This window comes from Dermochelys coriacea, chromosome 5 (assembly GCF_009764565.3).
Source record: "Dermochelys coriacea isolate rDerCor1 chromosome 5, rDerCor1.pri.v4, whole genome shotgun sequence".
NCBI classification, from domain to species: Eukaryota; Metazoa; Chordata; order Testudines; family Dermochelyidae; genus Dermochelys; species Dermochelys coriacea.
Window position 1 is genome coordinate 64,125,644 of NC_050072.1, and position 72,089 is coordinate 64,197,732.

General features: G+C 43.9%; 1 protein-coding gene across 3 annotated transcripts; it reads left to right on the forward strand.

Annotated features, from left to right (window-relative positions):
• The first annotated feature begins 30,359 nt into the window (after positions 1-30,359).
• RGMB (repulsive guidance molecule BMP co-receptor b) lies at positions 30,360-55,079 on the forward strand. Of its 3 annotated transcripts, none has more exons than XM_038403560.2 (5): positions 30,360-30,764; positions 31,698-31,788; positions 36,024-36,235; positions 41,327-41,835; positions 54,052-55,079. In XM_038403560.2, the coding sequence occupies exons 2-5, from the start codon at positions 31,784-31,786 to the stop codon at positions 54,718-54,720; spliced, it is 1,395 nt and encodes a 464-aa protein (XP_038259488.1). In that variant the 5' UTR covers positions 30,360-30,764; positions 31,698-31,783; the 3' UTR covers positions 54,721-55,079. The 3 variants fall into 3 exon arrangements, with proteins under 3 accessions (XP_038259488.1, XP_038259489.1, XP_043370676.1); XM_038403561.2 differs by having other exon boundaries at positions 31,729-31,788; XM_043514741.1 differs by lacking the exons at positions 30,360-30,764; positions 31,698-31,788 and adding an exon at positions 33,811-34,035 and having other exon boundaries at positions 34,282-36,235.
• Positions 55,080-72,089: the final 17,010 nt, after the last annotated feature.

Here is a 72,089-nt window from a genome sequence, read left to right on the forward strand (position 1 = left end):
TGGCTATGAATTCCTTCTGGAAGCATCTCAATGACAGGTGGATTCTTGGGAAAATTTGCCTTTGGAAACTCAACAAATTCCCTGAAAGAAGTGATCTTACCTTGCAGACAGTCTTCTTAATTCTGTTCTTCCAGGGATGAGTGAAGCATACCCTCGGTTCCAGAATGTTCTGAAATTTTCCAGATCACACAATATCCATGTGCTTTCAAATCCCCATTAAACCAAATTATTCAAAATGGAAAATCCTCAAAGAGCCAGTTGTGAGTGTTTGCCAAAGGGAATTTCAGGGGAAAATATAAAAAGATATTTTTCAGCATGCACACTCAACAAAGGCATGATAGGGCTTCAAATGTAAAAATGACCTATTAGAAGAGGAGCATTTCAATTTCCTCAATAACCTTCACTACATTATTTTACTGAGCGGCAATGTTAATTGATCAGTTTAGACCATTTCAAAGTGTTATTTATTGACTGTTTTATGAAGAAAAAAATGGATCTTGTTTCTTTCAAGTCAGGCTATGTGTCACATAGATGTACAGTACTTTACAATTCCAGTGATCTCAGTTTTAAAATGAAAATTGTTTTTGTTTATTTGCATATTGTGCATTCATGTTGTACACATACAAGTAGCTTCATTATGTGGCAATAGCTGCTGTTAAACATTTAAAATCCCAAATATTATTCTGGAACTCTTTCTTAATGAAAGCAGAACTTGTTCTGTTGCACATGTACATTTCTGGCAGATTAACTATTGAATAGCTGATAAGTGCTACCATTAGTGAAACTTGATAAATCACAGTAAAAGAGAAAGAATGAATATAAAATACCATTAAATGCTATAAATATACTAGCCAGAGACCAAATCTGGCTTGAAGTTACATGAGTGTAAATTCAAAGAGTGAAATTCTGGCTCCAGTAAAGTCAATGGCAAAATTCCCATTGACTTCAGTGAGATCAGGATTTCAGCCAAGAGTTACTCCATTGACTTTATAGGAGTTACTGTGAGCTTACACAGATGTAACTGAAGAGAAAAATTGACCTTAAAGTGGGTTATTAGTCGTATTGAGTGAGTAAGGTGAGGGCTTTCAGCAATTAAACCATATACATTGGTTTACCTCTTTAGCCCAGGGATTTCCTGACATCATCAACATTATTAGAGCAAGGGGAAAAACAGAATTTTCTTTATTTTTGTTTTTCATTGAAATTCAATATTTTTATTTTGACTTTTTTTTAGCCAGTTCTGCTATTTATTTGTGTTACAGCAGTGCCTGGAAGTTGCCCATCAAGATTGGGATTCCAGTGTACTAAGTGTTATACAAGCCTACAAAAAGGCAGTCTGCCCAATTTTTTCTTCAGAAGCTCTGACCTAAGGATGTGATGGAGGAAATATGGATGACAGCCATTTTTTGTAGGTCAACACCCATTGTTTGGCACTTGTGAACCGTGAGGAGTAAAATGCTTTAATGAGGTAGATTCCTAGGTGTGTAGGAGCTAATATTAAGTAGTGATCAATAAAAATGAGGTGTGATCAACTAATCCATAGTAACACAAGTGGTAGCTACTGTCTGCAACAGTATAGCATTTGACTGCATGGCTATAGGTTAAGATACGTATTACCTGACCTGCTAAATTTTCCACTATATTGTCTTTGCCAGACAATTAGCTGTAGAAAATTTAGACTCTGGTTCAGCAAGGTACTTAAGCCTATGCCTAACCAAGTATGTGAGTAGTCCCATTGGCTCCCAGGAACCTACTCCCATGATTAAAGGAGGGCACATGCTTAAATACCTTCCTGAATTGGGTGCCTTATATTTTAAAGCCCCTATCCTGCAGAGACTTATGCATGTGCTTTGATTTTGATACACATTGATTTCAATGGGACTACTCACAAGTGCATAAAGTTAAGCTTGTGCCTATGGGCCCATGACTACATTCCTTATTCCAGAAAATTTCCCGCTGACTTCAGTGGGAATTTTGTCATGGTAGGGACTGCAGACTTGGGCCCATCAGGGAGGATACAGTGATATAAGGTAAATCAACACATTTTTTTATTGACAGTCGGATGACCATTAAAATGACAAAAATGGGATTTGGAGAGGCTCTGAAGGCCTCACAAACCCTTGTGCAGCATGGATCACTGTTCTAGGAGAGCTCCCTGTCTGCTATCATGTATGGGATATTGGCTGAAGGTCAAGAGTTGGCAGAGAGTTAGAGGCACGATTACATGACTCCACTGGCTGTGGCCTCCAAGGAGCAGAGGTGTAGTAACCTTAGAAATTACTGCAACCTCAGGACTGCAGTGCAACTATGGAGGGCTCCAGAAACGCTCCACTACTCGGGGAAGGAGATTGTTTTATCCTCCGCTGTCCCAAAGGAGAACCTTGCCAGTTCAGACTGTGCACTGCTTTCCAAAATGCTTGTCTGAGGTTTCCTTATCGGGAAAGAGGAAGAGGGAGGGGACTGAAAAGCTTCTTCTCATTATTAGATGGATAAATATCACATAGACTTCAGGTGTATGTGCATTCAAGCTACGCAGATAGGAGGAAGGATTGTTGAATGGTTAGGGAACTAGCCTTGGACTTGGGAGACCTGGGTTTAATTTCTTGTTCTGCCACAAACTTCCTGAACATGACCTCTGTTCTTAAGTTCCCCAAATGGGGACGATAGGAGTGTTGTGAGGCAAAATATATTAAACCTATTGTGAGATGCTCAGATAAAACCGTGAAGAGGACTCTAAGATAGGCAGACATACGTGAAGATTGAATTTTGGCCTCCTGATATCAAAAGGCAGGCTAGGCTGAGTGGGTAAAAGTAAGCCTGAGGTGGGGTCAGTGGCATGACACAAAAACTGAATTTGCCCTCAGATTCCATCACAACCTTGTGTGCTTGTTAGCTCTTTTTGATCCCCGGTGGTCTTTAAATGCTCAGCCAGACTTGGTCTTTTGAACACTTTTTTTTTTTTTAAACAAGAACATTTTTTAAATATGTTTTCGGTGCTGCATTTCTCAGTGTCTCCCAAATTGCTGAGCTAGATCACTGTTTGATTTAGTTGCAAACTGACATTTAGATCTGAAAAAAATAGGACACTCCAGTGACTGGAAATATCTCTCTGCTATGCTTAGTGATTACTGGAGTTCTTCAGATGCTTCAGAGTGTTTGACTCTGAAAAGCATAGGAGTTCTGGGGATGAACCATAGATTGAGTTAAATGTACTGAGCTACTGCTTCAACTTTTTATCAGTTCTTTGGTTAGATCCTCTGAGCTTGCCCATGGCAGAATGATCTAAAATTATCTGAGAGACAGGATGATTTAAAATGCAAGGAGCTTCTCGTTCCCAAAATGTTACAGTTACAGTGCACAGTATTTAAAAAGTCTGGGAGCAATTAGAGCTCAGATGGAATTTTATTTTCTTTACATTATTCCTACGTCTATAATAACGATAAACAGTGTTTGTTGTCTACTGTTTGCACTGTAGATACTGGAAGAATAAACATTACAATAGTAAAACGCACCAATGCAGTTTATTAATAAACCAATAAGGAGACTAAAAGTTAAGGGCACAGGAAAAAATGTAAAGGAATGAGCAAATATAGATTCTGATTTTTTTTTAAAAGAAGTACTTTGTAACTATCTGTTCATGTTTGGAACTAATACTGAATTATGCATGAATACCATATGCTATCTTGACTATCCAACTTTATTTAGTTCTAGGACCTACAGTAAGTGTCATATTTGTTTTTTTCTTTGTTTATATTATCTCAATTTTAAATTAAAATACTGAAAGATAAGCTCATTGAGCCACCTACGCAAATGACACAGCTCTACTGAAGTCAAGGCAGCTATGCTGATTTACACTGCTAAGGCCCTGCCTGGCCCACTTTTGCCTATTTTAATGTAAATGAATCCCTGTGGGGCTATTTTTAATAAATTGTAGTGTTGTGACATCAGTGATGCACATGTGAGGAACACCAAACCAAGCAGAGTTCTTCAAGTAGTCATACCTATAAAAGGAAGGCAATTTTAGACTAGACCTTCAGTTCATAACGTAATGTAAATGATTATACAACTGGGGATGTGGCTCTCTAAGAAATAACTCCCAGCAGTGAGTATTAACTTATTGCAAACCATCCAGTTCTTTTATGAGTTAATTTATATTACACCAGAAGGCAAACAGCTTGCCTTTTCACTAGTCAGCCAGTCACAATTTCCCATCGTTTCGAGATCTGCGCAAGATTACTGTTTTCTCTTCCAGGCATAGGAGGAAAACACTTACCTCAGATTCTCCATAGAACTTGGAGAGCTGCATTTCCAACACAGCATTCCCATTCCTGAGTGGGTTTGGCAGTGACAGAATGTACGCAGGGTGGAGTCAGGCCACTAGTGTAGGCCAAAAATTTGTAGGGGAGTGGATGAGACCAAATGTGACCCTAGCACTGTGAATCTGCAGGCCAAGGGGCAAAGATAGTCACTGGTTCTGGACTGCCCTTTCACCTTGCTCCTTCTTCCACTCCACAATGACAATACACCTAGCACACTGTAACTCCTCAAAGGTTGACTCCAATGGGAACAGAGTTAGGCTCATTCTGAACGAATGGCCTTGAAAATCCCACCTGAAGAGATTAGCTAATTCTGCTGCAAGCACCATTAACAAATCCCTTTTAGGACTGCAGGTGTGAGGCCATAGAGGAAGGAGATAATTCCAAGGAAAGTGGCTCTTATTCACCGCCTCCCCCAACCTAGCTCTACTCCATTTCCTGTGGTGGGTGAGCCATGTGGATATTTGCTGAGAGGCTTCCATAAAAGCAAATGTGGGAGGCTGCCACTGGGGATATGTAGTATTTACAGATTCAGTATTTAAGGTTTAAATGCAAGGAACTGCAAGGATGATTAAGGACTCATTTAAAAATTCCCTGTGTGCTAACCCGTCTCCCATCCTTTGTCTGTCTTGTCTATTTAGATTGAAGATCTTTGGGGCAGCATCTGTCTCTTAGCATGGGTTTGTAAAATGCTTAGCACAATGGGGCTCCAATCTTGATTGGGGCCTCTAGTCACGTCTGTAACAGAAACTAATAATGATTGTCATATCCTTGCAGTACTCATGTATGACCCTTTGCCAACATGAGCTGCAAGTGACTATGCACATGGCCAAAGGAAGGGAGCATATAGTTCACTCTTAGAAAAATAAGAATGCTTCAGAACATTAGAGATCCTGAACCTTGACTGGCTTCTGGGGAGTAATGACTTACAACACACTATAAAGCAAACTAGGAAAAAAATCTAGTGCCCAGCATGCAAAGGCAATATAAAACTGCTCTGGGCCAGTGGTAAAATGCATGAGGAAGGGGCAACTGGTATGCCGTGTGCATGACAGCTGCACATACCTCATCAGATGCACCTGGCATCCCAGTTTCCAGTCACAGCAGCATCACAGCTGAAGGAATTTGAAACTGAGAAGATTCCAAGCACCGCTGCTGCTCTGAGATCACAGTGTAGAGGCTTGTCAATTTCCAGCCAGTTCAGCTATTGTGCTGTGATCGGGTACATCTGGTTTATGTGTGGGATGACACAACTGGGAAAGGGAGGCCACAGAGACAGAGGAGTAGTTCAGAGGAAAACAGAGAGAGAACTGCTGAAAGGAAGAGAGTAGGAAATAGAGTAATCAAAGGACAGTTGAGAAAGAAAGACAAAAGGAGTATTTAAGAAATGGAGAAAAGAAAAGAGAGGATACAGAAAATGGGGTGAAATGGACACAATGAGAGAGAGAGACAGGGACAGAAATGGAAGAAACAGTAAAGAAATGCAAAGCAAAAATTGAATGGAGACCATAACAAAAGAGAGGGGAAACATCTGGGGAAACAAGGATTTGAAGAGGAAATTTGAAGGATAAATGTATAGGGTGAGTAGACAAAATAGGGCCACTTCAATACTTCTTGAAATTTCAAAAAGAAAAAGAAAAAGAAAAAGAAAAAGAAAGAAAGAAAATTCCCACAGAATTTTGTTACTGTTTTTTTTCCCCTTCAACCACCTTTACTGCTTACAGTTTACAATAGTGTTTACAATAACAATGTGTCCAGTCTTAGGAGTCTGTTTTCTTAGCTACATATAAAACCACACCTGGTTACTTACCTGGAACTTTTCCTATTAACCATTTAAAAAAAAACCCCAAACCCCCTAATTCTGACATGAAAACAATGAGGCACGGGCACCATAACATGGTTAAATGCAGAGGCTACAACTTGATTTAGAAGTCTAGCTGATATAGCCATCCAAAACTATCCAGCAGGGTTGTTCCAGTGCTGTTCTCAACGTTCACTAATAGCCTCAGTGGACTATAAACCTGAGGAGGGATGTGAAAGTCACACCCCCTTTACAGACCTGGCCAAGGAACCCTGACCAGAGTCCTACTCAACTCCCCCCTTCCATGCCAGAGGTAGAGGACCTAAGGGATGCTACAAGTTGCATGAGATGCAGAGATGTTCCCCACCCTCACCATGCAGGGTCATGCCCAGGGCCAGTTTCCAGGCAGCCCACTGGGTTCAGGGACCTCAGTCAGACACTTTCTAATGCCCTAATCACAATGGAACCCACCACATTTGTGACCATTGTAATTTAATCCTCTAAAATCAGACTTCCTGAATGCCAGTTGGGAGCTGAAAAAATCCAGGTGGGGGAAGGGTCGAGAGAAGACTAGCCCCTGTACACAGAAAGGAAAGGGGCCATATTGAATACTGCATCAACTGTTCCCCATCAAGATTGCTTTCCACCAGCCCTGTCCCAAAGCCCCACCCCATTTAGCACAATAAAGCATTATTTTTAGGGGGGGAATCGTATTTATTTACAGTTAACTTATGCCTTTTTGCATTCTTCCCTTCATTGTGTGCTTATGAACAGTAAATTAAGCCTTGCAGCAAAGAAATGAGGCCACTGTAGTTTGCTAACCTTTTTTTGGTTTTCATGTTATAAATTAAAGAAACACCAGCAGATGAAGAGTCCAGTTTTATTTCGCTTTCTGAAGACAGCTAGATTTCATGAGCCATATGAGAACAGAAATAATTAATGTACCTTTTATTCCTGACTTTAAAAAAAAAATCAAGTTAAAATCCAAGCTGCACACCAAATTAGCGTAGCAGCTGGTATTTTGCTCTGTAAGACATGACAGGTGTATGTGTGAAAGTTTGGGGCTAGAGGTGTGTGACGCTGGCAGATACCAGCCGAGCACTGACAAATTTGTTGCTGAAAACCATTTGTTTCCCCTGTATGTTAGTATGGTTATAACAGTGAAATGCTTGTAGGTTGCTGCATGCATTAAGCTCCCTTATAGTATCTTTATCACATGCTATAAGGTAATAGCTAAGTTTTTGCTTTATGACTGTAAAAAATGTTTTCTCTGAAATTGTGAACCAGACAGGAGGGATGGTCTTCTAACCATCAAGAAGGCCCATCAAAACTAAATGAGCCATTGTAGGTCATCACAATACTTGTTAATTGCCCCCCTTCACATCCATGAAGAGGCTATATGCAAAAAGGATTGTACCATCAGCTTGAATTCTAGAAGAAGGAAATAAAAACAGCTGACAAGAAAATTTTTCTTCTCTCTCTTTTGCTGTTTGGACTCCCATGAGGCTGGAGCTACGAAACAGAAGCAGAAATCCCCAGGGTCTGTGTGGGTTAGCCCTAAAAGCCATTCACAGCTGAGATTATTACAACTCTATCACCCTTTAATACCATAGACTGCAAGTAATTTGTGTGTATATGTTTTCTTGCTTTAACCTTGTAATAACTCTCATTTATTTTTCCTAATTAATAAATTTTTGGTTAGTTTATTAAAGTATTGGCTACAAGCATTGTCTCTGGTGAGAGATCTAAGGTACAAATTGACCTAGGATAAGTCCCGTGGGCCTGGAAGTAACCTGTATCTTTTTTGTGATCTGTGGTGTATAGATACAACCTATCACTAAGTCCAGCTTGCCTGGGTGGCAAGATAGACTGGAATGCCCAAGAGGACTGTCTGTGACTCCATGGTTAGACTGTTATAGTGCTTTAGGAGTTCACACTTATTACTGGGTTGGTGAAATCTAATTATAGAACACACAGTCAGTTTGGGGTCTCTGCCCTTCTTCTTGACAGTCTGCCCTGAGGTTGGCACTCATGGTCGTGAACCACTTCAGACAGCTTGACAGGGTGCATCTAGCACATCTGTGTGTGCACTGAACAGAATCAGAGAACATACATTATTTACTCATAAATTACTAATGGAGGTTTTTCTTGAAATGTTTTTCAAAAGTAGGGTTCAGATATTAAAGACCGTCTCTGCAAAATCTCATAACTTTGGCAACATATGTTTATAATGTGACATATTCATGGTCAATATGTCTAAGGATAACTTTTAGGAAAAGCATCTTAACTTGTGTCATAAATATAAAGGGAAGGCTAAGTACCTTTAAATCCCTCCTGGCCAGAGGAAAAAACCCTTTCACCTGTAAAGGATTAAGAAGCTAGGATAACCTCGCTGGCACCTGACCAAAATGACCAATGAGGAGACAAGATACTTTCAAAGCTGGAGGAGGGAGAAACAAAGGTTCTCTCTGTTGGTGTGTTGCTTTTTCCGGGACCAGAGCAGGAATGCAGGTCAGAACTCCTGTAAAGGGCTAATAAGCAATCTAGTTAGATATACGTTAGATTCTGTTTTGTTTAAATGGCTGATAAAATAAGTTGTGCTGAATGGAATGTATATTCCTGGTTTTGTGTCTTTTTGTAACTTAAGGTTTTGCCTAGAGGGATTCTCTATGTTTTGAATCTGATTATCCTGTAAGGTATTTACCATCCTGATTTTACAGAGATGATTCTTTTACTTCAATTAAAATTCTTCTTTTAAGAACCTGATTGCTTTTTCCTTGTTCTTAAGATCCAAGGGTTTGGGTCTGTGTTCACCTATGCAAATTGGTGAGGATTTTTATCAAGCCTTCCCCAGGAAAGGGAGTGTAGGGTTTGGGGAGGATTTTTGGGGGGAAAGACGTTTCCAAGCAGGCTCTTTCCCTGTTATATATTTGTTAGACGCTTGGTGGTGGCAGCAATAAAGTCCAGGGGCAAAAGGTAAAATAGTTTGTACCTTGGGGAAGTTTTAACCTAAGCTGGTAAAAATAAGCTTAGGGGGTTTTTCATGCAGGTTCTCACATCTGTACCCTAGAGTTCAGAGTGGGGAAGGAACCTTGACATGGTGGCAGAGTGGTGGGATTAACTTTAAATCATTTTGAGATCAATTTGAGATTTTTGAACCAGAAGCACAGATTTTTTTAAAAGAAATATTCTTTTCCCTTTGGGCTGCTGGAAAGCAGGTTTTAAGCTGAAAGCAGTTAGAGGTGTTTTTTTTCATCTCTGCTTGGGGGCCAGAGCAGAGACAAAAGGTAATTATCTTTTGTGAGCTGGAGTTTTCTCTACCTAAAGACAGGGTAGTTAACCTCCTGCAGGGAAATTCACAAGTCTTCACTTTAGAGACTAACAAATTTATTTGACCATAAGCTTTCGTGAGCTACAGCTCACTTCATCAGATGCAAGTGAGCTGTAGCTCACGAAAGCTTATGCTCTAATAAATTTGTTAGTCTCTAAGGTGCCACAAGTACTCCTTTTCTTTTTTGCGAATACAGACTAACACGGCTGCTACTCTGAAGTCTTCACTTGTGAAGTTGATTTTTTTTTTTTACCTAAGAGCAACTAGAGGTTTTTTCTGTATATTTCCCTGGAGACAAAGGTGTTAATTTTTTTTAAAGGATTTTTCTGTAGGCTGACAATCACTATCAGAGAACATAGGTATCCGGTTACCGCACAACCTATTTTTCTTTTTTGAAAGGCCAAGTTTTTTGTTTGTTTGTTTTAGTTCTAACTCTCTGGTGTAAAATTAGTTAAAAACAGAGAGGCAAACATGACAGAGCCCAAGGCAGAAACAGCCAAAGAGGCTGCCCATAGGAGAGCTATGGAGGCAAAGGAAAAAGAATGGAAGCATGCTGAGGAGAAAAGGGAGGCTGCCCACAGGAGAGCTATGGAGGCAAGGGAAAAAGAAATGGAGGAAAAGGATAAAGAGAGGAAGCATGCTGAGGCGGAGAAGGAAAAAGAGAGGAGACATGCACTGGAGATGGAGAAGGCAAAGGCTGAGCGGAATCTACTGGATAACCCTAACCATCCTTCCCCAACAATCCACAAATGGGAGCAACTATGTCCACAGTATGATGAATCCAGTGACATTGCTGAATATTTTCTCACCTTTGAGACACTGTGCACTTTCCATAAAATTCCTGAAGCTCACAAGATGACCACATGGGTCGCAAAATTAACTGGAAAAGCTCTGGACATATTCAATAAGATGCCTATTGATGAGGCTTCTGACTATAATAAGTTCAAGGATTTGGTTTTAAAGCAATTTCAAATTACTTCTGAAATGTACAGAGTAAAATTTTGAACCCTTAAGAGAGGGCCTGGACTAAGTAATGTGGCTTATATAAACCTGATGAAGGACCTGTTAGATAAATGGGTCCAAGGAACGGATGTCACTAGCTTTGACGGAATGTGTGATTTGATAGCTCAGGAGCAACTCCTGAATATGCACAAAGAGGAAATAAAACAGTGTATATGGGATAAGGAAATGGACTCAGCAGAAAATCTTGCTTCTTATGCTGATCGATACGAGCAGTCCCAGACCGCCAGAGAGGTGGGGCAAGCCGGAACAAAACCGGTGGAGGGAGGAGAGAGGAACAACCCTGGTCACAGTTGGAGCGGATACCAGAAGGGACACCCTCAGACCACACCCTACCACCAGGGGCAGCCCAAGGCCCCAACTACACACCAAGGAATACTCCAGACACCTTATCCTGCCACACCATTCTCCAGCAACGCACCTCACCCCAGTGATCCATCAGCTGGACGATGTTTTAAATGTAAATTTAAATGTTACATTTAAATGTAAATGGCATGTGAAGGCCAACTGCCCCAAGAACCCCAAAAGATTACAGTTCATTGCACCAGAATCACACCAGAGGTCACAAGGCCCAGATACCTTCCAGATACCCTTGGAGCGGAGGGAAACTGAGTGTGGGTGAGAAGAAGGTCACCACGTGGAGGGACACCGGAGCGCAAGTGTCGGCTATCCATGCTTCCTTAGTGGACCCCAATTTAATGACGCGGAGATCCAAGTGACAATTGAACCCTTCAAGTCCAACTCTTTCAATTTGCCTACAGCCAAGTTGCCTGTCCAGTACAAGGGCTGGTCAGGAACATGGACTTTTGCAGTCTATGATGATTATCCTATCCCCATGCTGTTGGGGGAAGACTTGGCCAATCATATGAAGCTAGCCAAGAGGGTGGGAATGGTCACCGCAGCCAGGCTAAGCAAGCTGTCACGCCTAACTCTGTTCCGGAAACTTCTACCAGGACCTGGTCACAGGTGATGGAACCGGACTCCAGGCCAATGTCTGCAACAGCAGTAGTGGATCCAGTCCCAGAGACCCAGACGCAGCCAGTCCCAGAACCGGAACCGGCAGAACAACCAGCACCAGAACCATTGCCAGCACTGAATCCAGTACTTGCAACCCCAACACCAGAGGGCCCCACCAAACCTGAGCTGGCAGCAGCCAATAACCCGACACAAGAGACTCAGCTGGAGCCTGAACCCCAACATAGTGCATCAGTGGAGAGCAGTTCACAATCAACAGAAACAGCCTCATTTCCTACATCATTTCCAGAGGGACCAAGCCTAGGTCCACAATCCAATGATGAACTGATGTCTCCAGCATCAAGGGAACAGTTCCAGACCGAACAGGAAGCAGATGAAAGCCTCCAGAGAACTTGGACAGTGGCCTGGAGCAACCCACCGCCTCTCAGCTCTTCTAATCAATCCAGGCTAGTTGTAGAAAGAGGACTTTTATACAAGGAAACTCTTTCTGGTGGACACCAGGAAGACTGGCATCCTCAGAGACTGTTGGTAGTTCCAACTAAGTACCGGGTAAAGCTCTTGAGTTTGGCCCACAATCTTCCTAGTGGCCATGCTGGGGTGAACAGGACCAAAGCCTGATGGAGAGGTCATTCCACTGGGAGGAAATGGGCAAGGATGTTTCTACCTATGTCCGATCCTGTAAGGTATGCCAAAGAGTGGAAAAACTCCAAGACCAGGTCAAAGCCCCTCTCCAGCCACTCCCCATCATTGAAGTTCCATTTCAGCGAGTAGCTGTGGATATTCTGGGTCCTTTTCTGAAAAAAGCTAAAACACCCAGAGCAAGGCAGTACATACTGACTTTCATGGATTTTGCCACCCAATGGCCGGAAGCAGTAGCTCTAAGCAACACTGGGTCTAAAAGTGTGTGCCAGGCACTAGCAGACATTTTTGCCAGGGTAGATTGGCCCTTTGACATCCTCACAGATGCAGGAACTAATTTTCTGGCAGGAACTACGGAAAGTCTTTGGGAAGCTCATGGGGTGAATCACTTGGTTGACACGCCTTACCATCATCAAACAAATGGCCTGGTGGAGAAATTTAATGGGACTGTGGGGGCCATGATACGTAAATTCATAAATGAGCACTCCAATGATTGGCACCTAGTATTGTAGCAGTTGCTCTTTGCCTACAGAGCTGTACCACATCCCAGTTTAGGGTTTTCACCATTTGAACTTGTATATGGTCGCGAGGTTAAGGGGCCATTACAGTTGGTGAAGCAGCAATGGGAGGCGTTTACACCTTCTCCAGGAACTTACATTCTAGACTTTGTAACCAACCTACAAAACACCCTCCAAACCTCTTTAGCCCTTGCTAAAGAAAACCTAAAGGATACTCAAAAAGAGCAAAAAACCTGGTATGATAAACATGCCAGAGAGCGTTCCTTCAAAGTAGGGGACCAGGTCATGGTCTTAAAGGCGCTCCAGGCCCATAAAATGGAAGCATTGTGGGAAGGGCCATTCACAGGCCAGGAGCGCCTGGGAGCTGTTAATTATCTCATAGCATTCCTCACCTCCAACCAAAAGCCTAAGGTGTACCATAGTAATTCTCTAAAACCCTTTTATTCCAGAGAATTAAAGGTTTGTCAGTTTACAGCCCAGGGAGGAGATGATGCTGAGTGGCCTGAAGGTGACTACTACGAAGAGAAACGTGCAGGTGGCGTGGAAGAGGTGAACCTCTCCATGACTCTTGGGCGTATGCAGCGACAGCAGATCCAGGAGCTGTGCACTAGCTAGGCGCCAATGTTCTCAGCCACCCCAGGACTGACTGAATGGGCATACCACTCCATTGACATAGGTAATGCTCACCCAATTAAAGTCCAACCTTACCGGGTGTCTCCTTAAGCTAAAACTGCTATACAACAGGAGATCCAGGATATGCTACAGATGGGTGTAATCCGCCCCTCTGGCAGTGCATGGGCATCTCCAGTGGTTCTAGTTCCCAAACCAAATGGGGAGATACATTTTTGCATGGACTACCATAAGCTAAATGCTGTAACTCGCCCAGACAACAATCCAATGCTACACACAGATGAACGATTAGAGAAACTGGGACGGGCCCAATTCATCTCTACCTTGGACTTAACCAAGGGGTACTGGCAGGTACCGCTAGATGAATCCGCCAAGGAAAGGTCAGCCTTCACCACACATGTTGGGCTGTATGAATTTAATGTGCTTCCTTTCGGGCTGCGGAATGCACCTGCCACCTTCCAAAGACTGGTAGATAGTCTCCTAGCAGGATTAGGAGAATATGCAGTTGCCTACCTTGACGATGTGGCCATATTTTCAGATTCCTGGGCAGAACACCTGAAACATGTGCAAAAAGTCTTTGAATGCATAAGGAGGCAGGACTAACTGTTAAGGCTAAGAAGTGTCAAATAGGCCTAAACAGAGTGACTTACCTTGGACACCAGGTGGGTCAAGGAACTATCAACCCCCTACAGGCCAAAGTGGATGCTATCCAAAAGTGGTCTGTCCCAAAGTAAAAAAAAAAAAAAAACAGGTCCAATCCTTCTTAGGTTTGGCCGGATATTACAGGCAATTTGTACCACAATACAGCCAAATCGCCGCCCCACTGACAGACCTAACCAAAAAGAAACAGCCAAATGCCATTCAGTGGACTGAAGAGTGTCAGAAGGCCTTTAACCAGCTTAAAGTGACACTAACGTCTGACCCTGTAGTAAGGGCCCCAGACTTTGACAAACCATTCCTAGTAACCACAAATTCGTCCGAGCGTGGTGTGGGAGCAGTTTTAATGCAGGAAGGACTGGATCAGGAATTCCACCCTGTAGTGTTTCTCAGCAAGAAGCTATCTGAGGGGGAAAGCAACTGGTCAGTCAGTGAAAAAGAATGTTACGCTATTGTCTATGCTCTGGAAAAGCTACGCTCATACATTTGAGGACGGCGTTTCCACCTGCAAACTGACCATGCTGTGCTACAGTGGCTTCATACTGCCTCGAGAAATAACAAAAAACTTATTCAGTGGAGTTTAGTTCTCCAAGATTTTGATTTGGACATACAACACATCTCAGGAGCTTCTAACAAAGTGGCTGATGCACTCTCCCAGGAAAGTTTCCCAGAATCAACTGGTTAAAATCGTCCTTGAGATGTGGAAAATATTGTTAGTCTTTATATACTTGGTAGTATATTAAGAGGTGCATGTGCCTTATTAACTCCATTTTCTCCTAGAGCTCCAGGAAGAAATCACAGCCAGCACTTCATCCTATCTGTGATTTGGGGGGCGTGTCATAAATATAAAGGGAAGGCTAAGCACCTTTAAATCCCTCCTGGCCAGAGGAAAAAACCCTTTCACCGGTAAAGGGTTAAGAAGCTAGGATAACCTCGCTGGCACCTGATCAAAATGACCAATGAGGAGACAAGATACTTTCAAAGCTGGAGGGGGGAGAAACAAAGGTTCTCTCTGTCGGTGTGTTGCTTTTTCCGGGACCAGAGCAGAAATGCAGGTCAGAACTCCTGTAAAGGGCTAATAAGCAATCTAGTTAGATATACGTTAGATTCTGTTTTGTTTAAATGGCTGATAAAATAAGTTGTGCTGAATGGAATGTATATTCCTGTTTTTGTGTCTTTTTGTAACTTAAGATTTTGCCTAGAGGGATTCTCTACGTTTTGAATCCGATTACCCTGTAAAGTATTTACCATCCTGATTTTACAAAGGTGATTCTTTTACTTCAATTAAAATTCTTCTTTTAAGAACCTGATTGCTTTTTCCTTGTTCTTAAGATCCAAGGGTTTGGGTCTGTGTTCACCTATGCAAATTGGTGAGGATTTTTATCAAGCCTTCCCCAGGAAAGGGGGTGTAGGGTTTGGGGAGGATTTTTGGGGGGAAAGACGTTTCCAAGCGGGCTCTTTCCCTGTTATATATTTGTTAGACGCTTGGTGGTGGCAGCAATAAAGTCCAGAGGCAAAAGGCAAAATAGTTTGTACCTTGGGGAAGTTTTAACCTAAGCTGGTAAAAATAAGCTTAGGGAGTTTTTCATGCAGGTTCCCACATCTGTACCTTAGAGTTCAGAGTGAGGAAGGAACCTTGACAACTTGCTTGAAAAGGGGGCCAGTTTGAAGCTTAACGGTGGCCTGTAAAAGGAAAAAATGGGTTTGTGCCACCTTTTGTGCTTCTTTATCTGATATAAAGTGTGATGGGGTTTTTGTGTGTGTGTTTATTTTTTTACATTAGAAACTCAGGGTTTGGCTAGCTTGGGAGACGGTCTCATGCTGAAATGCTGACATCACAAGAATCAAGAGATTGAAAATTGACTGTTTAAAACTCATTGGTTTTTGTGTGGTTTTGTTAACACTTAGTTAACTTCAGTGACTTATGAACATTTTGGAGAAAAGATATTTTCACTAAAGACACAGCACCCTCACACCTACAATTAAGATGCAGTTAATCAAAACACGTACCTGAGATATCCAGCAAAATCAAAGATCAGACTTCACATTCCTGATATTACCAGAGAAGGCATTAAACAAGAAGGAAAAAAGCAAACAAACAACACAACTTCTCAGGCCTTCTCTATACTTTACAAAGAGGGTGTGGGGATAACAAAGATTTTAATCCTTTTCTGGTCACTATTTAGGCCTCAGTCCTAAATAGATTCTTAAGAAACTTTAAACATTAATAGTCCCACTGACCACAATGGTACTGCTCACATGCTTAACTGTACACATGTGCTTAAGTGCTTTATTGGATCAGAGCCAGAGTGTTCAGCGCCTTGCATGGCTGAAGGTTTAGACCAGTCAGTCTCCACTGATTCTATCTCAGAATGGTGCTGATCATCCCCAGGCTCTTATTTGGTTATACTGTTTGAATCACTGTGCGTGTTGAACTTATTGATGACAAGCAATCTAGCTATAATACTTTATTTTAAATTACCATAGAAGTCAAAATTCTCTGTAGATCCCAGGTGATTTATGCAGCTCTCATATGACCCATTGACTGCAGGAGCTGAAACTCCTACTTTTCCCCCCGAAGAAGCAAACCCTCACTCAAAGGGAAAACACAAAAGAAACAAATCAAGACTGGGTGCCTTCCTGAAAGAAGATACGCTTTAGTCAAACACAAGTTACTGCGGATCAGACTCACTACAGAGTAACTGGGTGAAATTTAATGGTCTGTATTATGCAGAAGGTCAGACTGGTCTAATGGTCCCTTTAAAATATGTGCAAAACACCACAAAGGGAACTTCATGGCATAGTCACATAAGGGATGATGTGATTCAGAGTGACTGTGAAGAAAGCATCAGAGTTTGGAGAAGGCACCCAGTTCTCAACAGCCTAGCTTTCAGAGTGGGAGGTTAATCTCTCTAGGGGAGATTTTCAGTTGCATCAGTGGCCATTATTATTTGTATTATCATAGCACCTAGGAGCCCTTGTTGTGGACCAGAATCCCAACAAAAAAGACAATTCTGCCCCAAAGAATTTATAGTCTAAGTATAAGATGAGAATGGATGTTGACAGATTGGGGAGTACGAGGGAAAAACTGAGACAACGTTGTATAAATAGACAAAACAGAACGGGGAAAGGCTATATAACACACCAGTAGACTGAATGGTGGGAAACACCATGGTAGTGCCATTTTTTTAAAATTTATTTATTTAGGGCAGATTTACTTAGGAGATCAGCTACATAGGAAGGGAGGTGGAGCAGGAGAGGAGAGGGTAAGGTGGTCAGATGAGGCAAGAAGCTAGTGTAAAGAGCTTGAAGGAGAAGGGGGGTTGCAGCAAACAGCCAGTCCTCACAGGGCAGAGAAAGTCAGAGAACATTCTAGTTTTGACTGGAGTTTCTAAAGATGCCTAATTCTCATTGAAAGTTGATGGAAGTTAGACACATCTGCTCTGTGTGCCTTAGAAAATTTCTCTCTCTCTCTCTCTTTCTCTCAAAGACAAAGACTTGACTTTAGCTATAAAAACATTTTTTTTTAAATAGAATCATCCTCCAGAAATAATGAAAATATGGCTTTATATGACAGGTAGACAAAGATAAAAAACAATAACCTAAGGTTCAAAACACCCCCAAAACAGCTAGAAAATCTTGAGGTTCACCCATCTCCTGCAGCCTGGAACTCTTAGATGGAAAGGTTCACTCATTCCTGCTCCTGAAGAGTGTTTCTTCATTACAGCAATGCTGATTAGCATGTCAGCCCTTCATATGCCATTCACCTATTCTGCTGTAATATTACATAACTTTCTTCCATCATAGCCTGAAATGGAAGTAATAAAGTCGATTTATTAATAACTGTTTGTTTTAAAATAATAGGCTAGGAATTATATTTTCCTTTTTTTTTAATTTTTAATTGAATGTTTCTTGGCAGCACAGCAGTGCAAAGGAATCAAAGATAAAGTGTCTGCTAAAGCTCAGGTATGCACACTACACTGAGCACAGTGTGTTGCTATATGAAACAATAATTCATAATGTTATGGTATAATCAAAAGCCTTTTTATGTATCTCATAACAATTATGGCATAATTCAGCTAAAAAATAGATCGGAAATTCTGTGACACTAAATTACAATATAGAGATAAAAATGGAACACTCATCAAGCTAATAACTGGAAGATGATTGGAAGCTCCAAGCATTTTATCAGCTGCCTGCTGTTCTTGGAACAAAGGCCAATAATAAAAGGAACATGACTGCAACATAGAAGCAGCTTTCCCCTTGCATTCGAAGTGTAAGATTGCTTTAGGCTTTTAATTTGCCTGATGAAAAACATTTTCTGGGGGAAATGAAATAAAAAAATTGTTTTTACGTTTGCATTTTTAAAAAACATAAGGTTTTCAAAAAAGTTATATAGAAGGCAATCTTAAACACCATTCTCTTAATTTCCTGGCATACAAGTTTAGCTAGTCTTGGAATAGAGCATTCAGATAATAGTGATGGTTCTGGTATAAAAACTTAGATATACAAATTATTTGTCTAAACTAAGATTTTTATAAATAGCTGGACTTAAAAATATAAAGGAGAATTGCAGTTTTGTTATTTTTAAGTAGCATTGTCATCCTTTTCCTCATGCAAATAGCCCAGAAAACATCACTGATAGCTCAGTTTATAAACTAAGGATTTTTCTTAAAAATCACAGATTTGATGTTCCATACAGCCATGTATGACTAGCCTTTGATGCTTGTGAACATCCTGCCCACACAGGTTTCTTGATTTCTGAAAGCACCATAGATCAGTCTGTGGGTGGGGCAGGCAGGGGAATAGCTGTGCTGCTCAGACTGCTGGTGATGGCCCTGGGGCTGATGCATATTCCTTCATAATCAGTTGCCTGCAGCTCAGCTACTCTACTGGGCAGTCAGCACAACCTCTGCTCACAGGAGCAACAGTTCAGTAGCATGAGAAGGAAATACTAGGAGCACAAATAGGTGACTGAGAGCAAAGGGTTCCTGCATTCTAAATCCAGTGCTGACACTGACTGCCTCTGTGCCCTTGATCAAAATCAGTGAACTTTTCTGCTTCAGATTCTCCAGCCACAAAAGTTGTGACAATTAAGAAGTTAAGCCCAGATCCTCAAAAGGTATTAGGTACTTAACTCCCATTTAAGTGAATGAGAGTTAAGCATCTGAATACCTTTGAGTAGCTGGGACTTAATGTTGATAAAGTAATGTATGTATTAAAATGTACTAGAATGACACACAAAATCCTCTAGTGAAGGGAGTGTGGAGTGAAATGTGGAGAACAGAATGGGGACTAAAGCCATCCAAGTCCCACTTTATTTAGATAATTAACCCTAGCAAAAGATTTTTTTAAATTTGACTGGCAACTATGCACAGGCCCCAAAAGGCTGTGTGAATACAAGGAGAAACGTAAAAATGTAAGACATTCAGGTATATTTGGAATATGTCACGAAGAATCAGCTGGGAATCCTCATCATCCACAGCCTGGTCCTCTGACTAATGGCGTGATGATCATTGTGAGCAGAAGTCACTCACATATGGGGACTAGTGAAGCTGGCTCTAGCAACAGACCTATATAAGTATCATGACACAACACATCCACTAATGAGATAACACAATGTATCTCCTGGTCCAAGTTTTAGCTTTCATTTACCCAGTATGAAATTTGTTTATAAGGTAAATTGCTCACAAACAACATTAATTTAATATTGTATTTAAAACTCTTACCTGTGAAATAATTAACATTGCTGTAATTACTATTCACTGCAGCACAAAACAAAGGAGAGGGAAAAACCCCCTCACAATCCTTATGCTGCCCTTTTGTATAATAGAAAAGTAAGATTGACAATATTAACATGTATAAACAATGTCACATTCATTTTCACATTTGTCAGACAGTCATTTACTGTTCAAATTATCAAATAGGACATGTAGTGTTGCTATTTGTCAACACAGTACAATAATAAAATGTTTTAAAATGTATGCAAAGTTACAGATCAGTTTTTTGTAAGTGGAGAGACAGAGTAGAAGTATAACATTTTACCATACATCTGAGCAGTGGTACAGACTAAAAATTACAACTGCTTGGCTAATTTGCTTTCAAGTAATAATTCAGTGAGTTTAGTCCTCTGTGCAGAGGCTGATTTTTATTTTATTTTATTTTTACACACACATTTTATTCATTTGTTTGTTGTTTGATGGACAGTTCACACAGTAGTAGCTTTGGAGAGGCTGGTACATTGCACTGTAAATTCAATGAGGAGTTCATCCCTTCCATGCCCCTAATAGTCAGGTTTTGGCACGAAAGTTGCCCCTCAGCCCTGCAAACTGATCCACACAGGCAGACCCTTATGCTCACACAGAGCCTCTTTAAAGTGCAAAAGGCTCCACATAGGCACATGGATCAACTCCTGTTGAGGTATCTTGCAGCATCAGGGCTTTAGTGAATGAAAATCAGTGTAGCAGATTTTGTGTGTCTTAATGATAGCAAGACACTTAATATTGTTCCACTGCACAGTCTCACAGGAAAACTACAACAACAAAAAGAATCTACTATGAAAGGAGAATACAATTAGCTACTGAAAACCAAATGCTAAGAATTATTAATGGCAATGTGGTTTGGGGGAGAGGGCATTAGATGGAAGTTAGGAGCCCTGCCTTCTGATCCTGGCTCTACCACTGCCCTGCTTTGTGAGCTCGAGTAGGTCACTTCACTTGTCTGTGCCCCTGTCTCCCTTCTAACCCTTTGTCTTGTCTATTTAGATTGTAAGCTCTGGGGCAGGGATGGTTTCTTGCTATGTGTTTGTACAGTGTCTATCACAATGGAGTCCTGACCTTGGGGGCTCTGAGCACTACTGCAATACAAATGGTTCATTGACAGATTGGAGAGGTAATTATTCTGTACCCAGATACTTAAACAACTTGAAGGGGAGAATGCACTAATCAAATTTAGGGCTGTTATGAAGCCAGGAGGGGTTACAATTCAATTAATACAATATAGGCTTGAGAAACGGGAGACAAGATTTAAATTGATAAAGTCAAGGTAAGCAGGAGATTTCCTTGACCTTATTATCGAGGAGATTATTCTGCCCAGAAGCAAGAACCTTGATGATATCCCCCCCCAGGAACTTCTACAAAATTTCAGACCTTAGCCTATAAATCTCACCTGCTGAGGATCATCTATATCATTTCTCCCGGGACAGCTTCGCTCTACCTTTCCACTCTTTTTTTCTACTCCCACCCCTTCTTCCAAGCCTCCCCTCTCATTCCTCTTGCAACTCTTTTACTTAACCTAAAGCACAAAGGGGCCCATAGGTGCTACAGCAATATACAAAAATGAATGAATTAATTAAGTAAATAAAGCATTCATTTCAATAACCTCACTAAACTAAAAAGTGAGCACATCCAAACTGATGCTACATGCCATTGCATCAATGTAACTCCAATGAAGCCAATTATACTAGATAAAACTAGTATAATAGAGAGGATGATCTGATCCATGGTGCCAGATCTCTTATCTACAGATTTAACACCACTGATGATTTGTGTGCAAGTGAAATCAGAATCAGGTGTGATATGTAATCACCTTGTCTATTTTGTATTAATGACTTTATTTTCTGCTTATGTACAGTACATTCTTTATCCCTTCTACATGTTGAAGAAAGATTTCTTTTGCATTCAGCTTTTAATAATGTACCAGACAAATTTTCCTTCCCTAAAGCAAAGGGTGAAATCCTAGCCCCATTGCAATCAATCAATGGGAGTTTTGCTATTGGCTCCAGTGGAGCCAGGATTTCTCCCAGGGTGTTTAAGGAGGCGTGGGAAGTTGATGGAAGTAGTTCAAATAGTGGTCGTACTGGCTAGGAAGTACCAAAGAAGGATCTGAGTTTTGTATGGATGATAAAATAAACATGAGTCAACAATGTGATTTGGTCATAAAAGAAAGCAATAGAACCCAATATGACATTTACCAGGAGAATCAGGGGTAAACAAAAGTAATTATTTTGCTTTACTTGTTAGTACATAGAAGCAGAACAATTAGTTGTGGGTTCCTCATTTTTAAAAACACAGACAAATTGGAAAGAATTCAGAGAGCAACAAAACTGATCAAAGCTTTGGAAAATAAAAGTTGTGAGCACTGTTCCCTCTAAGCTGTGCGTGTGTGTGCTTGCACACAGATTCTAAACCACACACACACAGTGAAACACGCTTGCACAAAAATTTGTACAGAAGCACAACAATTTGAACAGAAGAAATTTTTTGCGCACACGGCCTGTCAAAAATTAAAGGGAACATTGGTTGTGAGGAAAGGTTATTCTGGGCACTGAGCATAACCATTCCAAAAAAAGATGAGGAATTAGGTAATATACATTAATCAGCAACCCATCCATCAAAAGATGCTATCATAAATATAAAGGGAAGGGTAACAACCTTCCTGTATACAGTACTATAAAATCCCTCCTGGTCAGAGGCACAATATCCTTTTACCTGTAAAGGGTTAAGAAGCTCAGGTAACTTGGCTGGCACCTGACCAAAAGGACCAATAAGGGGACAAGATACTTTCAAATCTAGAGGGTGGGGGGAAGGCTTTTGTCTGTCTGTTTGTGTGCTTGTCAGAGAGAGATTAAGAAAGCAAGCAATCCAACTCCATTAGAATTAGTAAGTACTAGCAAGGAAATGCATTAGTTTACTTTTGTTCTGGCTTGTGATTTTTCTCTGTGTTGAGAGGAAGGTGTATTTGTAGTTTTCTTTTTGTAACTTTAAAGTTTTTTGCCCAGAGGGAAATCCTCTGTGTTTTAAATCTGATTGCCCTGTGAGATTAGCTTCCCTTCTAATTTTACAGAGGTGCTTCTTTTACCTTTTTTCTTTCTAATTAAGTTCTGTTTCTTTTAAGAGCCTGACTGATTTTTCTATTGTCCTAAGACTCAGGGTTTTGGGTCTGTGATTACTTTGTAACCAATTAGTTAGGATATTATTCTCTAGCCTCCCCAGGAAAGGAGGTGTAAGGGCTTGGGGGGATATTTTGGGGGAATAGGAATGCCAAGTGGTCCTTTCCCTGATTCTTTGTTAAATCACTTGGTGGTGGCAGTGTATCCTCCAAGGGCAAAGAGTTTATGCTTTCGGGAAGTTTTACCCTGGTAAAGCTGGTAGAAATAAGCTTAGGGGGTGTTTCATGTGGGTCCCCTCGTCTGTACCCCAGAGTTCAGAGTGGGGAGGGAACCCTGACAGATGCTAATAAGAAACTAGGGATCAGTTATTCCTTCAGTCAATAAGGACAGAAGTTATGGGATTAGAGTAAACATTGAGAGAGAAACCATGAAAATAGGAACAGTTATGTAATGGAGCCAGCTGCCAAAGGAGGCTGTGGAATTGCTGTCAGTGCACATATTCAAGGTTAGTCCTGACACCCATTAATTAAAAAAGGTCTAAGAACAACTAAATTAATCCTGCCCAGAGAGATGGACTAGATGTCCCACTATCTGTTCCTTACCAAAAGGATTCTGTGAACTATTTGAGCCAAAATTAATAACATGTTAATATTGTTGCTCAGAGAGTATTAATATTCATTGCTTATCTGACATTCATAAACTAGAGAGAGAGAAAGACTCTCCTTTTGGCAGACAATCAATCTGCTCAGGTGTCTGAAGTACAAAGAACATCTGCAATATAATTTGAAGAAAAAGAAAATAAGCATGCAAAGTGCTAAATGGAAGTTGCACAATATGTGATTCATCCTGCCAGGTCAGCTCTCACCAAGCAGCTTGAGACACAAGACTTGTGTCTCCCCAAAAGAGACAGTTATTTCCATCCTTATTGGAAATACCTCCTCTGGCAAAATAGAAGAAGCCAGAATTGTTTATCTTCCCGTTGTGCAACTCCTCTACCTTTCTGGACAGCCTTAGAGTTTTCTGCATTGCCATGTACCCGGACTGTGGTTCAAAAGAGTGTTATCCCTTTTGGCCTGAGCAATTAGCCACTATCCAGGGTCTTGTGGGTTGTTTTCATTAGGAGGATAAATCAATGATAGTCAGATATTTTTCTGATGCAATTCTGTTGATTTCCAAGGAATATACAAAGTCCTGTTTCTCTGAAGACAGTAGGATCAAGCAAAAGGAGGCAGGTTACTCACAATTCTATACTTGCCTTTCAAGCCAGAACTCTGCCCAAAATGCTCTCTCCTTGTGGTTTTCTCTCAAGGCCACATTACAAATGCTTTCTCCTGGTTTCTACTTGCCTCTTTTTTTTACCAACACACAGAAAGACAGATTCCCAAGACAATTCCCAGCCCCTGCATTTGTAGTGGTGACTTCCATTGTTTCAGCCACAAAGGATTATTGTTCTCTCATTTGACCTGAATGGAAGGTGGCTAACATGCCCATCAGCTGAATGAGTTCTGTGACTGCCCATATAGATCAAAGATGTTATGGCAGGAAGCCGGCCAACTTCTAGCATAAAAACATCATGTGGAAAAGGCTAATGCTTCAACTGCCTTCTTCCTTTTTTGACAACCCAAGGCATCATGAAAAACAAGTTATCCACAAGCAAAAACAAACAAAACTGATGTAAATGTGGCTCAAGCAGTGGCTTCTTCAACATCCTGATTTGTAAATCTTTGGCACAGCAGTGTAGTAATCTATATGCTTGGCTTGGCTAGTAAAATGTATAAACAAACTTGTCCTTTGATTTGTTGAGTACCCTCAACTTGAATGACTCAGCAATAGCTGTATCCTGCAGGAGGCACTCAACCCCTTGTAAGTGTCATTTACTTGTGAACTTTTCACTGGACTAGAATGTGTATTCAAACTAACAACAACAAACAAACTCTATACAAATTGTATATCTACAAGTAATGCAATGGATTGCAAATGTGTTATAATTTATAGCTGCTAAGTGGTAAAAATGTCTGTCATCTCATGATAAATATACTGTCATATGACTCAGGAAATAGCAGGCCAGGTTCTCAGCTGCTGTACATTGGCATAGTTCCATTGACCTCAGTGGAATTACATTGATTTCCGCCAGCTGAGAATGTTTCATTCTGTGAGGTAGTGAGTAATTATCCATGTATTCCTCACACTGCTTTCTCTCCTCAAACCAGAAAAGTCTCTTTTTCTCCCAAAGCCTAGTTAGAATCTGTAGTTTTGAAATTTACTAGTCTAGTATCCTAATGTTTTTATTTAAAAACATGTGAGATCTACAGCTTTGACATTCTACGATGTGGGTGGATGTAGTATATTTGTTTTGACTGGATGGATATAATTTTTGAAGGCAGAGGCAATTTTAAGGCAAACGGAAGGTCTGTTTCTTACCTTACAGTGTAAATCGGAAAGTAACTCAGCTGAAGTACATGGAGTTACACCAATGCAAAAATTAATTGAAAAAGAGATTAGAATCAAATTCAGAGGGGAGGGAGTCTGAGCCTATACCCTATCTGGATAGACTGACTTTGAGGGTCTGATTCTGATTTCACTTTATATTGGTTTTACACCAGTGTAACTGCTTTTATGACTAGTTATTTCTGATTTACACCATTGGGAGATCAGAATCAGGCTCAGAGGACATAACAGGAAATGTAGGGCCTGAATCTCTTCTTACTTACCATGGCATACATCATGAGTAACTCCGATGAAGAGATTTGCAGAAATGGATGGCTCCTAAGTTCATAGATAGGCCTCTAAATAAATGGCATGATGCCTACATATGGACCTAGGAGCCACCTGTTTTTGCAAATCTGAGCTCACAGCAACTCCCACTGAAGTCACTGAACACTGGTAGTTTGGTAAATTACAGCGTATGTAAAGTAGCTATGTTGATAACTCTAACTGTGTGTGGATGAAGAAGGTCTGTCCTCCTCCTTTAACTTTAAGACTATCCCCTTTTCTTTTGTCACCCTCCATCACCTCCTTTGAGTTTAAAACAAAAATAGTATTTTCCTAAAATTGATATTTGTAAAAAATTTTAGAAATGTATTACATTTTATTAGGAGTATATTTGTAATTAGAGGCGTCACCCTAATCGTGGTAATGATGCATATTTGCTTGTGATGATGACCTGAATGGAGTAACAACAAACACTATATATGAAATGGATAGCATGTAGGTTAATAGTGAAGGCCCTTCCTCAGGAAGTCATACATGCTCTTTTGCATATCAAAAGGGAGCTTAATGTGTCACAATACAGAGTATGTTATGTGGCCAAAAAAAATATTAAGCAATTTTTTCTGTATAAAATCCTTGGAAGTCTGGCAGGAAAAAAGTGAAAACACTTTATGAATGGGTTACCTTGCTTGGAATATTGATTATCTGGTTTTAGACAAGACACAGTCCAGCTCTATTTAGAGCAATAATTTCCATAATCAAATATGGACACAGTGTTGCTATCCAGCCTTATTCTATCAGCCTAGGTATTCACACTCTACCTTTCACTGCAGTATGTGAGGTCCTGTTTACAGTAAGGAAATTTGCATTGGTGTAACTGACGTAGTCTGTGGTGGTGGCATGGACGTCACCTGGGCCCTGCTTCAGTTTCCCTTCACTCAGGTTATAAGCAAATCTAGACAGACCTTTTCATCAAAGGCCACCCCTTTCCAAAGGTCTCTTTTATTATCAACAGTCATAAGCATAAGTAGGACCTTGCTCAGATACTCCCAGGGATATTCATCATCTCAGGCTCAGTCCAGGATACTCTTCTTTTCTGCACCTGGAAAGAGTCTTTCCTTCTGGGACCCTTTCCAGTTCCTTCTCTGGGTTACTCCTTTTCAGTCCTTCCTTTAATAGGAATCTCCAGCTCTTGCCTTTGGAACGGGGCTGTATTAGTTAGTCCCACTCTCTCTTCTTAACTAGGAATTATCCCCTCCAAAGTGGGTTTTGATAATCAGATCCTATGGTCCTTTCTAAGCAGGAGCCCTCAGTTCTCCTCTCTGGAACTGAGTTGTGGGTTAGTCAGCTGTGAGGCCTTTGCCATGCCAGATTATCCCTCAACCAGCCTTTTCCTTAATTAGCCATTAGGCTTCAACAAGCTAGCTTTTCCCTGCTGCTATCTTCTGGTGTCTACCCAGCTCTGAGGAAGGAAGGAAGCTTTATACAGTCCTCTTCTCCAAGTTCATTCCCAGTTGATTGTGTGAGAGGGGATCCTTGCCCTCTGTAATGCTACTGGCCCCAGGGCCTAAAAGATATAGCAACAGCATTTCCTTCCAAGCACTACGCATTTGCAGGACAGCTTCCTCTCTATCTATAGCCCGTAGGTCCTTACAGTTATATTGATGTATATCTATGTAGATATATGGGACATTTAAAACTCTTAGGAGGCCATGTCATATAGCTGGCTGGGCTGATCACTAGGAACTACTGCCCCTAAGGGCCTGACTGCCCCATCATATATCCCCTAAAGTAGATGTTAGGCACTGGCACAAATTGGGGGTTACTGTTGTACAGTTTATCTGGTAACATGGCAAAGGAAGCTGCACTGATTAAACTTTGCTTTGTACCAGCACAGCACATCAACATGAGGGGTCTGTGCAAATTCCCTAAATATAGGTCAGGACTGGGGCTCTTGCAAAATGCATTCTTTCCATATGAGTAGCCAACACCTAGGCTTGAGCATGTCTGGGTCTCCTGTTGTATGTAGGCGAAGATAGTCTTTTCTATCAGGGCGGAGGGTGGGGAGACAAGACAAGAGCTGGTTGGAATTTTTCATCTGAAACTGTTTTTAAAGTAAAAGTTTTAGAAAACTTTTTTCTAGACTTTTTAATCAAAACAATTAAATACCCCAAATCCCATGTTCTATTTTTCAGTATTGTTTCCCCTTTTCCCCTTCCTCCTCCACATGTCCTCCTTTCCCCTTTTGGGTGGAGGGTGGATGGGGCATAAGAAAGGAGGAAAGAACAAGATCTGAGAAACTGGGGGGGGGGAGACTTTGGTATTGTTTTGTTTTTTGTTTCTTTGTCAAAAATGCAGAAAATTTTCATGAAAATGTTTGACAAAATTTTGAAAGAACAAATAAAAAGCAAACCATTTTTGACAGGGGCATGTCATTCTTCCTTCACTGCTCCTATCTGTAAAACAGGTAATGTTTACTAGGTCGTCTGGAAGTGGGAATGCCTACTGAATGTGGACCTTATGCTTTCCAGCATCTAATGATCTCTCTTCAGTCTTGTGTTTTGCGATACGGTGGGTGCAGCAGTGCTTTTACCACATGAAAATGTGTAAGGGAAAATACACTTGTCTGACTCCTAGGGGTGTTGTGAGGCTTAATTAGTGTTTGGAAAGCAACACACACAGATTCTTAGATGGAAGTTGTGATATAAATGTAAAACATTAACTCCCTTCATGCTGGATCACAGTGTTAAGAGCAAACTTCAATTTGTGACTAATAAAGATCATTGTGAAAGTACAGAACATTTCAGATGCCTTTTTATTAACAGTGCAAAGGTAATTGTGGGGCATATACCCTTTCTGGTTCTCCAGAGCCTAAAGAAACAGAGGGTATAGGAAACTCCCCTGTGAATAATTTGCCTAGGTCGGTGTCAGAAGTGCTGGAAATCAGACAAAAATCATAGGAGGGGCAACTGCCCTAGCCAAGTTGGGTTGACAATGAGCTAAAGGGATCTATTCTAGCCCAAATTAAAAGGTATTTATTTAATTGTATTTATTTATACTTGACTTCTAAAGTAATTTCGAAGACATATTGACTAATGTTTCTGGAGAGAAGAAAAGAAGCATGCCTTGCTCGATTATCTCTGCTGCACTGGCAAACGCCCACGAAAGAGAGAGAATAGTAAAGGGCTGGGATTGCATTAGAAAACATCCTCTCAAGCCAGCTCTCTGGGATTGCTTTGAACTCTCACTCATCATTATTTCATGCGCCGAATCTTTTGTGCTTGTGGAAGGGGGAAAAGAATAACACACGAGACTTGCCTGTAGGATTTTTAATCAAAGCTACTGCTCTCCTGATTGCTGCAGTGGATTTTCAAACGCCAAAGCAAGTGGGTAAATTAAAATCCCATGTTCCTGTGGGCTAGGAACAGAGCTGCTTGAAATGTTCTTTAACGAGAAGAACATGTTCCTATTGTTTCTCTTGCCCTAGCCGAGAAGTTCCAAAGCGATCCTATATCCAGGGCCACCTCGCAAACGGCGACAGAGAAAGTGAAATTAACTAAGGGGAGGGAAGGGCAGGGCTAGGGTTGGTTGCTCTCTCTCTCTCTTATCAAGCTGTTTTAGGACCTAATCCAAAGCCCAGCGAAATCCACGAAAGTTTCCATAGATTTCAATAAAAAGAAAAGGAGTACTTGTGGCACCTTAGAGACTAACAAATTTATTAGAGCATAAGCTTTCGTGAGCTACAGCTCTGTAGCTCACGAAAGCTTATGCTCTAATAAATTTGTTAGTCTCTAAGGTGCCACAAGTACTCCTTTTCTTTTTGCGAATACAGACTAACACGGCTGCTACTCTGAAACCTGTAGTATTTTAGAGCTCCTTGTTTCACCATGCTCCTCTCTAAAAAGAAAAGGAGTACTTGTGGCACCTTAGAGACTAACAAGTACTCCTTTTCTTTTTGCGAATACAGACTAACACGGCTGCTACTCTGAAACCATAGATTTCAATGGGGTTTTAATCTGTCCTTCAATCGCTAGGCTGAGCAAATGCGGGACCAGGAAGTCACACAGGAAAGGAGGAAAAAAGCTGCTAGCATTATCGGTGCATCTTGCGGTGCATCTGCTCAGTGTTTGCAGGCAACGCATAGTCCAGAAAAGAAGAAAGTCACATCTAGCTCCTCCGACCCATTCTGTGGCACTTGAAAAGCGATATTCTGGTTGAAAAGGAGATGGGTCCGAAGGAGACTTTCAGGGCTGGATCCTGAGAGTACAGAGTTTATAATCCGCCCCAACCCCAATAATTTTGAGAATTCAAAACAATGAGCTTATGACCAAACATTCCCTCCTGTTAAATGTAGCCACTTCTGTGCTAGGTCAGATTTCCAGCCAAAAGTTCTGTGCCGATTCTTTGTTGTTGTCATTTAAATTCAGTGTGAGCCCAAGAACTGGATAACATTGTGAATAATAAAACGCCATCGGAAGAGAGAAAGAAAACAGAGTGTCAGCTGACAGCAAAACATCTGGAGAAAACTGGCAGAGGTGGTGGGGGGGGGGGAAGGGGGACCTGTTGAAACTGCTTTGCGTGCTCAGGTTATAAAGGGGCTGCTAATACCCAAATAAATAAGGGGTTTGTTGGAGGCTCGGGGGGAGGGAGGGGGCTTTGATATTGCAACACGCTGCCTGCTTTTGCGGAGGCAGTCTGATCCCGTGTCGTGAACAAGTGCGAGGGGGTTGTGAGAGGCAGGCAGCGTACATGGAGGCCGTGCTACGTGGGCCAGTAAAAGGCTCCTTTGTGCAAAGCCTCGAATGGGAAGGGCGGGCGCGGCCGTGCCCAGCTGATCATCCAGATGAGCAGGTCCATCCCAGCGGTTGCAGGAGCCCCTGGCGGGGGGCTGCGGACTCGAGGAGGTGGAGAAACTGTGCTGCCCTCCTTGGGGAGGGAGCCGTTCCCCAGGCGGGAGAAGGGAATTACTGTGCTCTCGCCCTCGCTTCCCCCCCCTCCCCTCCCCTCCATTTGGTTTCTATAGGTGGCGGAAAGATCCCGCTGCCGTTAAAGGCACATCCCCTCCCTTTGTGCCGGTGCCAGGAAGCGCCCGCCAGCCGGTCACTCCGCGGGGGTGGGGGCGCTCGCTGGCTGACGGAGGTGTCAGCACCAGTCCCACCTTCCGAGGGCCGCTGCCCCCGCCCTGCCGCTCGGCGAAAGAGCGGAGGGACTCGGCGCGCTCTGGCCGCTGCTGTTCCAGCTGGCAAGCGTCAGGGATGAAGACCCGGGGATGTTTGTGGTGAGTTGTTTGTTTTGTTGGAGTGGGGGCTCGGGGCTTTGTGCGTGTCGTCAATCCACCTGTCTTTAGTTTTCGAAGGAGCCATGTATGGGAAGGAAGGAAGGAAAACATGCTAAACGATCCAGCCGGGCATCTGAAATCACTTGCATGTTTTGCAAATTACAAATTGCAACAGATAAAATAAACACCTCTTGCGCTACATTGCTTTCCGCTGATGTAACCCTGGAGCGTTTCAAGGATACTACATAGGTCTGCAGCGCTGGTCTACGTCGTTTTCACTTTTTAGCTGACAACGAGCACAACGAAGGGTCGGTTATGAGCATTTCGAGGAAGAAAGGGCACAAGGTCCAGGGGGCATTGATGGGAACTTGCTCCAAAGGATCCAAAAGCTAGTCCGCGTGTGAGAGACTGTATTTCTGTCTTCCAGCCAGTGCTGGGCTTCATTTCAGGAAGCCCTATAGGAGCCCTAAAGAAGGAAGAAGTGGCTGGTGTGCTTCCTTTTTTGCACTGACAGTTTCTCAGCTTGTCAGTCTCATGGCAGCTAAATGCAAACTCAAGCTGCGTTAGGAAAACCAAAGTGTAACCGATGGCAGTAATCGCATTGCCTGGTAGGGGGGCGGGGGGAGTCCTAAACACTTTAAAACCTTTGCAATCTCTATCTAAAGCTTTCTTGGGAGTTTCTGGCTAATGAGAGGTTAATTTTGTTTCGGAGGGAAGCTTGTGCTGGTTTCCTGAGATAAATGGGCAGGAAGAGCATTACCTCCCCGGTTCTGGCAGGCGGTTTCCAAATGCTTTCTGCACCTGCTACTTTCAGGCTTTAGTCAGTATCTGCAAAGTCCAGGACCACGTCAATATAGTGTCTAGGTCCAAGAAATGAACGCTTCCTAGGCCTTCCGAAGACGGACATAACGTTTTAAATTATCTAATATACAGGTCCTAATTTGCAAAGTATCCCATCCTCTAGGAGAACAGGATGCAGCGTTGACTCCAGCGATCTGCGGGCACCCTAAGGGATAAATATGATGTAAGTACAAAAATATTTAAAAGTCGATTTATTAAGTACTTATTGCTGATACTTCTGCCTTCCTTACACAGCCAAAGAAAAAATAGTGGGGAATGACGTGTTTTGCAAATTGAACCCCCAGGTTTGATTCCCAGCTATTCTTCCTCCACACACACCAATGTAATAAGCAGACCAAGAGGATATTTGTGTTGTATTTCTGGAAACGGAGATATCAACAGGGGAACAGTTAAGGCATCACACATACCCTCCCTTTTGGAAAATAAACCACAGCTTGTTTAAAATGCAGTAATGCTTCTTGCATGTGGTTGACTTTTACCCAATTACACCTTCATTTAATTTCTCCTTTTGCTGGGTCACTGCTTGTTTTGCTATTTGTTTCCTTTTTTCCTAGGGGTAAAAGAAAGTGAGAAAGAAACATCCGAGCCTTTTAAAAATCTTGACTTATTTTCTTGTTTTACATTTTCAACTCACAGCTGGGACCCTCGTTTTGGTGATCTTTACTTTCATGGGTCATAACATTAAATGTAAACCTCAAAAATCCATGCAGACAAATCTGATACTGTTTATAAAAATAAAAAGGTTTGTGTGGATTTCAATTAATTAGTAATTAACTTTCATTCGGAAGCACAGCGCACACTAACGGTGACCTTTCCATGCCAATATCACAGCTAATTTAATATCCTGACACTTCAGACTGGGAACGATCTCGCAGTGTAACTGTAATAAGTAAGGTTTCAGAGTAGCAGCCCTGTTAGTCTGTATTCGCAAAAAGAAAAGGAGTACTTGTGGCACCTTAGAGACTAACAAATTTATTAGAGCATAAGCTTTCGTGAGCTACAGCTCACTTCATCGGATGCTCACGAAAGCTTATGCTCTAACAAATTTGTTAGTCTCTAAGTTGCCACAAGTCCTCCTTTTCTTTTTGCGAATACAAAGTAACATCGTCTTCTGCTGGAGGACTATAGATTTTTATAACACAAAAATGCAAATACTAGGTATCTGAATCTCAGGCTTGACAAAATTTACAATTGAACATAAAGCACCTCAGATCAAAAATGTAGTTTCTCCTTTCAATGAACATAGTTACATTTCATGATCCAAATATTTGGAGTAACTCAAGAGCGCCCTCTATTGCCAAAGAGCCGCTCATAGAACGGAACATACGAGCTCAGCGAAAGAATTGGAACAAAACCAGAAGTCCTTATAGGCAAAGCCTCCCACTGACTTCAGTGAGAATGTTACTTCAGTAGGGATTTCAGAATCTGATTTTAGCCAGATAAATAACTTAAGAAAAAAACCTACATTAAAACGGTAACTCAAAAAAGTCAACACAAGCAAGAAATCCAAGTCACTTTGTGTTTTCTTAGCGCAGAACTCTGCAGAACTAGCCTTTGATGTTTCTTAAATGGGTCACCAAATGGGAGAAGTTAAGGATGGAGTGAAAGATCTACCTTTGAAATTCTTGATTTTTGTCCACTTAAGTCGTATGTTTTGTTTTTTTTTTTAATTAAAAAGAAAATCGCAAAGCATAATTGTGTATAACATCTGATATCACAATTGCTCCAAAGGCAATGGTTAATGTCCAACTAGTATATAGAACAAATCGTTCCTATGTGCAATACTGGTGTCATTATGATGATATTGTGGATGTAAAATGCAAAATTTGAATTGTGCCTTAGGGTTAATCAGATCTTTGTAATGGGCACAACTACAGGATATAGCAGTGGGAAAGGACACTGTAAACATAATTTAGTTTAATATATAATTAGGCTCGCTTGATAAAAGTTAACTATGGTAGTCTTTGTAATTCATAGCAAATAGACATGGAAAAGTTACTATATTTACACGCTTCAGAGTAGCAGCCCTGTTAGTCTGTATCCGCAAAAAGAAAAGGAGGACTTGTGGCACTTGAAAGACTTACAAATTTATTTGAGCATAAGCTTTTGTGAGCTACAGCATCCGATGAAGTGAGCTGTAGCTCAGGAAAGTTTATGCTCAAATAAATGTTAGTCTCTAAGGTGCTACAAGTCCTCCTTTTCTTTATACTTACACGGTAGTTTTGTACAGACCTACAAACTACTGTGTAAATGTGCGTATAAACAGACAAATGGATTAGACAAGAAATGACTGTTTCTAAGCCTTTTTTGTTAACTTCTTTTTGTGTGCCTTTGGTTGGGTTGGAGATATGGGGAATGGGGAGGTGTATCACCATGGCCAAACCAAGTTCAGTACAACTTAAGAAAAGGTGTCAGTAGCAGCCGTGTTAGTCTGTATTCGCAAAAAGGAGTACTTGTGGCACCTCGGAGATTAACAAATTTATTTGAGCATAAGCTTTTGTGAGCTACAGCTCACTTAATCGGATGCATTCGGTGGAAAATACAGTGGGGAGATTTATATACACACACAGAGAACATGAAACAATGGGTTTATCATACACACTGTAAGGAGAGTGATCACTTAAGATGAGCCATCACCAGCAAGGGGGGGGGGGAGGAGGTACTTTTAAGTGTGTGGATCTGATCACTGCAAACTTCAGACCAAACACCCAGGGGTGCTGGAACAATTTTTATAGTGGAGGTGCTGAGAGCCACTGAAATAAACTATAAACCCTGTATATAATGGAAACCACTTCAAGGCAGAGGCTGCAGCACCCATGCAAATATCCTTCATTATATGAGGCCTAATGGATAGGCCTGCTAGGTTTTTTTAAAAAATCATTATTTATTCTTCTTATTATTATAAGCACGAGCAGTAATTACAAAATTTTGCTGGGCACGCTAACTCCTCAACACCGAGCAGTTCTTGGAAAAATGTTTGTGCTAATGAAAGAAGAGAAAGTGGATTCAAGTGGTAAAGCAATTCATGAAGATTAGATTTCACTTCACACCTACCGATAACAACACTTCCCCCCTGTAGTTTGTGTGTATTTCCCCTTCTTCTGTCTCCTTGTCTGAGTTTCCTCTACATAATCAGGGGCCTACTTGAGCGCGTGGGAGCCAGGCAGCAGTTCGCCTACAGGCTACAGCAACTGCACACAAATTAGCAGCGTTACAACTGAGAGATTCCTTATACTTAGTTCTTAGCGATGTCGCTAAAATCTAAGTTCTCCTAAAATAACCAAGATGTGAAAATTCGCCCAGGCTAGAATAAACTCAAAGTTCACGAGTCCGACCTGCTTGTTTAAGCACAGCATGCGGATGCAAGGCGTCTGTCACCCCAGGCTGATAAAGTGTTTCGATATTTAATTTAAGGCTAGAAAGTCACCGGAAGCTAGCTAAAGCCATGGTCAAGAAGGTGAAGTCATTCCCTCGGGCGGAGTCCTCCAAGGCTCCATTGATACCCGCCGCAGCCAATCACAACCCCGGCACCGCAGCAACTGCATTCCGATTAGGAACGCTGGCAAACCCAACGTTCCAAATCGGAATGCTTGGCTCAGCGGTCCCGGGGATGTGATTGGCTCCTGCGAAGAGGAATTCATCAGAATCACAGGGGTTTGGAAGGCACCTTCTTAGATGATACAGAGCAGGGTCAGCGAGATGCCTCAGTTAGAGACTGGACTGAATTTGTAGGCGTTGGAAAGCAGCATTTGCGAGGCAGGGCTCCCAGCACGAAAGCGTTAGGGGGGCAGAGCACTAGAGGGGCCAGGGGACCAGGTCCCTCACCAGGAAGAAAGCCAATTGGGAAGGGAGGTGCCTCAGCACAAGAAAGCGACGCAGGCAAGCCGAGAGATCGCAGCCCCCGAGCGGGAAGCCGGCAGAAGAAAAGCTCTCTTTGCACTTTTCGCTCCCAGCGGGGCTGCCGTGCGCTTCTTGAATCCACGGCTCGAAAGCGATAAGCCCAAGAGGCGGAGAAAGCAGGGCGGAGACCCGTCAGCAAATCACCTCCAAGCCTCCCCCGCAGTCCACCCAGCTCCCTTCGGGGAGGAGGGGGCTTGGCGGAGGCGGGGCGGGAGGGAAGGGCAGGGCTCCTATGAGGCTCGCGTCGGGCTTGTTGGACGGGCGCGGCGAGCCAATGGGAGGCGGGGTGGGCGAGTGCGGAGCTGAGACTGATTGGCGGGGCGGGGGAGGCGCAGGCCAAGCCCGAGAGCTCCGCGCGTCCCGGGGGCGGGGGGGCGAGCGAGCCTCACTCTTTGTGTTTGTGTCTGTGTCTGTGTCTCTCCCCGCGATGCTGCGTTGCCCGGCTGCGCCCGCTCCCGCCTGGTCTGCGGACGGCCTCTCCCCGCCGTGGGGCTGAAGGAGGAAGAGGAGGAAGCCAGGAGGCCGGCTCGCCTGCCCATGCAGCAGCCCCGTCCCGCCGCCGTCGCCCCGCAGACCTGCATGGACGGGCATGGGGAGAGCAGCACCTTCCTGCGCCGCCGCCGGGGCTGAGCAGCGCCGCCGCCGGCCGCACCCGCCGCCGCCGGCCGCCCTCTTTCTCCTCTTCAACGTCGGGCTGCTGCTGCGCACAGGTACCGCCGCCGCTGCTTGCCCCGGGCAGCAGCGCTCCCTCCCCGCCTGGCTGGGGCTAGCCGCCGGGCCCCCGGCACGCCCCGTGCCCCGCCAGAGCTCCTCGCCGGGGCGGAGCTCGGACGGGGGGCCCGTTGTCTGGCTGGCACGTCACCTGTGCCCCCGGCCTGCTGCAGTCTCTCCTCACCAGTCGTTACTGGGTTGGGATGGGGAGTCGCTTTGTTTGGGGGGCGGGAGCAGCCTTAAAAGGGTAGCGAAGCCCCTGCTTGATCGGCGTCTGGGGGAGTCTGACGGCTCCCCCCCCCCCCCCGGACCTAAACCTTCGGGAAACCCCCGCTCCCCCACCTGCCTAGCGATCGTTGGAGGGAGGGGAGCTGCCTCCGTTTGGGGAAAGGGGGGTGCTGCTGTGTGAGCTTTAGACCCACGGGGCTTTATTGCTCACTGCGGTGATGTTTACTGAAAGTCAGGGCTGAGATCAGGTTTCTCTTTCTACCGCCGCCTCCTCCGTAGGGAGAGAGAGGGAACCTTGTGCTTTTCTTCTGTTCCCTGCAGCTGGAATTGGGGGATGGTGGGAGGAGAAACAAGCTCTTAACGAAATGGCTTTGCTTTTCTCTACTGGTCTAGATTGATATTTTTTAAAGTTTCTAAAATCGCCCCTTAATACTGAGGGGTAGTTTCATGGTGGTTTGCCCTTCTGTTGTAAAACTTGATCAGACTGATTAGTCTCTTTGGGTCTGTAGGGTTAATGCCCATCAGCTGTGTGCCATCCATCACATTTGTGATGTACAGTTTCCTTCAGGGTTTATGTTTCTTGGGGAGTTGCATTCCTCTGCCAAGAAATGTTCTGATGCGTGGAGTAAGGGAGGAGGAAAAGTAAAGTTTTTCAGGCTGGAAGTGGAGTAAAGTTAATCCTGTTAAAAACTCATTTTAATCTCTTAAATGTGAAATTGATGAAGATATAGAAACAAGATTTTCAGTTGTTAATGGGAAGAAATTTGGTTTAAAGCTATACATTGACTATAGGTAAGAGACTATAACTGAAACCGGTTGCGAGAAGGTGTCACATGGAAAAATGCACATTATGTAAGAGAGTCGGAAAACTAAATGTCACTGAATCTTTGTTCCCTAAAATACACACTCCTATTAATTAATTGAAATCATAAAATTACTTTTACTATATTAGAGTTAGCAAAACAGAAATTAAAGATCAGCCCTATAAAGCAGGCCCTAGAGTGACAATCCTTAAGAAACAGAGATCTGTATTTGAAATCTTCTTTACATTAAAAAGTTTTTAGAATTCATATGTAGAAGAGAACTTGATCTTTTTTCCCTGTGTATGTGGAGAAGCTGCTTTAATGAGAATCAGAACAAATAGAAAGAAAGCCACATGTGGCTTTTAAATTGTTCCAGTATTATTTTTTTTAATCATTTTAGAGAACGAGGCAAACTCTTATCAGATCTCTTCAGGAGTATCTCCTAGAAAAATCTTTGTAGGTCTTTGACCACTTGTATCTCTCGTTATTTGTGATAAAATTATATTACTTATTTTTATATACCTAAATATTTCTATACTAGAGTGATGGGCAAAAGTGATATGCCGTGTTCATTTGAACTGTCCCTTAGATAATACAGTAGAATATGGCTGGCTTTTCACTCTAATAATATTTTAGCAAAAGTCCCTGGCAAATGATTGTAGGTTATGTAGAAGTCGGTGATAAAATTCATCTATTTACTAGTCCACCAGTGGTTAACTGGTGGAATTTAGCTGAGAAGTTAGTTCTATTTTGTTAAAAGAACTACTTTCCTGTCTTAAGAAAAGTTGGAAAATGTAACATTCCAAAAAGCATCCTCATTAAAGTCTATATCGTTTTCAACTAGAAATTTGCTAGAGTGATGGCTTTCTTCTGTGAAAGAATGTTCTCTTTAGCTAGTAATTCCTCTAAAATATCTATAATTTTAGTTGAATTATTCACATGCATAAGCGTTTGCAGGACAGCATCCTTCAGATTTAATAAAATCACTTTCTGACTGTACCTCCTGGCAGTGATGATCCTCTCAGAGCCGTGCTTTTGAAATGAAATGGTTTCTGCTTATTTCAAAAGCTTACACTGCTTAGCCAAGTGTAGTTTTGCGGGTGGGCAGACGTATGCTTTTATTACTGCTCCCATGTCACTTGCCTCATTACCATTATAGTTTACCTTACATTAATGACACTTCTGTGATTCATGTTCTTATAACAATAAGAATGTATAAAATGTGTCTATTGATCCTTTTTTTTTTTTTTTTTAATCTGCATTGTCTTGGCATTATGACAGGGTTCACCAATAGCAGGTGAAGTGTACACTGTCATAAATTCATGAAGACTGGATATTTCTGGGTGTATGAGAGTTAGTCATTATAAAGGAGGGTCATCATAGGTTAGGCGATGAAACTAATAATCCCATTTTCTCTCCCATCTCCCTTTAGAATATCAAATAACAAATAGAGTTAAAATTACTTAAGGACTTGCTTTCTCCCCCACCACCTCGTGTCTTGTATGTGGTTTAAGAACACTTTTTAATTAGAATATTGAAGACCACCAACCCTCGCTCCCTCTGAAGTCCCGGGAAACGAGCAAAAAGTGAGAATAGGTATAAAGAAGGTTCGATGGGTGGGGAAAGGCTATTTAAAATGGCAAAAATACAATACCTTTTCTCCCTCACTCCCCTGAGCATGCACATATTATTTTCATAAATATTTCCACTCTACTTAATCCTCATATTTTATAATTTCAAACAAATTTATACACAGCTGAATTTTATTGCTCATAAAAAGAACGAATAACCAGAACATATTTTTAATGGGAAGCTGTTGATGCTTGGACAGCTAGCTATTGTGTGAAGTCCTAAACTATATGTTACTAAGTTCCTTTAGCCATAATGGTTGTCTTCAGTTCTTTGCTTCCTTTCCAGTGTAAATATGATTTTTAAAACTCTTGTTCTCTGGAGTAGGGTTTAAAGTAGTGCATGGGTAGTAGCGGGACGACTCAGGGATTTTCTAGTTTTGAATTAGAAGAGACATACCTTTTATTTTACTGTTTAAAACTTTTAATACTCCAGGCTAGAGGTAAGCATAATATAACTGGAGGGTATTTAAACTAACATTGTTTTTTAATAGGAAATTTATCCAGCTCCACACTTCAGAGTTGGAAGGAAATTTATTTTTGGGTGTAAGGAAGGTGAAATAATATTTCAGATGTTTCTTCTTAAGTTTCCCTAGACAGGAATGTTAGCTTATGACAAGCTTGAGTGTTCATTAAAGGCATTTTCATCTTGAAAGCACTTATACCTTCCTGCTAAAATTTGGTGGTAGGTATGAGTATCTAAATGCTGGATATAAGCCTATAGCTCTTGGTTTTTTAACAAGATTCATAACACAGTATTCAGTAACAGATTACCAAAACTGGTAATCTATAGGATATCAATAAGTATTAATCTAACTTTCCCCTTCCTAATCTTTCCACTTCTTTACACCCTTCCCTCCTCCAGGATGTTAGGTAAATAGACATTTTTCACTTGTCTTTTCTAAATCCTAGTGTGTTGCATGTAGTGTAAATCGCCCTTGATTCTTCCTAGATTGTGAATTCTTTAGGGCAGAGATTATGGTCACAGCACTCAGTATACTATAGATGACACCAGAATATAAAAATAAAATGGTATGTAGATTACTAAAGTAAAGCACCTAAAGTAATATTTTTTTAAATAGATCTATGTGTAGCCAGGTAAGCGTTGCACCAAAGATGTCTCTCTTGAAAGTTGGTTTCCCGTTAGTGGACACAAGGCATTCAGGTGGAATACCTATTTGTTTTTCTTGCCCAAGTCCTCTTCACCTGGCATTGAATAGCTGATTAAGTTCCCCACTCAGTGCAATTTTAAAAATAGGTATTGTAAGAATGTTCCAGTTTTATTGCTTCAAATAAATGTGGTTGGATGTTTTCTGCAGTACAATATGGTGTATATTATATGCAGAACCAGGTCTTCTGCTTCTAATTGCAATGAAATCTGTCTGCATTCATATCTCCTTTAGTACTACATGCAGTTCTTTGTCTTGTTTTCCCCTCCCCCATGAGTTCTGTGGTAAGTGTTGTGTGCAGAGTAAGGTTAGAGGATTTGAAAGCATGACATTAAGGGCTGAATGGGTAGGGAAACGGAGGATTAGGGGAAGCAGTTACTTGCCAGGATTGTAGTTATACTTCCTCTTCAGAAGCCAGGTGATCATGGCACCCTGTGAAACTAGTCTGTTGTTTATATGAACTGAAATGTAAGTCTGCCACCTGCATTTCATGATCTGCTTCTGTTTCCATCCCCACCCACACATGCCCTCGTATCCCAAGTTATAAGGTGCTATTGCAATGCTTGGTTTCCACAGCTGACAAAACCTTAACTGTAGTTTTAAAGTGTAGTGTAAAGGGTTTTCTCATTATATATAAAGAAAATGACTACTGTAGCACTAGCTGTGGCAGTGCCCAAGCATGAAAGTAAACTGAGTTTATGGTCTGCATTTTTTCCCTTCTTGAAGAGGGTGTAACTAATCTCTGCAGCACATGGGTCGTTTCCTACAGTAGAAGACTTAATCTGTACGTTTAAATTTATGGCAAAATCATCTTTCTTCTCAGGAATATGATTTACCAACAAACTAAAACCTTTAACTAACTTGTCATGAAAAACATTAGAAGACTAATGGAGATATAATTATCAACTAAGTGATTAGATTAAGCGTGGGTTTGCAATATCATCTTGATATAATCTGGAGAAGAAACACTGAGTTTGTATTTGGCAGGATATAATGTTGTTTTTAAATCAACTACCTGCCACTGTTTTCATGGAAACTAAGTCATCTGTGGGTCACCTCAGCCTTTTGAGAGAGGCAATCTATACTGCTACTTAGTTTTCTAAACTTTTTTTCTTTTAAACAATATGGCAAAAAAATTTCCCAATGAGAGAAATTATCTGATGAGTAATCTAAGGCTATTGTCTGTAGTGTTCAGGGGGGGAAAATGAATTTCACTCTAAAATGTTTGATCTCTCTCTCCCCCTTTTTATTCTTGTGCTTAGGTAACTGCCAACTGCAAACACCATGTCGAATCCAAAAGTGCACCACAGATTTTGTGTCATTAACTTCGCATCTAAACTCTGCCCTTGATGGCTTTGATTTGGAGTTCTGCAAAGCCCTTCGGGCATATTCTGCCTGCACCTATCGCAATTCCAAAGTCTGTCGTGGAAACCTAGTTTACCATTCTGCTGTGCTAGGGATTAGCGACCTCATGAGCCAGAGAAACTGCTCCAAGGATGGGCCAACATCTTCTACTAATCCTGAAGTTACCCACGACCCCTGTAATTACAGTGGCCGCAGAGGAGCCAGAGAACTTCGGGGAGGGGAGCAAACTCCTCCTACTTACCTCTTTTGTGGTTTGTTTGGTGATCCTCACCTTAGGACTTTTAAGGATCACTTTCAGACATGCAAAGTGGAAGGTGCCTGGCCTCTCATAGACAATAACTACTTATCAGTGCAAGTGACAAATGTGCCTCTGGTGCCAGGATCCAGTGCTACTGCTACAAATAAGGTATGGATTGTTCTCTTTTCTCTCTTGCTTGCCACCCCCTCAGTGTTGTGAGTGGAATTTGAAGCTTGAAGCAAAGAACAAAAATACAACACAGACTAAACCATTTAATACTCCTACTTTTAGACTTATGGGGTGGAGGTGTTTTGGGCAGTAGTTTCTTGATGCATAGATGACCAGGCTTTGCTCCAGAAAGCTCCTCTAAACAAAAGGACCATTTAAAAAAAAAAAAATTAATGAAGGAACCACCCTCGCCTCATCAAAACTGTTTGAGATCAGAGAGTAACACTTAAATTTGCCTTGGGTAAAACTGGATGTAAACTGCAATTCTTTGAGGTGTAGGCAGGGGGTGACAGTTCTAGCCGCTTTGCATTAATCTACAAAACTGCAAGATATAATAGTCGAGCCTCCAATACTGTTCCCCCCTCACCCCCCAGACTGGTGCAAATGGAAAGGTACATAGGAATAGAGAGCTCTGAGCTGAGACAGAGGAGAAAAAGGAACTATAGAGTACATGTGAAAGGAGGAAGATGTGCAAAATGCAGCAGTCTTAAGAGAGACCAAATGGTAACTGAAATGACCCCATGAATTCCAAGAAAATTCAAGGAGCAGCACTTGGAAAATCTCACTTATCTGAACTTTATTACAAGTGACCCTTAAGGTAGCTGTTGCTAAAACTGGCAGTGTGATATGGGGAAATATCTGTGCATTTGATATGTTGTATTGTCAGTTTCACTGTTGTTGCTGGTGCATGCCCTGACCCCCACCCCAAAGGGTGCTTACCAGTAACTAGAACAGAAAAGCTGAAAGGAAAACCACGTAAAAAGGCAGAAAGCAGGTGTGTGTCAAGAGAGGGATTGGCATGGGCATGTTTGGTGATGATCTTAGATCATTAAAGGCAGCATAGGAGCAAAAATATCCTTGTGTGTTTTTTTTTTTTAACTACAGAATAAATAAACTGTTTAAACAGGGTGATATGAGAAAAAAAGCCATCTTTAGAAATTAAAAAAAAAAAAAAAGAAAAGCAAGGTGACTGCCTTTAGTAGCACAGTGGTTCCTCGTGGAAATGACATACAATGGTGGTACGATAACCATTTAAGGCACAAGCTGGGGAAAAGTACCTTAACATTTAATCTCTGCTTACCCTGCCCAGATACCACCACTCATAGGCTAGTCTTGGGGTGTTCTCATTGCAGTCGCTAGGTATAGAACTATATCAGGATCTGCAAATTTAACCCCAAGGCAACTATGCTGTAATGATGATAAATGAAGAGCAGCCTTGCTGTTAATCCCTGAATCACTGTTCAGTTCTGTGATGGCATCTAATGTTGACACTAATACAGGGAGATGAAATCTCTGGGTTGGACAGTAGTGGAGCTACGCAAGAGAACCAGTGCTAGATTGACTACTAAAAATTCAAAACCTGGGATGCTTTTAATGAACCCTCATGTCGAAGCACAATCTGCATCCCCAGATAAACCTTGAAAGATACATACGTTATCTGCCTCTCAAAATAGACTTGCAGCTTTTTTTTTTTTTTTTAAAGAAAATGCTTACTGAAGCTGATCCTTCAAGACACTTAAACACAGGAATATAAGAAGGGAAAATATTTAATAGAATACAAAATACTTTTTCATACTAAGTTTTGCTAGGCAGCTGTAGAAAACAACATTCTCTTAGTAGGGATGGAAGGAGGAGAAAATGCCTAGGTGTGTATACAGCTCTGTGTATAGCCCAGGTGAAATTCTGTGTTTAAAATAACATGTGAAAGTAATGGGAGAGGGTAAATTTCAGTAACATGCTGGGATGGAGGAACTTGTTCATTTCTAAGCATATGGTTCTTGTATTACTTCCAGTGTAAAGCCAGGGAAGCAGTATTCTTCTTCTGCCCCCTAAGCCCTCTGGAGGAGTGCTGTTTGACACTTTCTCTTTATAATAAGTATGTTAATGTTAAAATCTGACCTAAGAATTCACCTCAGCATCCACAGGGATGTTTAATATGCAGAAGTAGTTAATAGGGAGCCTGCAAGAAGGCGTTCATTTTAGAATGTTTGAAAGTGGTTTATTGGCACCAGTGATAGATGCTGTGCAATACTTGAGGTTTTTCTTTCTTTGCCAGGCAATCACATTTTTATCAGAACACCTCTTTGTGGGAGCTGGAGGATGTGTACCTACTGCACTGAAAGCAATGCAAGATGTATGTTGTGAACTAATGCATCTTTCTGAGCCCTAGATTTATTTACTAAGCACAGACTCCTATAAGTGAGAGAAAAAGGCCTCTTAAGTTATCTAGTCAGTGCAGGATTTATCCCTACAATATATTTTCTATTGTCTTGTTCCATCTAGTTTCCAAGGAGCTTCCACCACTTTGTGGCAGAATTTGACTCTCCTCATAGCGGGTATTACTTAGTTTAATTTAAAACTAATTACTGGTGTTGCTGATTACTTAGATTTCAAAAATTCACTTTGAATCTAACCTTTCACTAGTTAGACAGTTTATTTGCTGTATTTCTCTCCACTTAGAGCATGAAAATAAGCTAGTCAGTTTCTCATCAACCTTACTTTCAGGACTGCATATGCTAGCAGTCATGCAGTGTTTTGGATTGCAAACAGTCCAGAGGAATGTTGTGGGTTTTTAATAAAGAAAGAAGGGGGTGGGGGGGAGAAGAAGAATCTCTTTCTTTCCCTATCGACTTTCAGTTTTGCAGAAGCTTGTTTTTAACAACATTCTGAATTTTAGATCAAATGCCACCTGATGATGAACTGCTTGACCCATTCCAGGGGGAAACCAATGAAAGGAGGAAATGGATGCTCCCCTTGTAGTTTCCTCTGCATACTTTTCTCGAGATGAGAAGGGTTTGGGGCATTACATAGGATTACAGTGGATCTAGGGCAATGATTGGTCTATTTGATAGATTCTACCTGGACTCCCCCTTGGTAATATGGCTCCCTCAAGAGCCATACTGATTTGGTTATGTCCACTTACCCCACTTTCCCTCCACCTTGACAGGCAGGTAGAGAGATGTGTGGCTTGATAAGCCATAGCTATCTTACAGACTTATTTGGGGAAATCTCTCTGCAGTTTAGGATATCATGGCATGTATAATGCTTTGCTTCCTCTTTTCCCCACCCCTAAAACCCCCAGAACCCTAATGGCAACAGAGGGAGACAATCTGCTGGGGTGGCATTCTTGTGCCATTTTTAATTGGGGGCGGGGGCTCCCCCTGCTTTTCTTGCCTCTCACTTCTCCTCTGTGGCATGGAATAAAAGAGCATGGGGCTCACTGTTCCTGTCATTCCTTACATGAAGGCTATTTCCTAAGGGTGGAAGGAGTGTGCTTATACACGTGGTGCTGTTGGCAGTTTCAGTTTTTTAGGTCTTTTACATTTTATTGCTTTTCATGATGCAGACAGCAAGGAAACCCTTTTCTTTAGAATTAATTAAATTAGAGGCATTGCGTAGTCTGTAGCCAAGATGGGAATAGTTGGGACATGTAATTTTGCTTTCTTTCATACCTAGTCTTGATTTATACTGTGCCCATCTGTGTGGGAACCCAGTACCTTTCAGATGGAGGAGGAAGGATAGTCCAGTGGGCTATGGCACTAGCATAGGACTCAAAGACTTGGGCCCAAGACGCTGCTTCACTATGGACTTCCTTTGTGGCCTTTGGCATGTCACTTATCCTCTCTGTATCTCTGTTCCCCATTGGTAAAATGTGTATAAATAGTACTTCCCCCCTTCACAAAGGGCAGGGAGCATAAATATAGTAAAGATTATGGGAGCCTTATAAGTACCTTAAAGAAAGATTCTACTCTTTTATAGTGACTTTTTTTATTCTAGGGGAGGAAAGGTTTACTTACCACATCCTTTCAGCGAGTGGTCTAGATGCCAGTAATGCATCTACTCTCTTCTCACCAATACTTTGTCTCCAAGCCCCTCTGAGCAGCAGCAAAGAATGGTGTAGAAGCAGAGTCCTATCTGTGCCCCTACGTAGGTTAAGTGGTCGATCTGTCTTGCATATATTTTGCAGTCTGGCTTCTGTTTTGCAGGAAGAACTTTCATTGTACTGAACTTGCTCTGCTACTCCCCTTTGAATAATTAACTGGAATGAGAACATCTTATTATCATCATCATTCTATTGTCATTCTGAGAAGGACCATGAGATTGTCAGCCATGTAAAATATTGACCTTTTTGTTCTTCTTACAGTGGTGCTAGTGTCTGAAGTCAGGATGAACTCAGTTTTAATTTTCAGAAAAGGCAAAACTTGCCTCTGTAAAATGAAATATCTAGAAGGAGTAAAGTGGTTTTTAAAAAAAAAAAAAAAACTGTTTGAGCTGATAACTCCAACTTGATCTTGTATAATTGCCAACAAAGCAGATCCCTTTAAGAGGGAAAATAGTGTGCAAACTAAGGGTTAAAAATGAAGGGTCTGAGGCATCCTGCCTAGTCAAGTAATTAGAGCAGTCAGGCATGCAAACTGGGTAGTAACCTTGGTAAACGGCTTGTTAGGCACCAAATATCCATTTGTGTGTGCACTTTGCGAACTCTCACATGCAGTCACCAGAGCAACTTTCATGTAGATCTGGGCCTCTGACTTTTGGAAAGGTTTTTGTTCATTTACTTAAGATCCAGAGCTCCATCCTGAATGAAAAGTTGTTCCCGTGTATGTCTATGCTAAAAACGAGCATGCTGGCTCTTTAAAATCTAGCTGAATCATTGCTTGTGAAAGGTCAGACTGGCAGCTTTGCTTGAGACTGAAGTCACCTGTTTACCTTCAAACAGGTAAAGCACAGGCTTTGGCAGTGAAAGGTACTTTCTTCCTAGTACCCTCCCAAATGTGCTTCAACCTGAACCTAGAAGAGCCACCTCTAGTGTCGAATAATCTCTGCTCATTCAGTCTTTTTTTTCTTTTTGGTTATTTGTCTTTGTGCACGGGGTATGGAGGGAGGGATATCTAGGGAGAAAATGTACTGATGATGTACTGAAATGTACCGATCCCAGCTACCACACTGTCGATTCCTTAGGAGTGGAAGGGTATTGTCCTGGAGCCCTGTTTGAGGATCCCTGTCTTTCCTTTCCGCTATGGTAACAAAAAACGACTGCTAGCTCACAGCATGGAGTGTGAGCAAGAAAGCCATTAAAAATTAATATTTAACTTCTTGAAGGCCCCACAGAAGTACATATTAAGGATCAGTTTGAGAAGTGGGGTGTGTGGCAAAAGCATGAAGTTAGTTATGGCAGAATCAGGCAGATGTGGTACTGAGGCTGGTTTCGTGAGCAGGGGAAGAAGCAAAAGAGAATCTTTCACTGTGCTAAGAGCAGTTGCAAAATTCTCAGTGTTGCATATTTCCTTGCCAACTATTGTATATAACATAGAACAATGGACTTTCACAAGGAAGGAACATCTCATGCTTAGAGTTAGTAGTGAGGTCGAGATCTCGTCATCAAACTTACTGAGTACTTCTGTCAACATTATCAGCCTTCAGGGTTTCCCTTTCTAAATGGCTTTTCTTGTTTTTCCCCCCCACTACCCCCACTGAGCTCTGCTCTATAACTGTTCATGAATATTGTGCTCCTTGCATCATTTCTATTTCTGAGGGGATAAAACTGAAGCATTTGTTGTTGAGTATGTGGGGAAAGTGCACAAAACAGTAATTTTTTTCAAAAAAACTTGGGTGGGGGGTAGAAAAGTTAGACTAACCTAACTTGGAGCCTGCTAACCTTGACCATGTTACTTGATTTGCTTAATATTGCTTAAGAACATAAAACTGCTGTTCTGGGTTAGATCAATGGCTCATCTAGTTCAATGTCCTGTCTCAATATTGACTACTACAAGAGTTTCAGGGGGAGTGTACAGAACAGCTTTCTTGGCCTCCTGTCTTCTGGTAGTCAAAACTCCCTGGACATTGAAGCTATAAAAACTTGGGTTAACACTCAAAGGTTATCTAGTTTCATGAGGTCCTTTACTGAAATTTTAGTTCTGTAACTTCTTAAACCAGTGCTTGGTGAATTACCCTAGTGCATTAGTAGGACTACATTGCTTTTCAGACATTGCTCCTACCCCAGTCTCTTTTCATGGACTGGAAAAGAACCATACTAAATCAAGATGCTGCATTTCCTTCCAATGATGCCTATAGATCATGCACTTCAAACTTGAAATTAAGATTTATCATTAGTGTTCAAACTGCAGATTTAAACACTAATGATAAATCTTAATTTCAAGATGCAAGAAGCATAATAGTGTTTTCTGCTGATTCAAACTGCATGCTCAGCAGTCTGCCTGACTACAGAGCTTTCGCTAAGATGTATAGATACCTCAGATAGATAGAACTGTTTCTGGATCACATTTATTTGCAAGCCATCACTTACCAAAGGAAACTCTGTAGTAAAGTATACGATATTTCTTATGGCACAAGGGTGATGCTACTTTCATGTTAAATATAAATTTTAAATGCCTGCACCTTAGAATAATTGCACAAGTTTCTTATTGCTGTAGCCTTTGTTCTTCCACATGTGTAACTATCTTGTTACAGATCTGAAATCCACATGCAAGCTCTTCAAGGCAAGGGATCCTGTGGCTTTATCTGTGATGGCAAGCATTTATTATTCCTTGTATTACAGTAGCATCTGGAGGCCTCAGTTGAGTTTCGAGCCAGTAGTAGTAGGCTGCATGCAAAGGTGTAGTGAGATACAATCCCTGCCTCAAAGAGTTTATGGTTTAAATAGGCAAAGGGTGGGAAGGGAACACATACAGAAAGATTAAGTGACTTGTCCAAGTCACAGCAGGCCAGTGGCAAAACTGGCAAGAGAACTTGGTCTCCTGGCTCCCACTGTGATTTTTAATGCTGTAAAATAATACTTAGTTTGGACTATTCTATTGCAATATCTAAATTCAGAATGATGGTTTTTTGGCCTAATCCCATACAGCCTGTGCAGGCAAAAACTTTGACTTTTGTAGGGGGTTTTGCCTGTAGTAGCCATAAGAGATTGGTCCCTTAATGTTACATTCTGATAAGTGAGCTGAGTTGTACTTAATATCTCTTCCTTGTTCTTGTAGGTGGGGATAATCACAGGGAATGAAATATTGAAAGTGAATGAACAGAGCCAGAGTAGTTTGGAGGGGGAGGGGAGGGAGAAATGTTTAACAAAGGCATTGATGTTTTAAATGCACAGTAATACAATCCATCAATAATAAATGGGGTGGTATAGTGCAAATGTGCCAAATTGAGTTATTGCAGTATATGGATTAGTTTATAGAAACAAGTAAGCAATACAGATGTTGTGTTGAGGTTCACTCTTTCAGAGACTAAAATGTTTCCAAGGCCACCAGGTAGAAGAATGTGTGTGGTTTTGTGTATACGAAATGTGCTGTTTCTGTAACTCCTAAAGAAGAGAGGTGAAGGGGAAATCTGATGCTCTCAGTGATGAGAGAGCAAATATGTAACCCATATTAGTCACCTTGCTTAATGCACTCCTGGAAGGTGTTCTGATTCTTTGGTAATGAGAGAGGTATAAGAATCTATATAGAATAGAATAGAAAACCAGATGTTGTGGGGGAGAGGAAATGACTAGGAATTCCATGGAGGTGGTAAACTGACATAGTAAAGGAAGAAGGTGGGTGTTTAAATGTTGGTACTTGCAGTCTTGATAGTGTTCTCTTTTTAAGAGGAAAAACAGGAATTAATGTAAGCATATGAATACTACATATAGATTTAAAAAACTACTTAACACTTGTTTGGGCTAATAGCGTGCATGTCTCATGCACAATGGAGGAGGTGATGCAATACTGCAAAGCTGCAAAATGTATAAAATAACATTTTTGCCTTTGGTAATGCAAGCTGAGGAGCTACCTACACTAAAATTAAAATATTTAAAAAAGCCAAGGTTCTAGCAGCAATGCTAACTCACTCACGTTGCACATACTGTTTGTTTTACAATCTGCTATTAACATGTCCTCCCTTCCCCCCCCCCCCCAAAAATTGCCCCAGTTCTGCTCCCTGTTGTGTGCATAACTCCCTTTTCAAATAAATGTGATTTTAATTTATGAATCTGAGAAGAGAATTTAGTATGTTTCATGTGGCTGAGTCGGGTTCTTAAGGAAGGGAAGCTCTTCAGTTATCTTTTGGGCTGAAAATGTAACTACAAAATTAGTTACTGCATTGAATTTCCCTGGCTTTTGTCATGAGTGAAACAGTCTTTTTGTTTCCCTGTGGTGTTGCACAGTTACTAGTACTTGAGAACATTTGATGGCTGAATGCAAGAGTTAAAGTAAAGCCTAATAAGGAGCTGCAGTACTGGTAATCTTATTAAAATCTCTCCCTCTTGAAGGGGAAAGATTAAAATGTTAACTCCTTGTTCCAGTTCTGGAAAATTCAAGTGTACACAGCTGTGGAATGCTGCAGTGAAATAGCAGCACCAAACCACTCCAACTAAAGTCTGACTCCAGTACCGTAGTTGCATTATGGGGCTCATCTGGACGAGGATTACAAGTATTTTTAAAACATGTTGGCTGAAATGTTGTAGCTAACATGGATAAAAAGGTGTTTACTTTTATAAGTAAACGGATGGAGAAGCAGTAGCTGCTCCGTATTTGAGAGAACCCATAGAATCTTCCTGTATTTACTAGCAGCTTGGGAAAGTTTCACCTTCAAAAACTCAGCTCTTCATGAGGTCTTTATGCAAAAGAAAAATTCGTTTTTTAAAGTAATTTTTTTGTGTTCAGCAAACTGAAAGTGGAGAGGATTTTGCTCATCCCAGAAATGCATTTGTCTTTCATATGAGACCAAGCAGTGGAAAGTTTGAGGCCAAAACATTGAGTAGAAATTTATGGGTTTTGTACATAACCTTTATGTAACTGAGGCTGGTTTAGAGTTTATGGTTTAGAGTGGGAATGGGAAGTGTTGTTTTGGGGTGGTTCATCCTAATAATTGCAGTAACTTTTGAGAGCACCACACATGCCCAAAGCACTTGGTTGGCAGACTGAGTTTGCTTTATGAAAGTGTTTCCTTCATACAGATGCAAACACGTTAAGGTACTTCCCGCGGTTGGAATTCCTTTCTGGCTTTTTTTTTCTGATCTTTGAACACTGTAATAGATCAACAGCTGTGTGTGGGAGTTTACTTGGCTTGCATCAAGTGTTATATGTGCACACAGTAGCAAATGGCAAACTTAGATGCAAAGATTTTGAAATGATTAAATATCCAACTGTGTTTAAAATACAGTTTGATGCAGCAGAGGTGACAGAGGGAAGGATTTAAGGTGAAATTCACCTCCCCCCCCAAAAAAAAGTCCAGGAATGGAATACTCTACAGGTGTGGTGTGTAGAGAGAATCAAGAGGGAGGAAGTTGGGTAAGGAGTATTAAATCCACCACAAGTGGGTATTCTAGCCAGTGCTTCATTTGTAATGAGGTGCTGGGGCTCAAGCAATTTTTTTATTCATAACTGATGCAGGAAGCCCTGGGGTGCTGGAGCTATGAACTGCCAAGCCTAGAGATGCCAGGGCTCAGCCATGGCAAGCCCTGGCACAATTTAAACACTGCTTCTAGCCCACTGTATCTCTAAGTGTGAAGCCTAGCACATTCCAGTGGCCATCTCTTTGCTAGCCAGTTTAGGGACATTGTGGAGACCTTGGAGAGTATATACCCTGCCCTTTCATAGCTATTCAGCTTGTGCTCCTTGTGCAACACCATTGCAGGGCTGGAGTGGTGTGGAGGCCTTTTTCTCCCTATGTATCAGTTTTACCCTTGATGAAGAAAGCAGAGTCCTAATGAGAGTAGTTGGTGACTGTTTCTTGCCAGAAGTAGAGTACAAATGTTTTTCCTTCTGTCACATCCAGGTTCTCTGCTTGGTGAAGACCATGAGGAAAAGAGTCCCTCTGCACAAGTGGGACCAACTGATTGATTGATTTTGAAATTTAGGTTTGAGAAACTAGAGACAAATTACTCAGCACTTTAAAGAAGCATTAAGTCAGTCATGGAGCCTATTGATACTCTGATTGTTAGGAAATTAGTGTGGGTGGTTATATGGAAAAGCAAGTTCTGTGTTGTCATTAAAGCCATTTGAGCTGTTAACCTCAGACTCGCTCAGGTGCTGGGCAGTCTTGCGCAGAATTTTCCTTCAGCTGGGATATAAATCATTCTTCTCTTGCAGAGTGTTTAGAATGTGCCTAACGAACGCTACCATCGCTGTGCCATTTGTGTCCAGGGCCTTAGATTAATCTGTTTTTGCAGTATCATGTTAAAGCAGTTTTCTGGAAGCTTCATTTATTGAGGTACAGCAGTCAGCTGCACAGCAAATTACTCATGAGACGATGTCCAGGATATCTCCCTTCTGGGCTGCTCGACTGAACTAAACATAAGATTGGAAGTAAAGTGGAATGGTGGGCTCACTACACTAGACAAAAGCAGTGACTTCCTAAGGGGGAGGAAATACTTCATATATTGTCTGGATTTTGAACAAAATCCTTCAATCTCAGCTCCGGCTCAGGCATATGAATTTCACAGGTTGCTTGACTACAGTAAACTTGGGACCAGCTGTATAACTTGATTAAAGCAAAGAAAAATCACTGGAAAATTTCAGTCAGACAGTACCAGTGGGAACATGTGGAACGAAAATATTGAATGCTCTGTCGGTATGTGTGAGAATGTAATGCTAACTAACTGGGGCAGTTGAAACATTAAAACTAAATATTGTGTTTTTGAAGAGGGTTTGGACTAGGGAGAGGAGGTGATAGTAAGGGAAATCTTCACTTTCATTTACTAATAGCAAGAAGAAGGGCACAAAATTAATTTTCCTCCTCCTAGAAGGGAGAGGTGGTGTTCTGATTGCCTGTAATCCAGCTGTTTATGAGCCTTTATTTCTTGTATTTCAAAGCTGAGAGGTAAGAAACAAAAGCTGATGTGCACTAGTATGGTGGCTAACTGAAACTAAAACATTCAAGGTCTGCTAGAAACTGAAGACGTTCATAGTGCTGGAAAATGTTCCCTTATGCATTTTGGAGTACTTTGAATCTCTTGGCAATGTACTTAAAATTGCTTTGCAGTTTGTCATTTTTCTCCTGCTTTATGATGTATATAGTTTGTCAAGTGTGAACATAAAGATATTAAAATACTGCTTATTTCTGTATTAAAAAAAACCCTTAGACTGTTCAAGTCAGTATTTTCTCTCCTCTTCACTGTTGGAAGGAAGCTGCAGACATGCTATTTATTTAAATAAAAATAAGATTCCTCTACAGAGCTCTAGGGACCCTAACAAATAATGTAATAACATAACCTGCTTGCTTCCCTCTGTGAAGACTGGAGGATCTGATTTCTATTGTGTGATTTTTAAATAACAAACGTTTTAGATTTAAGAAGCCATTCGTTTGCATCATAAAAAGGCATAAACTTCCTGGGACGCTTTGCAAGCCACCTCTTAAATAAAGCAAAGTTTGCTCTGCACTTTATTATCTTTGTTCAGAATGGTGCATTTTTGTATAAGCCCACCTATTTTATTTCCCTTCTGCCTGTAATACATATGTTCTGTAGCTGCTAGTGGACTATCAAATCTCCCAGTTTATAAAGGCTAAATCCAAACACTGAATAACAAAATGCAGATTGTCAAATAATTACAGAAGAGCAGCTAGTCACTGCATGCCTATTGAATTGATGGCTGAAATAATACTGTGCTCTTTCTACAGCGTTTTCAGGTTGTTGCAAGGGTTAGCTATATATTAGAGAGGGTACAGTGAATATTCTGTCCATGTTCACGTAGTCAGTGGCACCCCTTACCCTCTGGTTGCTAATTGCATTAGTGTACACTCCTCTCTCAAGGGAGAGAAACTGGTTGTGCCACAGAAGATAGTGGCATGGGAATTATTTGGCACATACAGCTCCATGAGACTGAGTTCCAAAGTGTTAAGGGAGCATTAGGATAGGGAGCTGTGGCTCTCAGTGATGTGTATATAGCCTGTTCCCTTTTTGGCCTCTTTCTGGTTGCTGTCCTCCACTATTGTGGGTTTCCTGCTAATTTAAGAATTCCATTTTAAGTTGCCCTCTGCTAGACTATGTATTAGGGTTCTGGGAATGGATGCACAGTTAGATATACTCTGCTGTAGGAACGAATGATGGTCAGCATGGGCTTGGTGGACAGCTATTCAGCCCTTGGTCATTCTCAATCTACAGTGGTGATAATGGTTTTGAGATGAATTTCCCCTCTAATTTCCCTTGTTTTCTTCCAGATAACTATTATCTTTAAATCATACCAAGACTGCACAGAGCAGAAGGTGTACCAGGCAGTCACTGATGACCTACCGGCGGCTTTTGTGGATGGCACAACAAGTGGAGGTGACAGTGACACCAAGAACTTGCGTATAGTGGAGAGAGTCACTGGCAGATATGTGGAGATGCACGCCAGGTACATCGGGACCACTGTGTTTGTGCGCCAAGTTGGACGTTACCTAACGCTGGCCATTCGCATGCCAGAAGAGCTGGCCATGGCTTATGAAGAAAGCCAGGACCTGCAGCTGTGTGTGAACGGCTGCCCCTCGAGTGAACGCATTGATGATGGTGGTCACTTACCTTTGCCCGTTATGGGGCAGCTTCTTCCACATGCTGCCTCTACTCAGCCCCAGTCTGTGTACACACTGGAGAGTGCCACTACCAAATGCCATGAGAAGATGCTGGTGAAGGACATTTATTTTTACTCTTGTGTGTTTGATCTGCTCACCACTGGTGATGCTAACTTCACAGCAGCAGCTCATAGTGCTTTGCAGGACATAGAGGCACTGCACCCCAGGAAAGAGCGCTGGCACATCTTCCCCAACAGTGGAAATGGTGACATGGGCAAGAATAGCAAATTGTCCGTTAGTCTTGGACTTGTGTGCTTAATCCTTGTTGCGTTTTTGTAAGGTTTTTTGTCTATAACAAAGTTTTAAAATATATATTGTCATAATATATTGAGTAAAGCTAAGAGTATATATGTATATACCATGTATATGAAGGGACGTTTGTCTTGGGACACCCGCCAGATTGTACATATCATGTTTCTGTTTTACATGTATGTTGGATGTAATATTCTTTGATTGTATCAATTTGTTTTGCAGTTGGTGAAATGTTTTATAATGTCCCTGCATTGGGACCTCATAGAAAGCACTTTATTTTTTATATATCAAATATTTATGTGTGTATCTGGGTAATATGTATAATATACTTGTACATACACCCGACCCAGCGCTCCCTCTAAGTATTACATAGTTTAACAATCTTTTTATATACAAGTACTTTTTCTATGTTCCTCTTCTTTCAACCCTTAATTTCCTCCCAAGACCACCAGTCATTCTACTGTGAATACAACACACTATCTTGCTGTTCTCTCTAAGTGGATCATTCAGAACAGAGTCTGGTTATGATTTTTACAGCAATGTGCTGTAGGTAGAACATTCTTGGGTGTTTGAAGTGTTCTCTAGCTCATTTGACATGTTTTAGTTGCATAGCATGGCATCTGAATATTGCCCTTCCCTCCAAGACTGTTAGTTTTATTCTGTGAATGGGTTGAAATTGAGGGATCATATGATTGCCTAGGCTTAAGGAGAGCACCTGACATTCTTTTAAATTTGCCTAGGTTAAGTGAAGTTGACTGTATCACTGTAGGATGTCAAGGAGCATGCTGGGAAATTTTCCCTACACACGCACCCCACACAAACACACTTTTCCTTAACAGTCCCTGTCACCGCTGTCCACCTTCTCTGGGGCTGACTGGGGGCTTGCAGTGTGAATCTAATTAGCTGGAGGGGTGCTAAGTGACCTAAGAAATTCCCTTCCATAAGCAGTGCTTCTACCAAATATGTTTAGAATATAGAGAGAGAGGGATTTCAACAGAGTCCTCATGCATGGTAGGGATAAAGTTCAACCATTGGGTCACTGAATCAATCTAGTGCCTTAACTATTGCAAGAAAGAGGTAACTTCTTACTTAGTAAAGATTTTTTTCAAGAGTAAAAATACACACGTGCCACTCCTTCTTCCCTCTCTACCCCTGTCATGATTGCTAATGGGTCTGTATTCTGTTTTATTTTTTCCCTTAGAAACAGTTCAGTATAAATTAGTGAGTCACTAGCATTCCAGGGTATGTCTGCACTGCATTTTAAAACCTACGGCCATGAGTCTCAGAGCCCAGGTCTACAGACTTGGGCTTGGGGGTTCACTCCGTGGCACTAAAAACTATAGTGCTCTGAAACCCACTCGCCTCCAGGCTTCATAGCATGAGCTCTAGACCCAAGCCTGAATGTTTGTGGCTATTTTTCGTTCTGTAATATGAGCCCCAGTCTGTAGACCCAGGTACTGAAATTTGCTGTTGCAGGTTGGTGGGGGGTAGTTGTGGGTTTTTTTGGAGGGGAGTGGGGTGCTGTGTATACATCAATAACAGACTGGAATAGTCTTGCTTTCATTACTCTAAAGTTTAGTAAGTAAACTTTATTAAGTGCTTGTTCGTTGGGTAGTGTGAGAGGTGGTACTTGGAAGTTAAATCTCTCCTCTTTTTGCATGGAATGATGAAGGGCTAGACAGATTAGGGATGGTCTCCTTTTAGCAATTGCTGGGACTCTCTGTTGGCAGAGAGACTTAACTTGACGCTGGAGTAGGTGGAAGATTGACATGCCGCTTACATTAGGCTGGGAATGCTGTTTTGAAAACCAATTAAGCTAGCTGAGTTTGGCTAGCCAGTGTGGAAGGCAGAACTGTGTACTAGACAAGAACCCTCTCTAATCTGTTCAGACAGTTTGCCCCATCCCTTCTGCCTGCCCACATCGTTTAAACTGAGTTAGCAGGAAATGGTTTTCCAACTGCTCTAGGTAAGGTGGTTTCTGGCCTACTGTAGAATTGGGTAGAGGAGGGGAGCTTTCCTGTTTTGCTGCTCTAACATTGTGTGTGGGGTGGGGGGGACCCTTGTATTTTGGGTGGCTGAATTTCCCCATTGGTGCACTGAGTTTAAAAGTATTATGAAAGAATTGTGGTGGCTGAGCCTAGAGCTGATGCCTCAGTACAAGTACATAGTAAATGATGCAGCTAGTTGCTAGCTAGCTACTACTAGTTACTAACTACTAGCTAGTTTCCTGTGCCCCCAGTCACACCAATTCTTGTATATACACTAGTAGTGAATTGTGAGTCCCATAGACAAGTAAAATTTCAGAAATGTAGTGGTTCCTTGAAAGCGTTTTCTTGTTCCTGCTGTGGGATTTCTTGAGAAAATGTTATTTGCACATGTTGGTTCTTGAAGTCCACACTAGCCAAAAGAGCTTTATTTAATGCCAAACATCTGGATATTTTGAAGCTTAATGAACGGTCTCTGGGGAGAGCTTGCGCTTAGAGGGAACACTGGTTTTCACAGACACTCCAAATGGTTGTCTTTTTTAGGAGGCTTCAGATTTTATTTTTATGCTTGGAAACCCCATAATGTGTCAGTCTTTGCAAAACCTCCTAGATGTGGTTCATGGATATATCAGTAAGTATATGTTTGTGTAAAGAGTGACTGTGCAGTGTGTAAATACTTTAAATTATTATGATAGAAGAATAAAGTTACATACCATGCTGTGGAATGTTTGTAATGTGGTATTAGTGACCCCTGGTGGCTTGACAGAGAAATTTATGCACATATAGTTACAGTATCTGGTAACCCTTAAACCAAAGCCCTGTATTTATTTTCTGCTAGTCATTTGCTGTACAAGACTGTGCTGTACACAACCTCCATGCTCACTTACACAGTTAATTTATAAGAGGCAAATGTCTTTGCCTGTTATAAATTAGTAAGTGTAGTGAAATTTATCATTAGTAATGGCAAAACAGGCCAATTTAAATGAGTGGATAGTGTATGGCAGCTAATCTCTGGAAATATCCACTTAGCATCTCGCTTATGTACTCTTCTCCACACACAGTGCAGGGAACATTTTGCTACTTGTAAATCCAGTGGTCTCCTTTTGCTACTTTTGTTGTGAGAGAGATTTATCAATTCCATCAGTGTTTCCTATCCTGCAGCTATTCAGTGTCTCCCAAATCAGAAGAACCTTTGAAAGATGTAGAAAATCTATCACAAACTGCAAGTGGATGTTGACATTTACAAAATGTACAACTCTGGATTTTACAAAAGTTCATGGTATTCTGTGAAAATGATTACTAAATGTTCATGGAAACATATTTTAGGTGCAACATATTGTTAGCTTTGTATGAAGTCCCCACCCCCACCAAGCTTGGTTATATTTGATGCATTTAAAAAAAGTGAAGGCCTGATAAATGCAAGTTTGAATAGCCGCCTTCTAGTACTACTCACTAGGGCTGAAAGGTAATATCTAATAAGTGGCAGGTGGCCCATTTAGAAGAGCTATTGATGGAGGAGACTTTAAATGTACATGTGCCACTACTGTGTACAGCAGGATGACGGGGGCTTCACTAGAGTAAAATTGCAAATGTGCATGATTCACCACTGCTAGATATTTAGAAGGTCATACATAAGACATCAGCAGTTTAACTTTGTACAAAGCTTAATTAAACTGAAGATAGCCACTGTGTTTCCTTTGCACTTACTTGGATTTTTCAAAATGTTTGTCTGGTGTCTTGGACGCTATTTTTTTCATAGAATTAAATGTTAAGCATAGGGTTTTCTGTAGTACTTGTCACCATAAGATCTCCCAAACCTATCCTGATTTATCCTTATAACATGTGAGAGAAGCATATCTCCATTTTACAGATAGAGAAACTGATGCACAGTGACTTTCCATAGGCCACACAAGCAGAGAACCCAAGATTTAGTCCTATTCCAGTGCCTTAATTGAACATTCAGCACCTGGTGCAAGAGTTTGAGTTGGAGACCTTTGGGTGCTTCTGCAATAAGAATCTTCCATCTCCCCCTTTCCAAAAAGCCTGGTAAGATAAATAAGCCTTGCACTGTGTAGACTCTCAGTGTGTGGCTCTTGTGGAGCAAGAGAGAAAGTAACTTCCCTGAAAACACACTGTCTGTAGCCCCTTGGTGGTTAAACTTTTTAGCTTGAGCACGTTAGTTCATCTCATTGTACAAGAGCACAATGATTTTGTTGGTAAATAGAGCCCAAGTTATTTAAATCAGTGTAGGTTATTGATGTGTATTGCATACTTTTTTCATAGCTTCGGAGACCTGGAAATATTGTAACCTTCCTGATGAGTGAAAGGGGCTTTAAAAAAAAAAAAAAAAACCACTACTAAGCTAATCAGTGAAATTTGCACCAGCCTAATCATTGACATTTGCAACAGTGGGTGTTCCATCAGCAGACAGGCTTCCAGAAATATTTTGCCACAACTCTTCGATACTCTCCTTTCTCACCAGTTTCCAATCTTGTGATCCAGCCTGCTACGCATCTGTCTTCATAAAGGCATTTTGTAACTCTGTTTTCCTGCGTTGGGATGTTTCAACTTGGAAATAGCACTTCCTTCCCTTTCACCAGACTTCTAGCTATTAAAAAATCTCATCTGTGTAATGAGACAAGGTGGTAAGGCAATATCTTCTATTGCAGCAGTTCTCAACTACGGGTATTTGTACTCCTGCGCGTACACAGGTCTTCCAGGGGCTACATCAACTCATTTGCCTAGTTTTATAACAGGTGACTGTGACAAAGCTCTGTCCTTGCCACTATAGGTCCTGTGTTTCTGGGCGGATTTCACTAGCCTCAGAGGCTCATTGTGACCCTCCACGTAATCCTTCTTTCCCTAGAGACAAGGGTCACAGTCTACTGATCCATTTTCATTCATCACAGCGAGGGCAGTGAGGAGAAGTTACCCTTCCTTGCACAGTCTCTGTTATCTTTGTCTCAGTGATTAAACGGGGGCTAAAGGTTGGGGGGGGAGCCCGTGCCCACCCTCTCTCCGGGCTCCAGCCCAGGGACCCTAATAGTACAAGCTATGGTAGCTGATCTTTTAGAAACATGACATGTACAATTCCCTGGGCTACTTACCCCACAGCAGCCCTCAATCCTTCAAGCTCCACTTCACCCTTACCTCAGGGCCTCCTTCCTTGTGCCTGATATGGTGTGTACTACTCAGCCTCTCCAACAGCACAACTTCCACCTACAGCTCCTGACATGCACACCCACCTAACTAACTAGGAGACTTTTAACTAGTTTCAGCCAGCCCCCGATTGGCTTCAGGTATCCCAATCAACATAGCCTTCTCCCTGCCTTCTGGAAAGTTCTTAATTGGCCCCAGGTGTCTTAATTGACCTGGAGCAGCTTCCATTTCACTTAACCTGGTACCAGGGATTTGTTTAGCATGGAGCTAATATATCTATCTACTACTACTCGTCCATAACCTCTAGCTTGGAGGGAGGGGGGAAGCTGCTACTCCTGCTGCTAGGCCCTAACCTCTCCCTGCTGCTCCAGCTGCTCCCCTGGCTGGGCCAGACACCCACCCCCCCGTTCTCTGCTACCTGGTTGCTGGACACCCTACTCCCGGGTGCTGCTACTGTTCCAACTACAGCCCTGGGGGGGGGCTGGCTGCTAGCCCACTCCACAGAGAGGAGGAGTGAGGGACCCCAGCCACTGCTGTTGTGGACACCACCACCACCTGAGAGGGGTTCTTTCTGCCTGCCTGGACCACCACCTGGAGTTCCTGGAGCTGCTCCTGCTGCTGTGGAGTCTGGTGCCTGGAGCTGCTGAAGCCCGAGGAGGAGAAGAAGAGGACCATCTACCAGTGGGGGGGAGCACCTAGAGACTTTGCAGACCACCGTGGAGGGGGCCTCAGACTGAGTAATTTTCAAACTGTGCTCTTGTGGTGGGGGTCTTGACTGTGTTTCCAGGGACACAGGGGGTGGGGCATGGAGCTGCCCCCCAATCCATCTGTGTGTCCCCCCAACCCCCACCACTACTGCTCCCTCCACCACCGCCACTGGCTGTATACCATCTGCCTCAGCTCCTGCCTCTGGACTCAGCTGCTTGCTTGGCTTCCCACGCCCTATTTCCACACTTTGGGCCAGAAGCAGCAGTCAGCTTAAAAAGACTTGTGCAAGTGCACGTGGGTGCACGTGCCCCCCGGACTGTCAACTCCCCAGCTTGCCCTTTACTACCTGCCCCATTTGCCACTTGTAGCTTTGCCCCCCCCTTTTATCCCAGCCCCCCTCACTAGCTTCAGTTTGTTTGCCTGCCCCACCCATTTTCTTCTGCAGCCTTTCTTTGTTTGCCCCGCCCCAGCCTCTGAAGCTAGCCCCTTGGTTTCCCTGTTCTACCCCTAGACCACTTAGCCCCTCGCTCCATGTGTCCATGCCCCCTCCCATGCACTTGTGCAATTCCCCATTTTAGTTGCAACCCTCTTCACTGTACCCTAAATGTTGTTGTATCCCCCCTCCCCGAGTGCACCAAGAGGAGCCGGAATTCCACCTTGTGTCGGTGACTGACCCCTAACCCCTGATTGCCCCCCGTCCAGCCCACCCCTTTTGGCGCCCTCCTCCCCTGCCTGCAGCCTAGCGGGGAGGAGTGGTCGACCTGCTTCCCCTCTCCCCTCCTCCTTTTGGTGTCCCCCCTTTCCGCTTTGCTCATGATGGCGGGGGATGAGACAGGTGAGACCCCTCCAGCAGCCCGAGCTCCCCCTCCTGCGCCTACTCCTCCGTCACCCCCCCCAAGCTTCTACCTCCGCTGCCGAACCATCTGCCACTGCCCCCGCTGGGGCACCAGCAGCGACGGGCACCGGGGTGACCTCCACTGCTGCCACGTCTCTCACCTCAGATTCGGGAGGAGTCCCCCCAGCCGGCGGGAAGGGCCAGGGGAAGAAAAGGGGAAGGGCCCCGCTAAAAAGACCAGGCCCTTCATGGCAAGGGCTGCCCCCAATGCCCTGGCCCCATCTCCAGTTGGGGTGCCCCTCCCCGCTGTTCCCTCCACCAGCTCTGCAGGTGTCCCTCCCCCGGCCCCCAGAGCATACGCCCAGGTGGCGGCAGCCCCCCCGCCTGCCACTACATCATTTCTCCAGCCCACCGCCTCCGCTACCATCTATAGCTGCCGGGGCCCCTTTCCCACCATGACCAGGAAGCATGGCGTTCGTTGCCTCCTGGTGCCCGCCTCGCCCCACATGGAGACCTATGTGCTGGCGTTGGCGAGGGTGGTGGGGCCCACGGCCATTGTGGCGGCCTCCAAAATGTATGGCAAGGTCGTCTTTTTCTTAACATCAGAGGCCGCCGCCCAGGAGGCGGTGGAGAAGGGCCTGGCGTAGGGGGCGTTTTTGTCCCCCTAGAGCCGCTAGAGGACCTGGGCGTCGGCCTGGTCCTAACCTCCGTCCCTCCCTTTCTCCCCAATGCCGCCCTGTTACCCGCCCTTTCTACCTTGGGAAAACCCATCTCTGTCATCAGCCCTCTCCCGTTGGGCTGCAAAGACCCCGCCCTCCGTCACGTCCTCTCCTTCCGCCGGCAAGTGCAGCTTCAACTGCCGCCGGCGGCGCGCGACGGAGAGGCACTCGAGGGGTCCTTCCTAGTCCCCTACCAGGAGGCCCGTTACCGGGTGCATTACTCCATGGGGGAGGCCCGATGCTAACTCTGCTGGGCGATGGGGCACGTCCGGAGGGACTGCCCCCTGGCCCGGAAAGGAGGGGCATCCGGGACCCCTGAGTCCCGGCAGGGCACCGGCCCCGTCATCGCCGACACCCCTGGCTGCCCGGCGCCCGAAACCACCCCTCCTCCTTCCCAGTCCACCATTGCTCCCGCTCGGGCCCAAGGGGCACCTGCCCAACTATGCCCAGAGGAGCGGGAGAACCCCGCCCCCGCTGTTTGCAATCTGGCGAGGCCTGTGGAGGAAGGTGCGGCAGGGACACCGCCAAGCATGGGAGAGGGCCCGCCCCAAGGGGAACCTTCCCTCCCTTGTGCTGCGCCACCATTACCCCCTCGAGTCCCTGAGCCATCGCCTCTGCCCCCTGACACAACCCCTGCTAGCCAGCCCCTGGATGATGCCACGGAGGGCTGGGCCCTAGTCCAGGGGAAGCGGGGCAAGCGGAAGGCTCGAGCTCCGCTCCTCCCATCTGATGCGGAGGCCCCCCGGAAGACCAGGAAGGAGGGCACTGGTGCCGAGCCTTCTGCTCTACCCACGGGTGTGTTCCATCCACCAGAGCCGGCTGGGGAAGACGTGGCAGCACTGGAAGGCAGTATCTCCCCTCCACGGGAGTCCCTCCCCTCCAAGACCCCCGAGGCACCATCTGAAACCCCAGTGTGCCCCGAAGCAACCGTTGCGTCAGGTGCCGGCGGGGAGAATCCCAGGGTAGCGGAAAACAATTCATAGAATCATAGAATATCAGGGTTGGAAGGGACCCCAGAAGGTCATCTAGTCCAACCCCCTGCTCAAAGCAGGACCAAGTCCCAGTTAAATCATCCTAGCCAGGGCTTTGTCAAGCCTGACCTTAAAAACCTCTAAGGAAGGAGATTCTACCACCTCCCTAGGTAACGCATTCCAGTGTTTCACCACCCTTTTAGTGAAAAAGTTTTTCCTAATATCCAATCTAAACCTCCCCCATTGCAACTTGAGACCATTACTCCTCGTTCTGTCATCTGCTACCATTGAGAACAGTCTAGAGCCATCCTCTTTGAAACCCCCTTTCAGGTAGTTGAAAGCAGCTATCAAATCCCCCCTCATTCTTCTCTTCTGCAGACTAAACAATCCCAGCTCCCTCAGCCTCTCCTCATAAGTCATGTGCTCTAGACCCCTAATCATTTTTGTTGCCCTTCGCTGTACTCTTTCCAATTTATCCACATCCTTCTTGTAGTGTGGGGCCCAAAACTGGACACAGTACTCCAGATGAGGCCTCACCAGTGTCGAATAGAGGGGAACGATCACGTCCCTCGATCTGCTCGCTATGCCCCTACTTATACATCCCAAAATGCCATTGGCCTTCTTGGCAACAAGGGCACACTGCTGACTCATATCCAGCTTCTCGTCCACTGTCACCCCTAGGTCCTTTTCCGCAGAACTGCTGCCGAGCCATTCGGTCCCTAGTCTGTAGCGGTGCATTGGATTCTTCCATCCTAAGTGCAGGACCCTGCACTTATCCTTATTGAACCTCATTAGATTTCTTTTGGCCCAATCTTCCAATTTGTCTAGGTCCTTCTGTATCCTATCCCTCCCCTCCAGCGTATCTACCACTCCTCCCAGTTTAGTATCATCCGCAAATTTGCTGAGAGTGCAATCCACACCATCCTCCAGATCATTTATGAAGATATTGAACAAAACGGGCCCCAGGACCGACCCCTGGGGCACTCCACTTGACACCGGCTGCCAACTAGACATGGAGCCATTGATCACTACCCGTTGAGCCCGACAATCTAGCCAGCTTTCTACCCACCTTATAGTGCATTCATCCAGCCCATACTTCCTTAACTTGCTGACAAGAATGCTGTGGGAGACCGTGTCAAAAGCTTTGCTAAAGTCAAGAAACAATACATCCACTGCTTTCCCTTCATCCACAGAACCAGTAATCTCATCATAAAAGGCGATTAGATTAGTCAGGCATGACCTTCCCTTGGTGAATCCATGCTGACTGTTCCTGATCACTTTCCTCTCCTCTAAGTGCTTCAGGATTGATTCTTTGAGGACCTGCTCCATGATTTTTCCAGGGACTGAGGTGAGGCTGACCGGCCTGTAGTTCCCAGGATCCTCCTTCTTCCCTTTTTTAAAGATGGGCACTACATTAGCCTTTTTCCAGTCATCCGGGACTTCCCCCGTTCGCCACGAGTTTTCAAAGATAATGGCCAAGGGCTCTGCAATCACAGCCGCCAATTCCCTCAGCACTCTCGGATGCAATTCGTCCGGCCCCATGGACTTGTGCACGTCCAGCTTTTCTAAATAGTCCCTAACCACCTCTATCTCTACAGAGGGCTGGCCATCTCTTCCCCATTTTGTGATGCCCAGCACAGCAGTCTGGGAGCTGACCTTGTTAGTGAAAACAGAGGCAAAAAAAGCATTGAGTACATTAGCTTTTTCCACATCCTCTGTCACTAGCTTGCCTCCCTCATTCAGTAAGGGGCCCACACTTTCCTTGGCTTTCTTCTTGTTGCCAACATACCTGAAGAAACCCTTCTTGTTACTCTTGACATCTCTTGCTAGCTGCAGCTCCAGGTGCGATTTGGCCCTCCTGATATCTTTCCTACATGCCCGAGCAATATTTTTATACTCTTCCCTGGTCATATGTCCAACCTTCCACTTCTTGTAAGCTTCTTTTTTATGTTTAAGATCCGCTAGGATTTCACCATTAAGCCAAGCTGGTCGCCTGCCATATTTACTATTCTTTCGACTCATCGGGATGGTTTGTCCCTGTAACCTCAACAGGGATTCCTTGAAATACAGCCAGCTCTCCTGGACTCCCTTCCCTTTCATGTTAGTCCCCCAGGGGATCCTGGCCATCTGTTCCCTGAGGGAGTCAAAGTCTGCTTTCCTGAAGTCCAGGGTCCGTATCCTGCTACTTACCTTTCTTCCCTGCGTCAGGATCCTGAACTCAACCAACTCATGGTCACTGCCTCCCAGATTCCCATCCACTTTTGCTTCCCCCACTAATTCTACCCGGTTTGTGAGCAGCAGGTCAAGAAAAGCGCTCCCCCTAGTTGGCTCCCCTAGCACTTGCACCAGGAAATTGTCCCCTACGCTTTCCAAAAACTTCCTGGATTGTCTATGCACCGCTGTATTGCTCTCCCAGCAGATATCAGGAAAATTAAAGTCACCCATGAGAATCAGGGCATGCGATCTAGTAGCTTCCGTGAGTTGCCGGAAGAAAGCCTCATCCACCTCATCCCCCTGGTCCGGTGGTCTATAGCAGACTCCCACCATGACATCACTCTTGTTGCACACACTTCTAAACTTAATCCAGAGACACTCAGGTTTTTCCACAGTTTCGTACCGGAGCTCTAAGCAGTCATACTGCTCCCTTACATACAGTGCTACTCCCCCACCTTTTCTGCCCTGCCTGTCCTTCCTGAACAGTTTATAACCATCCATGACTGTACTCCAGTCATGTGAGTTATCCCACCAAGTCTCTGTTATTCCAATCACGTCATAATTCCTTGACATCACCAGGACCTCCAGTTCTCCCTGCTTGTTTCCAAGGCTTTGTGCATTTGTATATAAGCACTTGAGATAACCTGTTGATCGCCCCTCATTCCCAGTATGAGGCAGGAGCCCTCCCCTCACAGACATTCCTGCCTGTGCTTCCTCCCGGTATCCCGCTTTCCCACTTACCTCAGGGCTTTGGTCTCCTTCCCCCGGTGAACCTAGTTTAAAGCCCTCCTCACTAGGTTAGCCAGCCTGCTGGCAAAGATGTTCTTCCCTCTCTTCGTAAGATGGAGCCCGTCTCTGCCCAGCACTCCTCCTTCATGGAACACCATCCCATGGTCAAAGAATCCAAAGCCTTCTCTCCGACACCACCTGCGTAGCCATTCGTTGACCTCCACGATTCGACGGTCCCTACCCAGGCCTTTTCCTTCCACGGGGAGGATGGACGAGAACACCACTTGCGCCTCCAACTCCTTGGATTTCCTGTCTATATATGAGGAGATCGAGGCCCTGGGTCTGACCCCGGTCACCCAGGGGGAGGACGATCCTACGCCAGCGGGCCTCGATCTGGGCGACTTCACTCCAGCCCCCCTTTCCCCATGTTCCCTCCCCCGAACCATTGCTTCTGCTCCCACCTCCGAGGAGCCCCTGGACTCCTCCATCAACCTGGCTGCAGAGGGCACCCCGCTGAGAGCCGCCAAGCCAGTTGAGGCGACGGCCAGTGCCACGCGGCTGGAATCTGAGCCACCAGGGGCATTCTTCGCTGGTGAGGAGCATTTGACCTCCTTCCCGGGAGAGGACCCTACAGAAGAAAGTCCACCTCCTGATGCCGTGGCTGCCAAATCCACCAGAGAGCTTGCGCCCGGCATCAGTGAGAGCCCGCTCCCGACGCAGACTCTCACCTCTACCCCTGCCCCTGCCCTTATCCCACCCACCTCCCGAGATATTATTGCCACCCCTGGGACTGTCTTCTTCCCCTTTCCAACAGATGACTCCCAGGGAGTGGCCTTTGTGTTTACCCGTCCCGTCCCGACCCACCAGGGGCTGCTATCCTCCCTCCGCCACCCCCTATGGAGGAAGCACAGGCAGGAATGTCTGTGAGGGGAGGGCTCCTGCCTCATACTGGGAATGAGGGGCGATCAACAGGTTATCTCAAGTGCTTATATACAAATGCACAAAGCCTTGGAAACAAGCAGGGAGAACTGGAGGTCCTGGTGATGTCAAGGAATTATGACGTGATTGGAATAACAGAGACTTGGTGGGATAACTCACATGACTGGAGTACAGTCATGGATGGTTATAAACTGTTCAGGAAGGACAGGCAGGGCAGAAAAGGTGGGGGAGTAGCACTGTATGTAAGGGAGCAGTATGACTGCTCAGAGCTCCGGTACGAAACTGTGGAAAAACCTGAGTGTCTCTGGATTAAGTTTAGAAGTGTGTGCAACAAGAGTGATGTCATGGTGGGAGTCTGCTATAGACCACCGGACCAGGGGGATGAGGTGGATGAGGCTTTCTTCCGGCAACTCACGGAAGCTACTAGATCGCATGCCCTGATTCTCATGGGTGACTTTAATTTTCCTGATATCTGCTGGGAGAGCAATACAGCGGTGCATAGACAATCCAGGAAGTTTTTGGAAAGCGTAGGGGACAATTTCCTGGTGCAAGTGCTAGGGGAGCCAACTAGGGGGAGCGCTTTTCTTGACCTGCTGCTCACAAACCGGGTAGAATTAGTGGGGGAAGCAAAAGTGGATGGGAATCTGGGAGGCAGTGACCATGAGTTGGTTGAGTTCAGGATCCTGACGCAGGGAAGAAAGGTAAGTAGCAGGATACGGACCCTGGACTTCAGGAAAGCAGACTTTGACTCCCTCAGGGAACAGATGGCCAGGATCCCCTGGGGGACTAACATGAAAGGGAAGGGAGTCCAGGAGAGCTGGCTGTATTTCAAGGAATCCCTGTTGAGGTTACAGGGACAAACCATCCCGATGAGTCGAAAGAATAGTAAATATGGCAGGCGACCAGCTTGGCTTAATGGTGAAATCCTAGCGGATCTTAAACATAAAAAAGAAGCTTACAAGAAGTGGAAGGTTGGACATATGACCAGGGAAGAGTATAAAAATATTGCTCGGGCATGTAGGAAAGATATCAGGAGGGCCAAATCGCACCTGGAGCTGCAGCTAGCAAGAGATGTCAAGAGTAACAAGAAGGGTTTCTTCAGGTATGTTGGCAACAAGAAGAAAGCCAAGGAAAGTGTGGGCCCCTTACTGAATGAGGGAGGCAAGCTAGTGACAGAGGATGTGGAAAAAGCTAATGTACTCAATGCTTTTTTTGCCTCTGTTTTCACTAACAAGGTCAGCTCCCAGACTGCTGTGCTGGGCATCACAAAATGGGGAAGAGATGGCCAGCCCTCTGTAGAGATAGAGGTGGTTAGGGACTATTTAGAAAAGCTGGACGTGCACAAGTCCATGGGGCCGGACGAATTGCATCCGAGAGTGCTGAGGGAATTGGCGGCTGTGATTGCAGAGCCCTTGGCCATTATCTTTGAAAACTCGTGGCGAACGGGGGAAGTCCCGGATGACTGGAAAAAGGCTAATGTAGTGCCCATCTTTAAAAAAGGGAAGAAGGAGGATCCTGGGAACTACAGGCCGGTCAGCCTCACCTCAGTCCCTGGAAAAATCATGGAGCAGGTCCTCAAAGAATCAATCCTGAAGCACTTAGAGGAGAGGAAAGTGATCAGGAACAGTCAGCATGGATTCACCAAGGGAAGGTCATGCCTGACTAATCTAATCGCCTTTTATGATGAGATTACTGGTTCTGTGGATGAAGGGAAAGCAGTGGATGTATTGTTTCTTGACTTTAGCAAAGCTTTTGACACGGTCTCCCACAGCATTCTTGTCAGCAAGTTAAGGAAGTATGGGCTGGATGAATGCACTATAAGGTGGGTAGAAAGCTGGCTAGATTGTCGGGCTCAACGGGTAGTGATCAATGGCTCCATGTCTAGTTGGCAGCCGGTGTCAAGTGGAGTGCCCCAGGGGTCGGTCCTGGGGCCCGTTTTGTTCAATATCTTCATAAATGATCTGGAGGATGGTGTGGATTGCACTCTCAGCAAATTTGCGGATGATACTAAACTGGGAGGAGTGGTAGATACGCTGGAGGGGAGGGATAGGATACAGAAGGACCTAGACAAATTGGAAGATTGGGCCAAAAGAAATCTAATGAGGTTCAATAAGGATAAGTGCAGGGTCCTGCACTTAGGATGGAAGAATCCAATGCACCGCTACAGACTAGGGACCGAATGGCTCGGCAGCAGTTCTGCGGAAAAGGACCTAGGGGTGACAGTGGACGAGAAGCTGGATATGAGTCAGCAGTGTGCCCTTGTTGCCAAGAAGGCCAATGGCATTTTGGGATGTATAAGTAGGGGCATAGCGAGCAGATCGAGGGACGTGATCGTTCCCCTCTATTCGACACTGGTGAGGCCTCATCTGGAGTACTGTGTCCAGTTTTGGGCCCCACACTACAAGAAGGATGTGGATAAATTGGAAAGAGTACAGCGAAGGGCAACAAAAATGATTAGGGGTCTAGAGCACATGACTTATGAGGAGAGGCTGAGGGAGCTGGGATTGTTTAGTCTGCAGAAGAGAAGAATGAGGGGGGATTTGATAGCTGCTTTCAACTACCTGAAAGGGGGTTTCAAAGAGGATGGCTCTAGACTGTTCTCAATGGTAGCAGATGACAGAACGAGGAGTAATGGTCTCAAGTTGCAATGGGGGAGGTTTAGATTGGATATTAGGAAAAACTTTTTCACTAAAAGGGTGGTGAAACACTGGAATGCGTTACCTAGGGAGGTGGTAGAATCTCCTTCCTTAGAGGTTTTTAAGGTCAGGCTTGACAAAGCCCTGGCTAGGATGATTTAACTGGGACTTGGTCCTGCTTTGAGCAGGGGGTTTGGACTAGATGACCTTCTGGGGTCCCTTCCAACCCTGATATTCTATGATTCTATGATTCTATCGCCCCAGCATTCAGGTCAACCCATCAGGAGCCCCGTCGGGGGTCCGCACCCTGTCTGCCTGTCTCGGTGGGCCACGGGGCTGTACCAAGGGCCCCGTCGGGGAGTAACCAGACCATAACCCCAGACCCCATGCACTGCGAGAGGAGTTGGGGGAGTTTCTAGAAGACGTCCGTGGCTCCCGCAACAAAGTCCAGCTTGCCCTCCAGCGATGGGGGGACTTTAATCAAATCCTCCGGGCCGCAAGAGCCCTCAGGGGGGAGGGTAAAAGGACCAGGAGGCAGGGCGCCGCGGTCTACCAGCGGGTCCGCCACTTCCGTGACTCCTTACTCACCTACGGGGTGGGTCACGGACTGCTGCACGGCCCGCCGGGAGCCACGAGCATCCCTGCTGGCGAGGATCCCCCCCAGCCCTCCTCATGGCACCCTTTACGATCGCAACATTGAACACCCGTGGCTGTAGGATGGGTCTCCACAGGTCCCAGGTGCTCTCCTTCCTTCGAGAGGGGAGGTACTCTGTGGTTTTCCTGCAGGAGACCCATACGGATCCGACCGCCGAAGACAGCTGGCGGCTGGATTGGGGGGACAGGGTCTACTTTAGCCACCTCACAGTTCGTACGGCTGGAGTGGCGACCCTGTTCTCCCCAGACCTACGGCCCGAAGTGCTGGGGGTCGCTGAGGCTGTGCCGGGTCGCCTGCTGCACCTCCGGGTTCGCATGGAGGGGCTCGTAGTCAACCTCGTCAACATCTATGCCCCAGCAGCGAGCCTGGAGCGGCTGCAATTCTATCAGCAGGCATCCGCCTTCCTCGGCACCTTGGATCCTCAGGAGTGCCTGGTCCTGGGAGGGGACTTTAACATCACCCTTGAGGAGCGGGACCGCTCGGGGACCGAGCAGAGCCCGGCCGCCGTCACCGTCCTCCAGGAGATAGTCGAACACCACTCGCTGGTGGACGTCTGGCGCGACCACCACCCGGATGACACTTCCACGTCACCTTTGTCCGGGTGGAGGCCCATCGGTCCCCCTACTCCCGGTTGGACCGCATTTATTTATCACGATTTCATCTTTCACGAGCCCACTCCTCCAGCATCCGGCCGGCCCCATTTTCTGACCATCATATAGCCACCGTGACAGCCTCCCTCTGTGCGGAGAGGCCGGGGCCGGCCTATTGGCATTTTAACAACAGCTTGCTGGAGGATGCGGGCTTCGTGGCGTCCTTCCGGGAGTTCTAGCTGGCCTGGCGAGAGCAGCAACGTGCCTTTCCCTCGGCGCGACGGTGGTGGGACCTAGGGAAGGTGCGCGCCAGCCGACGGAGGGATGCGGCGATAGAGCAGTTGGAACGGGAGGTCTTAGAGCTGGAGAGGCATCTGGCCGCCAGCCCCGAGGATCCACCCCTCTGCGGAGCGTGCCGGCAGAAGCGGGAGGGGCTCCGGACGCTCAAGGACCATCGGGCCCGGGGTGCCTTTGTTCGATCCCAGTGCCTCTCCTTCAGGAGATGGATTGCGGCTCCCACTTCTTTTATGCCCTGGAGAAAAAGAGGGGGGCTAAAGAACATGTCATCTGCCTACTGGCAGAAGATGGCACCCCCCTCACGGATCCGTTGGAGATGTGCGGGAGGGCGAGAGCCTTCTACGCAAGTCTTTTCTCCCCGGATCCGACCGATCCTAACACTTACAGAGTGCTCTGAGAGGAGTACCCTATGGTCAGCATGGGCGACCGAGACCGGCTAGAGCTGCCTCTCACTCTGGCCGAGTTCTCAGAAGCCCTCCATCGCATGCCCACCAATAAATCTCCGGGCATGGATGGGCTGATCATGGAGTTCTACCGCGTGTTCTGGGACATCCTCGGCCCAGACCTAATAACCGTCTGGGCCGAGTCTTTGCAGAGTGGGGTCCTCCCTCTTTCATGCAGGCAAGCCGTGCTCGCCTTATTGCCGAAGAAGGGGGACCTCCGCGATTTACGAAATTGGCGTCCCGTCTCGCTCCTCAGCACGGACTACGAAGTCGTGGCAAAAGCAATCTCGCTGCGGCTCGGGTCCGTGCTGGCGGACGTGGTCCACCCAGGCCAGACCTACACCATCCCGGGCAGCAGCATCTTCGACAACCTATATCTGGTCCGGGACCTTTTGGAACTCGGGTGTAGGGATGATCTGTCGTTCGCCCTCCTGTCCTTAGATCAGGAGAAGGGATTCGACAGGGGGGATCACGGGTCTCTCCTGAGCAAGCGTTTGGCCTCGGACCCCAGTTTGT

Excerpts from the sequence above, each read along its gene's own strand:
- RGMB (XM_038403560.2), top strand. Across the intron at positions 36,236-41,326 it reads CGGGCTGCTGCTGCGCACAG|GTAACTGCCAACTGCAAACA; the intron begins GTACCGCCGCCG and ends TCTTGTGCTTAG. Across the intron at positions 41,836-54,051 it reads GTGCTACTGCTACAAATAAG|ATAACTATTATCTTTAAATC; the intron begins GTATGGATTGTT and ends GTTTTCTTCCAG.